Genomic DNA, 60,948 nt, shown 5'->3' on the forward strand with positions numbered 1-60,948 from the left:
CTGGCGTGAAGGTGGCGGATTGGGGAAAAAGCTAGCAATAAGCTAGCATTTGCGATTATTTCAGGGCCTCTGCGCCACTGGCGGTGCGCAGAGGTCCTGATAAATATGCCCCATATGTGCAAATTTACAGAACAGTGGGACACATTTACTAATGGTCGGGTTTCCCGACTATTTCCGATTTGTGCAGCATTTAACAGGGTTTTTTGGAAGATCTCAAGGGGCAAACAATCTTCCTAAAAGTTGTTTCTGATAGTTTGAGGGGTGCAGATTTTAAAATGGGTTGATTATATAGGGCAGTGATGGCTAACCTATGACACGCGTGTCAGTGCTGACACACTTAGCCATTTTCACTGACACACGGCTGCCTGAGAGTTAAGTTTCAACCTACATGACCAAGTGCAGGCTGAGAGATTGCACTGAGCTTCCGGCACTCCTCCCTCCTTCTCCTCCCCCGGGCCGGCCCCTCCCCATGTGTGAGCTTTGCCTAGTGTCTCCAGTCAGCACAGGTATCAGCATGGGGCACAGCAGGAGAGGTGACCCAGCCATACACCCAGGAGGCTCCTCTGCAGCTCCTGATAGTTGTGGTGGGGGGAAGATGGCATCACAGTCAGAGGTCACATCGCTGCTGCCTTGTGTGATGTCCCAGCAGCTGCCACCTCTACACTGACCATCTCCACAGCAGGGGCAAGGGAGGACAACCACTCTCATCATATAGTAAGTAAGGTCAGTGCACTGTATGATAGAAGACAGTCATCAGGGCTTGTGTGTCAGTTTTGTGATGTACAAGCCCAGACATTGCGATTCTTTTGCTCCTCACACCTTCTCCATGCCAAGCGGGCATGAGGGAGATGCTGACAGCGGCCGCAATAACCTGTCAACTTTCATGACAGAAAGTTCACAGGTTACTAAGCATTTCCACACCTGTCTGATTGTAACCGATCTATTACAATGTGCGATTTGCACATAGTAATAGATGATTGGGAAAATCCCCATATACTGCCATACTGTAGTATGGCAGTACATGGTAGGATCAATCAGACAACCTACGGTTAAAGTACCCTAGAAGTTAAATAGTATACATATTTGTTATTTAAACTATAAATATCACAAAATTATGTTTTTTTTTGTCAAGGTGACACACCACCCGAGTTATGCTCGGTTTTTTGGCGAATTTTGACACACCAAGCTCAAAAGGTGGCCCATCACTGATATAGGGGGTTTTAATGTTTAATATTTAAAATTTTATTCAAAACAGTAATTACACCAAAATGGTAAATTCTGAAAATACGGAAAAGCGATTTGTAAGCCGCGTGACATCAAAATAAATTATCCAGACATTTCCAAAATAATGAAAATGTAAAGCAGACACATGGGAAATGTTATTCAGCAACTTATTTAGGTGGTAAATCTATCTGCCTGAAAGCGCTATGATTTTGAATTTCAAAATTTGATGATTTCGATTTTCTAAATTTTTCAAAAAATTCATAATTTTTCTTTTTTTTTTTGTAAATAAACTCAAAACTTATAAGCCAAAATTTACTACTAATATTAAGTACAACATGTGAGGAAAGCGGCGGGCCATCAAGCCCTGCCTCACCACCTGGCTTCAGCATTTATTACCACAGGACGGCTGTGGGTCATGTAATAACTCCCAGACATTTCTTATACAAAAACTTTTTGGATATTTGTGCAATCACTCCAGCAGAGGTGGCCGTATCCAAGGACACAGTCTTGTTTCTAAGGGACCAAATGACTGCATTTATGAGAAATTATGTTCACACCGGTAAAAAAAAGAAATGTATATAATGGCAGATTAATGAAACTGAATGTGAATGCCCAGGTGAGAATACTCCTTTAAGCTACAAAATGGCTACGTCCTTAAGGGGTTAAAATATTAGATTAAGACAACGATAGTGCATACCGTGTGTTTATTTTTATTTTTTTTTGCACATCACAGTACTTGGATGATTATATTGATCCAGGTATACTATGAGAAAACAACCTTTTATAACATCACATTATCACACAATTTAGGATGTGACTGTACAGGAATATATCCTTCACTAATATGTAGGTTCTTTTATCTATCAGGGCTACCTCTAAACATCATTGTATATTTGTAACATTGGTTGGTGTTATCTAGTTATGTATTTAGTTTTCATCCTAAGTCCTGAAGACATATGAATAAATTATGTAAACTATATTTATTATATGATATTACGTGTATTTATCACAGCATAAGGCTACATGCACACTGCCGTGTGCCCGCCGCACCGTAGCACGGTGGGCACAAGGCAACACGGGGAGAGGAGGAGGAGGGAGCGCAGCTCATCCCCGCCCCTCTCCATAGCGATATATGGCCGCGGCGCCGTCATATGGGAAAAGATAGAACATGTCCTATCTTTTCCCGGGCTACGGAGCGGTACAGTGCCGCACGTGTGCTGCACCGTACCGCTCCCGTAGGGCGCCGTGAGCCCATAGAACTGTATGGGGTACGTATGTCGGCCGCATATACGTCGGCCATATATACGTCCCCCATACATGTGTGTGTGAATGCAGCCTTAGTCTCAAATTATACTAAATTATACTGCACTGTTTTGGGTATGTCTAAAACACTTATCCTTATTATGTTGAATCTAGCCCTAGGTTGTGTTTCCACGCTGTGCGCCAGTGTTGTGCACATGTGCGACCAGATCTCCGTTGTCCAGCCTTTGTGCCGAACGATGCATGTTTATCGGATTGTGACGTGTATAGTCACATGATCGGATCACATGATCAGTGCGACGGGAGGCCCAGAACTGGAAGTGACGTCTTGTCACATGCGGCCAATAATAGAACACTGAGCTTTAGTAATCATCACGTCAGGTGAGGACAACAGCTCCTATTGGCTATTCTGGGCTTTATAAACTGCTTACTGCCTGGCTGACTTTACCCCTTGACGAATGCAGCATGCCTAAACGGGCGTCGGGGTGTCAGCCATCTGGGAGCACGTGGGATATTTTAACTTCGGTTTCCATTGATACACCTGTATAACACATTCTAGCATTTACTATCATAAAGTTGCACATAAAGATTCAGTTTATTATCAGCACTTGCGACACATTTTTGATATTACCAATACGGGGATGTGCAATATGCACGTATTTCCACCATACCATTATGTAATTTTCCATTGGCAGTAAGTTTGTGACACATCTTTGGCCAGTGGCCTATGTAATATAATTAATTGAACTTTTTACTTCATTTTGGCAATGCCCACATGAACTTGATGTTTTCTATTGTCCCTTCAGCACAGGCTGTTATTTCTGTAAACGTCTGTTCTTCTCTTTTTATATGTGTGTTTATATGCCTTAATAAAATTATGAATTTTTTGCAAACATTATTTGTGAAATTCTGGCCTTTTCTTGATTGGTTTACAATGAATATAGAAAATCTATAGATGCCAATCACTATGCCAAGCTTATAAATATTTGCCAGCAATGAATAAACAGCAAACATAATGTTGAATATACATATATATCAGCAGTAAAAAAAACCATATAAAAATATATACCAGCATTAAATGTACTGCACAACTGGGAAGCCTTCGGCAACTTACTGTTCAAATTAAGTTGCCGCTGTTTACTTCCATGTCTGTATTGGCCTGGTCGGCCCCAGTCTTCTTCCTGGTAGTCTCCTCATAGTTGGCAATTTTTCTCCATCAGGTAGAGAAAGTTATGACAACTTCTTTCGGCCATGAATTATCAAAATAGAATTTGCCATTAAGCTATGAAGAGCAGTGGAAGTTCGCCTTACAAGAAACAAAGCGCACATCGGAAGGCTTGTCAAAGCAAATTGTAGAAAGTAGCAAAAGAAAAAGACAGCGTTTTGATCAAATTAAAGAACAATGGAGTTGTCTTTTAGAGGTCCTATTAAAGAGCTGCTTAACCTAGAACAGACACTCCTTTTTCCAAAGGAGGCAGTGATGGTGCAGATTCCTACTGCTCAGCTACATACCGGTAAGGTGGAAGAGGTGGATATACAAGAGAATACTTCAGAATGGCCATAAACAGACAAGGAGAATCATGAAGCACACTACAAGGTTTTCAGAGATCTTTGGCAGAAAGGCTACTACCTCAACAGTGGTGGAATGTACCATGATAATCTAAGCACACTAGTGCCTACCCACACTTCGGTATGACTGTAATATAAGGGGTGAAAAATTCTTTGTTGCGTAAACATCCCTAGGGGATTAAAATTTGAGAAATTTCTCTCATAAGCAAACCCCTTTAAAGAAAATTGTCAGATTTCCCAAAATGTTAATGCTGTTGGGTAGATCCAGTGGCATGGTTTCAACCTTGTGTACTCTAAACCTGTCCAAAACCATAAAGATGGCCTAGTTTATACGAAGATTGGCTAAAACCATGAAAGAGAGCTGCAGCACAGTTATCAAAACCATACCGGCCTGGCCATGGTAGACCAAAGAAGTTGTGTGCATGTGCTTAGTCTCATTTCTAGAGGTTGTCTTTTACAAAGAAAATTATGGGTGCTGCCAGCATTGCAGCAGAGATGAAAGGGGTAGTGGTCATATCATTGCTCAGACCATATGCCACACATTGTATCATATTATTCTGCTGTGCTGTTGTCCTGGAATGAAGCCATCTTCTAAAGATGATGCACAAGACAACACACACAATCAGTTTTCTGCAGAGAAGCAAACCAAAGAAATGTATTCCTGGATCCATCTCCTATGATTTGATGAGACCAATATAAACTTATTTATGCTACTCACTACACACGCTAGACAGCATCTGAACCCTCATCCTCATAGAATGTAAGCTCTTGTGAGCAGGGCCCTCAATCCTATTGTTCCATATGACTGTTTGTCCTTTGTAATATAATATAGTTGTATATGTCCCCTATGATTTGTAAAGCCCTACGGAATTTGATGGCGCTATATAAATAAAGATTATTATTATTATTAACCAAAGACAATTGTGTCTTGCTTACTGTCAAGCATGGTGGTTGGTATGTCATTGATTAGGCCTGCATAAGAGTTGCTGGCTGTGGTGATCTATAGCGCATTAAGGGACTCTTGAATGCCAATATGTACTGTGACATACTTACATACAAGCAGTGCATGATCCCTCCCACAGGGCAGTATTCCAACATGTAAACAACCACTAACACACCTCCATGATGACCTTGTGTCTGGGGGGCATACTCAAAAGGTAGGTCGAAGAGCACAAGATCTCGATATAATGTACTTAACTAGGCACACAAGCAAGTTCACAGACCACACTGTACGATTCTGGTTCTTCTGACCTAAGACAGTTTTATTGAGCAAGATTGCACCTAGCGAGAACAAGTAAAATAAATCCTCTGCCTCTCTGAAACTAAAAAACCTGGATCAACAGAGGTATTAATACATTTATATAGGATGCAGTTCACACTGAGACTGGGAAACCGGCAATGTAAAGTTTATATGATATGCTATTTATTTATTGCTTAAATTTTGTATATTTTACACTGTGAAGATCTATGTCTGTGACCTATGTTAAAATGGTGGACACATTGGGGCAAATTTACTTACCTGGTCCTGTTGCGATCCACGATTCGGACTGTCCTGTCGCGATCCCCAATTCGTGCAAGTTGGCGCCGATGCGCCAAAATCCGATAGCGTGCGCCCAAATCCCCTGTTAAATGCGGCACAAAACGGAATTCGTCGGGGAACTCGACGAAAATGCGCTCCGCGGGTCCTTAGTAAATGAGCCCCATTAAGAACATAGGTCCCGATTAAGGCCCGCATTTCAGAATCTCAAAACACGTTGACTTCCACAGCTTCTTCAAAACAATGTGATTTAATGGCTGTGAATTGAAGATTTTAATGTATCACTGAACAAAATTGAATAATTGATTTTTAAACTCATCTATGAACTTTGGTGGAACCAATCTCTTTGCGTTTTTTGCTTGGCCTTGTGGTCCCGTTGCACACTGGAGCTATGGACAATTAACCAAAGAGAAGGGTTGAGCGGGCTAGCCTTATTTTTATGAAGGTGGAAAAGGACAAGATCTCTATATATAATGTCCTCAACCAGGCACACAAGCAAATTCACCCTTCACACTGTACGATTCTGGTTCATTTGACCTAAACCATTTTTAGTGTGCAAAACTGCACCAAACAACTACAAGTGAAATAAATCATCTGCCATCAACAAATAAACATAGTGGTCTCCTACCTCACCAGCTTTCAAACTTGTCACAAACTACAATCTACTCTCTAACATTGTATATAATAAATACAGTGTGAGAAATACAGATATTAAGGATAGATAATGGATTGAACCCCTTAGAGACCACCCATACGGATTTCTTTGTCAGTCGCTAAGGGACCTTAGGCTAGGTTTCTCCGTCGGCCCAACCTAATTGCTGCACGGGGAAGAGCAGTGACCCGGCTCTAAAAGTCTGGATCGGGATGAGATCTGATCTGACTGTTAACACGTTAGATCCTGGAGTCACAGCACTGACTGCGGGATCTACTTACTTCCTTGTCCTCCCGGCACCCCACAATAGCATCACAATGAAGGTCCCAGGGTCTGTCCTCGGCATGTGCCTGTTCGATCCAGCCCCAGTTAAAGTGTAAAAAAGGTAAAAATCACAACACATATAGTATCACCACATCCCAAAATACCCAGTCCTTAAAAACATAAATATGGTTTTTCCTGACGGTTAACCTGATAATGGAAAAAAACGCTTAAATTTCAGAATTTCCACTTTTTTACCATTTTGCTAAACCTAAATCTTTAAATACAAAGTGATCAAAGTACCCAAAATCATATAATTGAAAGCATCATCATGTTCAGCAAAAAAATGACACCTCACACAGCTCTTTGCTCTAAAGTATGAAATGTTAGTGTTAGAATATGGTAAAATTAATACATTTTTTTGTTCAATAGGTTTTACTTTTTTTAAATCTATCAAAATACAATAAAACCTATATAAATGTGGTAATCCCTGTGATACCAGATAATAAGTTAGATGTGTCATTTGGAGTGCACAGTGAACATTGAAAAAACAATCCCACAAGAATATTACACAAATGTATTTTCTTGTCAATTTGGAATTTTTCCCAACTAACACGAGTACATGAGTACACGGCATGGAATATAAACTATTGTCACTAGGAAGTACAAATGGTTATCCAAGGCTTTCTGGTTTCTGCAGATTACTTGCACAGAAAAATGGCGAATACTGCAATACAGTAGTAAAGCAGTTTATGGTTGGAACTATCAGACCATCTATGGATAATGTACCCTAGAGGGTCTAAGAAATAGTAAAAAATAAAAAGTTTCAAACTGTTTCACAAAAAATAAAAAATAAAAAAACCTAAAAGTGTAAATCACCCCCTATTCCTTGGAAGTGACATAAAACTTAACAAACAGTAAAATTCCCAAACACGTTAGGTATCGCCGCGTCTCAAAATGCCCAATCTATCAAAATAAAAAAAACATTATTCCTGGCAATGAACCCGATGAAATAAGATATTAGCTCCCAAATGTCTGAAACGCTACTTTTACACCATTTCCCGTCACATAAGAAAATTTAATAAAAAGTGATCAAAATGTTGCACAGTTCTCAAAATGGTAGTTATGAAAACGTCAGTTCATTTTACAAAAAAAATTCACCTCACACAGCTACATGAGGTCTAAGGAACTGCCCAAGGAGCTCAGAGGCAGAATTGTGGCAGGGGACAGATCTGGCCATGGTTAAAAAAAAATTCTGCAGCACTTAAGGTTTCTAAGGGCACAGTGGCCTCCATAATTCTTAAATAGTAAGGGTTTGTGACAACCACAACTCTTCTTCGACCTGGCCATCAAGCCAGACTAAGCAATTGTGGGAAAAGAGCCTTGATGGGATAGGTAAAGAAGAACCCCATGATCACTCTGGCTGCAGAGATGCACTAGGGAGATTGGAGAAAGTTCCACAACATCACTGCAGCCCTCTACCAGTTGGGGATTTATGGCAGAGTGTGCCAACAGAAGCCTCTTCTCAATGAAAGACATATGAAAGCCTGCATACAGTTTACAAAAACAGCACATGAAAGGTTCCCAGACTATAAGAAATAAGATTTTCTGGTCTAATAAGACGAAGATTGAACTTTTTGGCATTTGTGGAGAAAACCAGGCACTGCTCATCACCTGCCAAATACAATCCCAACAGCGAAATATGGTGGTGGCAGCATCATACTATGGGGGGACCGGGACAGGTGCAGGGACAGGACGACTGGTTGCAATTGAAGGAAAGATGAATGCGCCAAGTACAGAGATATCCTTGATGGAAACCTCTTCCCGAGTGCTGTGGACCTCAGACTGGGCCAAAGGCTCATCTTCCAACAAAACAATGACCCTAAGCACTACGGTTGCACCAATACCAGAATTTTGAGTGTGATACGAGACCAAGAAAAGTATAGTGATACTCGATACTGATACGATACTTTCAAGAAGAAAAGAAGTATTACCTGAATGTTTAGGGTGCGGTCACATGGGCCATCTACATTGCATTTAGAAATGCAATGCAAACGTCTGGGCATGGGCTCAGTTTGATCGCATTTGCATTTCCATTCAAACACATGAGATCAGTAAAGGTCACCAGTGATTTGCCAGGAGAAGCTTTAGGGCTTTATGACAGTGTAGTATATGTGTTGTAAAGGCTATCCAGGTGATGTTGATATAAGATACTATACTAAATTGTAGAATTTAGGGCTCAAGTAGATGGGTGTTTTTGATGTCCATGTGCTATCCTTTTTTTGCAGAAGGCAAACGGATCCACTGTGTCCTGTGGGTCTGTTCACGTGTCCATTTTTTTCACGGATGTGCAGACAGTGAGAAAAAAATTGCAGCATGTGTTTTTTTGTCTCGCATGTGGACCGCGTACATTCATAGACATCAATCGATCCGCAAAATAATGGACGACACATGCATGACATCCGTAGGCAGAATGTTATTTCTTCAATTGTTGCTAGGCAACCAACTGGGCGGGGCAAGAAGTAGATTAGAAACCCATCAGCTTTTTTTGCATATATGAAAAAACGGATGACGTACAGATAGAATATGGTGTGAACACAGACATCACTTTTTTTGCAGATGAGCAGCAAACATGCCGTCTGAATGAGCCCTTATTTTTTGTGTTACACATTTTTATTCATTTAATTTAAATGTATTATATGCTTAAAATTATATCTCCATAATAAAAATTATCTCCATAATAATAATAACCTTTAAAATAATAATAATCTCCTTAATAATAATATCTCAATAATAATCATCTCAATAATAATAATAATCACCTCAATAATAATAATCTCTGAGAAGACCCCTCTCTATATAGCAGTGCATGGGGCCTGTGTCACAATGTAACAGTGCATCTCTTAGTTGTATAAAATCCTCCCAGAGGCAACCACTAAGCCCATAGCCTAGTGCAGGGACGGATTAAAGTTGGTGGGGGCCCCTGGGTGCAAAATCTGGTGGGGGCCCCCATTTAATGTAGTCCAGACAGGGAACAGAAATCGCTATACAAATGCCCCCCGCAATAACTATATACAGCCCCCTATAACTATATAAAGCTCCCAGTAATCACTATATACAGCCAGCAGTAATAACTGTATACACCCCGGCAATCACTATATACAGCCCCCAGTAATCACTGTATACAGCTCTCCCAGCAATCACTATATACAGCTCCAGCAATCACTATATAAAACCCTCCAGCAATCATTGTATACAGCCCCCAGTAATCACTATATACAGCCCCCCTGTAGTCACTATATACAGCACCCAAAAAATCACTATATACAGTTCCCAGTAATCTATATATACAGCACCAGCAATAAATATATACAGCCCCCAGTAATCCCTGTATACAGCTCCCCCAGCAATCACTATATACAGCTCCCCCAGCAATCACTACATACAGCTCCCACAGCAATCAATATATACAGCTCCCCCAGCAATCACTGTATACAGCACCCGCAGAAACCACTATATAAAGCCCCCTATAACAACTATATACAGACCCCATAATAACTATAAACACGTTCTATAATAACTAACTATATACATTATTGTAACTATATACCCCCCATAATAACTATATGTACCTCCCTATAATAACTAACTACATACAGTCCCATTATAACTGTATACACAATACCTCCTATAATAACTAACTATATACCCCCATAATAACTATATACACCCCCCTATAATAACTAACTATATACACTTCCCCTATTATAACTATATACCCCCATAATAACTATATGCACCCCCTATAATAACTAACTGTATACCCCCTATAATAACTATATACACCACCCTATAATAACTAACTGTATACCCCCTATAATAACTATATACACCTCCCTATAATAACTAACTATATACCCCCTATAATAACTATATACACCACCCTATGATAACTAACTATATACCCCATATAATAACTATATACACCACCCTATAATAACTAACTATATACCCGCTATAATAACTTTATACACCACCCTATAATAACTAACTATATACCCCCTATAATAACTATATACACCACCCTATAATAACTAACTATATACCCCCTATAATAACTATATACACCACCACCCTATAATAACCAACTATATACAGTTCCCCTATTCTAACTATATACACAACACCTCCTATAATAACTAACCATATACCCCCCATAATAACTTATTGTTCCCTGGCTCTGCCATAGCATTAAGCATTAGTATGCCCCATGTGCGCTAGTTACGGTGGTCAGCCCAGACCCAAATACACAGTGGGCATATCGGGTGGTCATGCGACTGCTCGAATCGCCCACATTTGGTGGGAGCCCCGGGGCTCGCCCTGGCCTAGTGCAGTGATGGCGAACCTTTTAGAGACAGAATGCCCCACCTACAAGCAAAACCTACTTTTTTGTCGCAAAGTGCCAACATGACAATTTAAGCAGTAACCTATGGATCCCTGCTGTATATCAAGTTTCAATCATATTGCCGTCCTGAGGACACCAATACAATAAAAAGCAGATGGAAAAATTTAGAATATAGCTTCCCTCCAGGGTACCCTGAAGGGAAAGAATCAGGGAACCCAGAGAAGGAACTCCAACGATAATCAATCTCTGTTCACACCTTCTCGCTTCTTGTGTAGTCCTGGCAGGCAAGGATGTGTTGCTTTAAAATAGCACTGAGCATAGCATGTCCATCAAGCACTTACATGCACCGGGAAGAAGAAGGTGAACTCCAGCGGACCTGAGCAGGGAAGCGACACATGCAGGGTATCGGGCACACAATCCTAGTGAATCACAGCAGAGTGCATGACCGTCACACAACGCACTTTCGTGAACTCCACAGTACCAGGTAAATAAATGTGCCCCTATGTGTACAGGGACCTTGATCCTGGTGCTGCATTTATGTATGAAGCTCTGTCCTGTTGTTGTATTTCTGTATGATTGTTCTGGTGATGTATTTATGTACAGGGTATTACAATAATTTAATCGCAGCCACTATATTACAATTTGAAAGACTTTGTACATGTTTTAATTAAGGGGGGGGGTGTTTCACTGTAAATGCTTAAATTAATTCAGAGGACGCATTCTCTAGGCTAGTGTAGTGGGATGGAGCTGTATATACTATGTTCTATGCATCCGGAAGCACAGTATGTAATATTTTTTATTTGGGTTGGATTGATTTGCTACAATTGATATAATTGGGGGGGGGGGGCATTTTATATAATTTAGGCTACATTCACACAAACGTATGCTACATGTTCGGCGTGATGGAAAGGAGGAGGGGTGACCCCGCCCCTCTACATAGCGTTGCATGACACACGGCGCCGTAACACAGGGAAAGATAGGACATGGGGTGGCATGGTGGTTAGTATTACAGCCTTGCAGTGGTGGGGAACTGGGTTCAAGTCCCAGGGTCAACATTTGCAAAGAGTTTGCATGTGCTCTCTGCGTTTGTGTAGGTTTCCTCCCACACTCCAAAACATACTGGTACGTTGATTAGATTGGGGACAGGGACTGATTTGGTAAACTCTGTGTGTGCTATATAAATAAAGGAATTATAATAATCTTTGTACAGTGCTGCACAGTATCACTCCGTGCAGCCATTGCTGGCCTATGGGGGCTGTATATATGTCCCCCAACAGTTATGTGAATGTAGCCTTAATCACGTTGGGGTGATCATAACATTGATATCAATGGAATTTTTAATTGATACGTTTAACCCCCACTCTTAACTTTTATTAATGGAGGTTTGAACAGTAGTGTGAACTGAGCCTTATTTTATTATTCCACCTCCCCTCATTACTGTAACCCAGAGTTCCCCATTTGTAAGCACAGCTGAAATCTCACAAGTTTCTCTGTATTATACACTATATTATTCCACACCTCAGCACTGAGCATGACTGACAGAAACCTAGCTATACAAGCGTTACTGTTCTACATTTTAGTCCATTTTAGCCTTCTAGTAGCACAGAAGTGAGAACAGAGCGGTGTATTATGCAGGGAGGTGGTGTATTACACAGGGAGGTGGTGTATTACACAGGGAGGTGGTGTGCAGCATTGGTCCTCCACCCTCTGCAATACTGGGCCACATTGTGTGTGTACACGAGCATGAAGCGGTTAATCCATCCACTTGCTCGTCTTGCCGCGCCCTCCTCCCGCCTCCTCCCTTTCTCTCCCTCAGCTGCCAGCGAGGTCCCGTTATACAGCCCGCCTGCCTTGTGGAGCGCCTTTATTCTCCAGGGCGCCCTTTCCACCTACTAGCAGAGAGAATAGAGGGTGTTGAGGAAAGTGTAGCCCGAGGGCCCAGAGAGAGAGGCTGCTGAAGAAAGTGGGTGCAGGAAGTGAGAACACCCAACAAGCACGAGAAGAAGGGGGGAGCAGCCCGGGAGAAGTTGCTGGAGCGCACATTGCCCCAGAGAGCAGCGATGTCTGTGCCCGTGCCGCAGAACGGTGTGCTGGAGGACAAAGACAACCTCATAGAACTCTTCGTTAAGGTAGGAAGTTGCCCGCGGAGGCCATCCTAACTTTCCATCCCTGGCACATGATGGCAGGCGATTATATAACATTAATCCCTTACAGGCTGGCACAGGGATCAGGGTGACCATGCGGCAGTGCAGCGCTCACACAGCCCCATGTGCCCAGGCATGGTACCCTGGAACAGAACCAGAACTATGGAGCTTCTGCCCCAGATCCTGAACTTTAGAGGCAGAAGGTAAAAGATGCCTCTAGTATTCAGATTCATGGTGGAGAATCCTTCAGTATTGCCTTATGCCCACACATGCCATCATACCAGCTGATCAGTAACAGAAGCAAATCCCCAATCTGTTACAACCACTTGGACTCTTCCCATTAGCCTTAGAATTTTACCTGTGCCCTATATTTCTGGTGGAAAATAAGATATTCCCATTGAAATAACCTATATACATACACCTTTTAGGCGTATACTAATACCAATTACATTGGTTAAAGGGGTTGTCTAAGGTACATTTTGTTTGTATGTCCTATAAGAGACTGTTCATACCGGTGGTTTGTGTGCATTCAATGCCATGTCACACAAATCCAGTCTGGTTTGTGAGCCATACACCCCTAGGCATGTGTTTGTCATAGATGTGGTTCTTTCTAGTTCTGGAGTATACACTACGGTCATTTCTTAGTTGCCAAATACAGTGTTTGGAATTTTTTTATTTTTATGAATGTTTGTAGGTATATTCCTTGAGAAGCTACCTAAGGCTGTAGTTTTTTTGATGCAGTTTCTCCACCATGCCACTTGCTCCAATGTAATCTGTGCAAAGTAAGGACTCAATCACACATGCGGCCGTATGCGGCCGCACCATTGTTATCGTATGGTATTGTTTTGCAGAATATCTGTCCCGACTGACATCTATTGCGCCCAATTACTTTGTGGTGAGCATACCTTGTCTAACAGCACTGTGGCTGTGCACGGCGAAATATAGGACATGTCCTATATTTCGCTGTGTTACGGCACTGGCCGCTCGCTTCTCTATGGAGTGGCGTGAACGCTCACTACTTCTCCTTTCCAGCCACGCCTGTATGTTTGCCCGGGTGAACGTATGTCATGTGAATGTAACCTTAAATGAAGATTAACCACATGTTCACTGTAGATAAAAATTAGAGAACAATGAATGATAATATAATTGATAGATATATCATGCCGCTAGAACAGTGTTATACAAAATTACAAGAGTATATCAACATAAAAGATTTAGTTTGATGTTTATTGACCACAAAAGCTTTAGTTTGAAAAAAATGTGATAAATATTATTGGAGAAACTACATTTTCTGAAGGTTACAACCGTCACCAGTCAGAAGGACATGTACAGGCCTTTGCTTTCAATGCCTACAGCACATATGTGGCCACAGGACATCCCTAGTTTGGCACACCGATCTGGTTTGATTTTGGTCCACTTTTCTTCGTTTCCTACACAGTTCTGTGACTTCTGTGGGTTTCTTGGCCATAACTTTATCACCAAGGATTTTCCAAATGTTTTCTAATTGATTTGATCAGGACTCTCGGCTGACTATTTAAATGTTTCAACGAACTGCTTTACCCGTTTTGCTGTGTGACAGGGGGCATTGTCCTGCATGAAAATTGCTGGCTGATTGAGGGAAGAACACATGAAAGTAACAACATGTTGTTGGAGGTTCTGATACACACATTAGCTCTGTCTTGTAGCTGTATGACGGTTCCAACTTCTGCTGCAGAAAACCTTTTCCAAACAATGACACTTTGTCTACCCCCTTTCACTGACTTCTTTACACACTTTGGATTTGGTGTTTCCCTAGTTTGTTTCCAACCATAATGTTTCCCATTAGATCCAAATAAATGAAACTTTCTTTCATCATTAAAATGACCTGTGGACAACTTCTCTTCCCACACAACATGCTCCTACGCAAAGGTGAGTGTAACCTTTTGATTCTTTTGGTCATTGCAGATTGGGCTTTCAGTCCAAATGCTCTTAAACATTGAGACGCGGTGTGAAGAAACAGATCCTTCACCTGTTCAGTGCTGAGCCAATTTCAGCTGAAACCATAACCCATGGAGATCCCCTGTCCTCTCTTGCATTTGTCTTTCAAGGGCGCCAGCCTTCTTGGGGGACTTGAATGAGTTTGTGATGTTGTAAAGATGCAATATTCTAGAAATCACAGACTTGGTATGACCAACTTCTCTTGCTTTGACTAATAGGGTCATGCCTTTAGCCTTCATGTGGACAACCTGCTACCGGAGGGTATTGGTCAGTTTCGAATGGCACACCATTTTTCCAAAGCCAGTGCAAACTGAAAAGTTTGCCTGCTGGTTAAATAGGGTTTGTCAGATAATTAAGAAAATTGGCAAAAGGTTCCAGAATAATGCCAATAACTTGCAGTTGTCTCAGGCTGTGTCCGCACATCGCGTTTGCCTTGCGTTTTTAAATGCCAGGCAAACGCCACATGTGGACCCAGACTCAAATGTGCTAAAAATCTCTAACTCTGCTTACACACGAGTTTATGAAAAAAACCTCTTTGTACTCGCCTTTCTGACGCCCTCCGCAGGTCCTCTTCTGCCTTCAGTTCCATCTTCGGCTCCCCGCACCGTCGCGTTGCGCACACAATGACGTCAGCTGCTTGCCGACATCATTGTGTATGTCCGCTGCCGTCAGCACACACTATAATGTCAGCAAGGACTGTGCATGGACCCGAAGACAGAAGAGGACCTGTGTGGGGCATCTGAACGGGGAGTACAGAGGTTTTTGGGGGGTTTATTAGGCTGGGCAGGGGGCTGCTCGCTATAGACTGGGGGGGGGGGGGGTTTCTTGCTGCCTGTAGACTGGGGAGGCTGTGACCAATGCATTTCACACCCTAGGCTTATACTCAACTTTTCCCAGTTTTTGTGTTAAAATTAGGGGTCTCGGCTTATACTCAAGTGTATATATAAGCTTAAATTACTGCTATTTTATCATGTTGGGATATATTCACATAGGACTACACAATGACCTTGACACTTAGTGTGAATTGTAAAGTTTATCACCAGTGTGGATTTGCTCCAGTACTGGTATTGAAAGCAATAGGAAAATGAATTTTAGCGAAAATTTTTGAGCTGGGGAAATACGTGCCGAAATTCGTCATCTTAGGCTATATTCACACTGCCGTTGCCCGCCCGTACCGTAGCGGGCAACGGCAGTGTACGGGGAGAGGAGGAGGAGGTGAGCGCAGCTCACCCCCGCCCCTCTCCATAGGAATTAATGGCGCACGGCGCCGTATTACGGGGATAGATAGGACAGGTCGGCACCTTACCGCTCCCGTAGGGTGCCGTGCGCCCATTGCTGCCTATGGGGGACGTATATACGCCCCCCATACGTTAGTGTGAATGTAGCCTTAATATTTTTAATATTGTGTGCCTTTTATAGTGAGGGCATACATAGTAGTTGCCATGTTACATTCACAAAGGAAGAGAACGGCACTGCATGAAGTTATTATATGTAGTGCGGCCAGGTGCACCCAATATGGCAACATATATAGACAAAGAAACAAAAGGGGATGCACAAACACTGGCCTATACAAAAAATGCTTTATTAAAGTAATGCATATCAAAAATGACACCGGCACCGATCGCGGGTGTTACCGGTAAGCCTTTGCTGCAATATGCAGCCCGCGAGCCCTCTCCATGCATCGGGACCCGACATGTGACGTACTATTACGTCACATGTCGGTAACGGGTTAAGGGTGATGCCACACATGGCGTTTTGAAACAGGTTTTTGGTCAGTTTTTAAGCAGTCCATTAAAAAAACGCATGTGTATTAACGGACTGCTTAAAAACGGATCAAAAACGGTTTCAAAACACCATGTGCGGCATCACCCTTGGGGTGCGGTCACACGTTGCAGTTACAACTGCATCGCAATCCGCTTTTAGGTGGTTTTAGGTGCAGTTTTGTCAATTAAACATGTAAAAGACATAAACTGAACAAGTGAATTTGATTTTGAAGGGGAAACCTGTTCCACAAATGTCATTCACTCGTTCAGTTTGTCTTTCACCTGTTAAATTGACAGAACTGCACCTAAAACCACCTCAAAGCTGATTGTGATTCAGTTGTAACTGCAACATGTGACTGTACCCTCAATAATGATTCGTACTGCATGTTTCTACTTCATGGCTTCCACTTTCACCTGCTGGTTGCATCTCTGCCAACATAGCTGCATGTGGTACCATTACCATTGGACTGGCATATGCCATGTTTGCTACTCCCATTCTTGCCTCTTCCCAAAATACTTTGCGCAGAAAGTGCAAAAGGAAAAGTGTGTGTATCTTGCTACATACATTTGGTTCTCCTTTTTATTTTTTCTCTGGCTGATAGTGTTCATGACAGAGAAATATGAATGGTGATATCTTGTATCAATATATGCCAGCCGCCTAATATTTCTGTCAGCTGCCAGGCATGATTGTCCTGTTTACATAACACAAAGCAATTCATTCTGGGTTAGTGGTAGGAATAATGGGCTGAATGATGGATGGCATACTCTGACCTGATATTACTCTTCTTTTGTCCTTATGTTATTTATTCAGACTACACACTGAGCCTTTCCTCTTGGGGGGATCTGTGTCCTATTTTCATCCGCTTGCCTGGAAATGAAAGGGAATTTGCTAACCGCTGCTTTGTTCACTGACACGCTCTATATTTGGGCCATACAGGTTGTGTTATGCTCATGTGATTCCAAGGAAGCTTAAACCTTGAGAGAAGCAAGTACTTTAGCTGTTACATCCGTGCAAACCATTCTGGATGTGTGTTTCTACATCAGTAGTTGAAGGCCCTTCTTATAATGCTCATTCCATAACCAAACATATCAGCCACAGATTTTATCATTAGGCGCATTGTGGCACTATTTTAGGGTGTCTTAGGAACTCTTTCATTGTCATCTGCACCAGTAGTATTATAGTGGCTTAAACATCATGATAAATTTGGCACATGTGGTGTTAAGATCTACCGTGGATTTAAAGTACAAAGTTGCCCTGTCAGTGGGGGGGAGGAGTGGATTCGTGCTTAAACAAGAGCTGTGGAGCCAGATTCGGAGTTGTGATAAAATGGACGACTCATTAATCATATAATATATTATAAAAATTGTGAACTTTCCTTTTTAAATGTCTCTTCTATTCCTGATCTAAGGATTTAGGCCAGGGGTAAATAACATTTATTGCTCCTAGGAGCACATTGTGGTACTGATAAACTTTTAAGGAAATCTACCATTTGATTTGATGCATTATGAAGCAAACATACCTTGAGAATGCTGTAGCCACACTGGTACAGAATCAGATCTTGTTTAATCAATGTTCTGAGTTTTACTGAAAAAGCAACTATAAAATTTAGGACAACACACAAATTCATTTCTGTTGCCTCATACATATGGTCCTGTGTGTGTATGCATGCCAAGTGCCCAAGCAGCAACACTGCAAACTCTGATGGCACGTGGGCCACAAACAGCATATGGTCCATTGCTGTTGGTCCTGAAATCGTCAGCAGGAGAAGGGAGTGTGAGGGCCCCAAACATTATTCCTCCCTTACTTGTCATGTTGTGTAGAATGCAGCAATTTCTAGGATTACTCAAACAATACAAAGTGGCGTCAACGTTGGTTCAGACCACCATTCTCCATGGGCACCATAGCAGCGAGAGGTGCCCTTGACCCTAAGCCAAATGGTATGGGGCAAGTGACTATCCCAGCATGTAAGGCTCCAGAGCAAACACAACACGGATAACTCAGTCAAACATTGCTGGATTTATTAGCAGCACATTAGAAAAGGCAGAATACAATGCTCTCTGGCCTGCCATACATGTGCCACACAATTGGGCCTCACTGGATGGATGTTGTCCCTGCTCTTTTGTGAGTAGCCCAGCAGTCAGCACTGGCATACAAATGTTTTCATCTCTTTGTGATGTATGAAGCTACTCACATGGGACTAATTCAGCTTTTGCATCCATTGTCACTTGATTGACTTTTGATGTGTGCTGTTTACAAGCTTCTTCTATGACACGCTTTAAAGTGCTGTAAAATCTCTGCCACTTTTTGTTAGAACGGTTTTAATGCATGGGGCTCATTGTTGCTCATAGCAACTGATCGGTTCGCCTCCAACAAGGACCAGGCCACACAGACTGTATAAATATTAGAATGTAGTATACGTGGATCAATCCTTTTAAGATGAGTTCATTCTTATTATAATATTGAAAAAGCTACATGTTTTGGAACTCAGAACTCGAAGGTTTTGTGCTCATGGCTTCATACTATGACCAGAATTTAATGTGGTGCAGATTTACTTAAACTTTTTAAGATTCATATGCCCATGTGTAAAACTGGTAAAATGGGTTGTATATCCTACTGGACCAACTGTAGCTGAACTAAAATCACTGTATCACGAAATCTATGATTTATGATGCCTTGAGCTGTAGCCTGACAATGTGTGTTTGTGTTGAAACATGGATATTTCACTTCTGCCACGTCAGTTTAAAAAGCATGAAAAGTTAGTGCCATGTTTGACATGGTAGATTTCTTTACTTTTCCCCAGAATGCAGCATCCGCTGAAGCCAACATCGCTTTGTGCATCTCACCCACAAAAAACCGCATGCACTTAATGATTATTAGTGCTGGTTTTTACATGAAAGATCTTGTGCTACAAGAGGAAGCTATTTATCATACAATCCTTGGTAATGAGAAAACCCTGAAAATAGATGTTTAGCTATTTTGAAAGATACAGTGTTTATAAGTTGCGTCAGTGCCCTGTTACATCCCCATACAACTTGGACTTTGTACAAAGCCCTTAATATGGTCAAGTTAGCTATTCTGTGACTTGGTAAATTAAGGGTGTGCCCCATCCAGATTTAGATGCTTTGAGTAATTCCACTTGTGACTAAGCTCATGCTCTATATTGATATTGTATTTCTGCCCACATCTCTCACAACACTGGGACTTGTAGTTTTAAGCTTTTTCCACTTGTGAAAAAAACTTTTAGCAAATGTATGTGACAGTAAATATTTTCAGTAGAAGTGAATGGAGTGGTGAGACTTTCCTGTGAGGTTTTCTGAGGCTAGTTATTATGTTAAACCTTACTGGAGAGCAATAATATCACATCGTATGGGAATAAAACTTTTTGTTAGTTTCTGTTGATCCAGGGAGTTATTCTAACCGCCATATTAGGAGTCGGGGGGGGGGGGGGCAGTTCTCCCCTTCTTTTGGACAATTGGCATCTGCCTTGCAGGGTATTTGCCTTCTTTTGGATCAACGTAATATAATGTATGGTTGGAATTGGACTCATTTTGCTGACCATTTTTACTATACAGGCAGTCCCCGGGTTACATACAAGATAGGGTCTTTAGGTTTGTTCTTAAGTTGAATTTGTATGTAAGTTGAAACTGTATATTTTATCATTTTAATCCCAGCCAGAACTTTTTTGGTCTCTGTGACAATTGGATTTTAAAAATGTTGGGTTGTCATAAGAATCAGGATTAACACTAAAGCTTCATTACAGACGTCTTTGATAACTGTTATAGCAGTTTATCGTAGCCTAGGACTAAAGTATAGTAAATTACCAATATCCAGAGGTCCGTTTGTAACTAGGGGGTCGTATGTACGTCGAGTGTTCTTAAGTAGGGGACCGCCTGTACTATTTTATTTTTTGCTGGTATCGCATTGCTGCTGTGAACACTTCATCCACATAAAGCAGTAGAGCTATTCTGAGAACCTTTTCAGTGGAATAGTAGCTAAGGGAGATGAATCTCCAGGGATGGACTCTTATCATATTATCCCCTAGGCTACATGATTGGATGTGGGGTGTGCCAACTGTCAGTGCTGTCTTAAATGATACATTACATGTAATAGAAAGCATAGAATTCATTGACTTTGCTTCAAGCTACAATTTAACAACACAAAGAGTTAAGAAGAGAACTGAAATGCATAGCTAATGAGCAAGTTGAATGTCAGGATAAAAAAAGCCTTCTGTCATAAAGATCCCAGATGGTTGGAATTTCTGCACTTGCCATCTATGCAGGCCATGACCTGTGACTTGATGTATCCCTGGTCCTGACATATCGTGTATTGAGCCATGCGATGGAAGAATGGGGCACGTGTGGCACCGGGTGACATAGCCTAGCAGCGGAGGCTTTTCAAATATTCCCGGTATTAAAGCTGATTAAATAGACTTTTGTTTTTAGTTAAGTAAGCGCTAAAAATCCTAAGAGCTGTAAGAATTTCTGATCTTTAACCAGCGTTGTTCCGGTACATTCTCTTCATTGTAAGACTTTTTTTTTTTTTTCCCCCGTTCCTTACAGTTTGTAAAAGATGTTTCATAGATTCTCTGTTTAACACCCTCCCCGCCCCCCCTTTAAAGGCTCTTTTCATGCTATCTCCCACCATCCAGTTTTTCTGCCTCTTCCCCCCTCCTCTCTCACGCTCTCTTGACTTCTGTTCTTAGTGCCTGCTGCCTCTGTTCTCCCTCCCTCCATCTTTTGATTCTTTTCCATGGTGGCTTTTTCTAGACCACAGCTTTACTCGGCATGTGAGGTACTGGTGGAGCAGCCACACTTTTTATTTTGTTGATGGTTTTTATCACTATCGGGGACTGATATGATCTTATATGTTCATAAAAGTTTTCTAAGTATTAGTATATACTGTCATCATCTAGACATGGTTGCTACATGCATTCAACATGCACAGATGTTTATCAAGAGTTTCAGAATCTCCTACAGTAGCCATTAATGGGTCTTTTGTCTAGTAAACATTGGCCACTTATTTTGTTTACATTAGATTTTTCCTTCTGCTGGGAATGGATTCCCTGAAATATTAATCGGCATTCATATTTTTGCAATGGTGCTCAATCTCCAACCATAATAGGGTGGATATGTGTGCATTGGATGAAGAGGCCCATGTTATTTCTGTATCATGATTGTTTCTGTGCCTCATGTCCATATGGCTGCATTTATCGCTCTAATAGGTGTTATCTTGCACACTTTTTATAGGGTTACAGCTGCAGCATTCAGGAGAATAAACTGAATCCAATAGGTGGACCTACTATACCTATATGGCTTATTCTGTGGATATAGCATAAACGTGTTTAATATAAGGCATAGCACCACTATGTCACCGCATTTTACAAAAATACACCTAGTGGCCGGTTCCTTTAGAACTCTATTAACTAACCAACGCCCTTCTTTTAGCAAAAAATTATTTACCTCACATCCCAATAAATCAACTTTATAATTTTACCAGGTATCCAGTGATATCCATAGTGAATTGAAGGGGCAACGCCTCCACAGGCTGACCACTTTTCAGGTCCTTTAGCCTCCTAATATTTGAAAACTGTACCCCATGCGTATATCTGATCAATGAAATCACAGCATGCCTGCATGGAGAAAAGTAGTCTTTCTGCCTGATAAAGAACATTTTTAAAGTATTCCTTTATTGTGTGTTCATCTGCCAAAAACATCAGCTTTTTCAAAGCTATATTTCATATTTGCAGTGTATCAGGCTTTCAGTGTATATATGCTATAATTCACAATATGCACATCTTCACACCCTAGTGTGCATTACTTAGCATTAGACATTGAACAAGTGGGAATCTCCTATTCTCCTGGGATGGCAAGTGGTAGCCCACCCCACCTCTAGGCACAGATTCCACTCTACAATGAATTCACTGGCTATTAGATTATCCCCTAGCCAGCTAACTAGCCTACAATAGAGCTGCCTCACAAGTCAATGTCTTGGCATGCAACTAGCAGTATTTATTTGGCTGATGCGTTTCTGCATTTATTAATGGTATCAATGCGTCAGAGGCAAAGGTGTCGGAGGGCTAAGCAAAATTACATTAACAGCAGCTTGCCGATACAAGCCTGTGCTCAGTGTTTCCCAAACACAGGATGCATCAGCTGGCGTATACCGGCACTGCTGCGGCTGCGTGCGCGAGAAGCGCAAACGCCACACATAAATAGAATATGGCACTCACATTGCAGGCAGGTCAGCAGATCGAGCAGCCAGACACAAAGGCGTGCCGGATGACCCCACAGGGGCTCGATACTCGGTAGCCAATCGCACTATAGAAGTCCATGCACTATGCATATATGAGATAATACCAGTCATAAAGGCAGTGATGAAGTTATTATCAGCCCTCTAAGATGGATAACAGAAGAGGTCTCTCTTGGATTGGTACAACTAATAACTCGGTCATTATTAACTGTGTATAAGCTAAGTAAATGTATCCTCAGATAGCTTCATAACATTTGCTACTGACTTGACACAGTCTTCACTTATTTTTGGGGTTCCTATAGCGCCTAGGGGGATCCATACATGAGCATTGTCATGTTAAGGTGGAAATGTTTCCTAATGGTAAGATCATTTTCCAGATCACCAAAAGTATGCATAATTAATCTGATCACCAGTTCTATACATTAATCAAATCATAAAAAACATGTTAAGCTAATCTGGTCATTCAAACCCTCTGGTTTCTCTGTGGCAAACCTGCATATCCTCTTGGCTTCACGTTGAAGAGGCATTTGATCAAAATTACCTCCTCATATCAGGGTCATTACAAGATCTGTACAGAGATACAGATCTGTACTGCACAGAGTTTGCCAAATCAGTCCCTGTCCCCATGGGGCTCACAATCTATTCTACCAGTATGTTTTGGAGCGTGGGAGGAAACCCATGCAAATGCTGGGAAATGCAGATGTTGGCTTGGATAAGACTTGAACCCAGGACCCCAGTGCTGCAAGGATGTAGTGCTAACCACTGAGACACTGTGCTGCCCATCATTATGTTGGGAGGCTAAAGTACCGGAGATGTCACCCTGGTCACATGACATTACTGTTGCATGCTGAAAAAGCACGGGGATGAGCTTCTGGGTCTGAGGCCACGCCCACCTTGACTCCCTGGATACAAGGTAAAATTATTCAGTTGATTATATGAGAATCTGAGGGAAACAAATTTTAGCTAAAAGAAGGGTGTCGGTTAGTTAATAGGGTTCAATCATTAGCTGTATTTGTGCAAAATGTGGTGGCAGTCATTGTGCTTGACTTCATAATTCACCACCAAAGTGTTTGTGGATGACAGGCCTTGACATTATATACTTGTGTCCACTCCTATCCTGACACTTCCACAGGCACTCACTGGAATTGCAATGAGTGGGGACTAGCTGTATTGCATAGCCCATGGATAGAGGTTTTATAGGATGAAGTCTGGGCTATTGTGATATCATGAGCAGTAACTATTTCAGTATATACATTACACATGATTACTAATGATTTTTCACTTACCGTATATACTCGTGTGTAAGCCAAGTTTTTCAGCACAAAAAATGTGCTGAAAAACCTCACCTCGTCTTATACACGAGTCAATAAAAAAACTAAACTTACACACACGCCCTCCAGTGCCACAATGCTTCTCTATGCTGTATTAGCCAGAGCATCTAGGTGGCCCCGATGCCCGGTGTAGCACCCCAAGGCGAGTATGGAAGGTGTGGTTTTTTTTTTTTTTTTTTTTTTTTTCAATAATGTGCTAGGCAAACTGGGGGCTGGCTATATACCGGGAGGCTGTGACCAATGCATTCCCAGTTTTTTGTGGTACAATTAGGAATCTCGGGTTATACTCGGGTCAGCTTATACTTGAGTATATACGGTATGTTAATTATATGTTTATAAGCTTATTTGCCCTGCAGGATGTATGTATAATGCACCAGTTACTTCCTTGGCTCATAATTTCCTATTCTTTTCAGCAAGGATCTTCCTCTTTTGCTGGAGCCACTATACAATGTTTTTTTTTTCCACACATCTGCTAGCTTTTAATTTTCCCTTCAGGAACAGGTGTCATCTTAACATGTTCCATTACCCAGATCTTGCATCAATTGCTTCACAATAGCAAGTTAGGGTGGTGGCACACATAGCGTTTTGAACCTGGTTTTAGGCAGTTTTTAAGCAATCTGTTAAACCCATGTTTGTTTTTTTTTTTTTTTGTTTTTTTTTTTTTTTTTGAAAATCTTAAGATAATTGGAAAACGGTAAAAAAAAGGGCGTTTTTAAAACATATGCATTTTTTAAGGGTGCCACCACCCTTAGAAGGAAACAGGATTTTGTACAGGAGATATTCTCTGGCCTGCTCCTCTTGCTTATTTTCCACTGTAGTCTCAGCCGTCTTCTATATATGTATGCCAGATATTGTGTCTGCTTAGCAGTTTAAGTTTGTTTGTTCTTTTAGCCTTTCCAAATAAGTCTGTTATAGATCATAGGCTTGGCCATGCGAAGCTTGACTTTAAAGCCACCAGCTGGAGTTTGCCAGCTGTGTTTCAGACATCTGGGAAGAGAAAACCATGGTTAATTAATTACGTGGACTTGCAAAGGCTGAACGTTAGAAGGATTTTTTTCCCTGCTAGCATACTGAAATAAAGTTTTTGGTCTGGAGAAGCCAGCATTAACACTCTTATTTTGTGTATTGGATAAAAAAATAAGTTAAAATAAGTTAAAAGGGCATCTACCATCATGTTAGATGCCTTTACAATTAAAGAAATCGCGTTCCATGTTTTCCATTGATCTTCTTTTTTTTACTTCACACAGATTAACTTGGTGCATCAGGGCAGGAGCACACCTTCTTACAAGTGTTGTGTTTTTCTCTTATGGCACAAAGTTGTCCGGATCTGTCCTTATAGGCCATGTACATATAAGAAGTGCAGAGTGTGATCTAGACGCACTATTCTGCAGTGCAGTCCCCTGTCTGCTCCGGTTACATGCCATCACGACTGTGCAATGTACACCAGGAGTAAAACTACAAAATCTGCTAGTTTCTGGCACCTCTTTATTCTGCAGTTTTGCTACAATGTGGTAGGTGCTCAAGCTTTGCCCTGCAAAAGCTTAATTCCACATCATAATCGCAGCAGTTAAATGATCATAAATCCGCAGCAGAAATAATTTTCCCAAAAAAGTACAATAGAAGTAGTCAAGAGGTTTGCACTGTAATCTCCCATGACAGAACCTCTCCCCTCAGTAGTAGTAGTTTTAATGAATTTTGATTGGTGACTGTACTGTACCTCCAAGTATTATTTTTGCCCTGCACATAGGCACAATGTACATTTTCATCCTGGGACATCAGCCACATCTGGAAAATGTCAGCAGTAAAACTGCTGAGAAAAACCCTCTAGTACATAAGGTTTCTGTTTAATTTTGGCATAGGCACAATAGTATGCCCAGTCTCCAAGCCAGCTGCAAAACACAAATCCATGTATGCTATTAGAAAATGATTACAATGATTTTAGGAATAATATAAAGACCACCTAATACGAAATATTAATATATGTGGCACTGAAACCTCCTCTCAAGCACACAGTTTCTACATTGGTGCACAGGTGACTTGGCTATATAAGGCTTCCATGCATGATGTAAATGTGCTGCAGATAAGAACCAGCAGACGGCACTAAGAATAGTGCATTGTGTTAGGGTATGACAGTCTGAATGGCCATTGTCTCTTTACAGCCCAGTGACACTTAGAAAGTTGATTAGATAAAGACTTACAATGAACATGATATTCCAGCAATGTTTACAGTGTGCCATTGAAAAGGATAGGACCACAATATTTTGCCATGGAGAATCAACACAAGCATGGCATCCTCACCTGATTATTCATGATATTGTGCACATGTTCACAGCATGTTTGGTGTATGTGCTAAATATTGCTCATGGGACCCCCTAGTCACCCACTTATAAAGATATTTACATATATTTCTGTCCTTAAATGGGTTCTCCAGTGACAACAAGTTACTAATCTGTGAGGATATCGGTGATGGGACTCGCATGAATTACGAGAACGGGGGGTCTGATTGTAACCCTGTTGCACCACAGATGAACACAGATGTATCAATATCTCAGTTTTCTAGATCTCTGCTTGCTGTCATTCTATAGAAAGCTTCTCTGTTTATTTCCAATGGATAGAAATCTGACCAGTCACACAGGTGTGTGGCTCATTTAGTATCATAGAGAATAATCAGAACTGTGGGATATAACAAGCCCCACACCTGTGTGACTGTGGTCCAATTTCTATCCACTGGAAGTAAACATAGAAGCTTTCTATAGGACGATGGTAAGCAGAGATCTAGAAAACGGGAATCTAGACCAGGAATTGATACAAAGTATATTTAAAAATTGTATAACTTTTTATAATACAAACCATAACCTTAATTTGTTGCAACGGGAATACCCCTTTAAACTCCACATTCTGGTTTAGAGACAGTACATTGTTTCCGTTGTGGTTCCCACACTTTCTAATACACTTCTTATTGTTGCCACCACATTTTATAATGCACCCTCCAGTTACCCTCCTCTCATCCCCCAAGTATATGGTCCTATACATTACACAACCCCTGTCATGTGGCACTCTCATTTAATAATTACCCCTCATTGTGCTATGAGGGGTAAATCCTTGTGGACCTCAAACTAATTCCCTCACTGTGACGCCCAACACGTAAGAATGCCCCCTTCTTAGTATCGCTGCCTCCCCAATTGGTTTCTCCTTCCTCACCGCCGTGTGTGTGTGTGTCCCTTGGATCGGACCCTCCATCCTGTGGCAGCCTCTGGGTCCGGGTTGTGCTCCAAGGCTGCCGGCTCCTCTTCACATCGGTTTCCGCCTCCTGGCAGGACCCAACTGTAACTAGCATGCTCAGTTACTCACATTGTACACTGCAATATATGTATATACAAGCGATCAGTTTGTCCGCTAATCAGCCCAGTTACATATAAAATCCAAATAAAGTATATAAGTACATATTTGGTATCGCCGTGTCCATAGTAATCTGTACAATAAATCTAAATATTGAACCCGACATAAAACTACGTAAAACTTCTATACAATTTTTCTTCAAATACCCTTACAAAAAATGTTCTAAAAAGTCATCAAAAGTTATGTGCCCTAATATAATATGACTAATAACTGTTTTCGCAAAAAAATAAGCGCTCAACCAGAAACCTTTCAACAGAAAAATACAGAAGTTATGCCCCTGAAAAATTTGATGGATAAAAAAAAAAAAGTAATTTTCTAATTAAAATTGAGCGCAGATAAGAAAAATTAAAGAAATTGGTTATCACCACAATCGGTGAACCAAAGAATAAATATAAAATATTATTTTTGTTACAGCGGGCAGGAAAAAAGTGTGCTAAAAATCCCCTAAAAAATTGATAATGTTGTTTGTATCCCCTTGAAATAGTTAATGTAGGAAAGAAAGTTATAATTGGCAGCAGGGAGCACTGGAGACAAGATTTCCAGTGCACCAGGCTGCTAATTATGCCCGTCCTCGCACCTCCCTCTCCTATGCTGGATTATTGTCATGCTGAAAGACCCAGCCACGTTTTATCTTCAATGCCCTTGCTGATTGAAAGAGCTTTGCCCTCAAAATTCCACGATAGATGTGCACATTCATTTTTTTATGTCCATGTATTAGTTGTCCTGGTCCCTTTACAGACAAACAGCCCCAAAGCATGATGTTGCCACCCCCATGTTTCACGGTAGGTATGGCGTTCTTTGGCTAGACCTTGTTATGTGTTTATGTACTGCACCCTGCTTTCCCAAGGTCCTGAATTTTTTAATAGTTTTTTTTGAGCAAAATCACTCAGATCAGGGATTAAACAAGATATGTTTCTGCCTCAGTGTTGCTAAACCAGTCTCAATGCATAAAAAAATGGTAGGTTTCCTTTAAGTTGAAAAGATATTCTTAGAATATCAGGTTACAATGGTGATGCAGTTGTACATATTAAGTCTGAAAATTAAAATATCACCAATAAGAGTAGTGATATTTTATATTAAATTGTTGTTTGTATTCTTCCAGGCTGGCAGTGATGGAGAGAGCATTGGGAATTGCCCCTTCTCACAAAGACTTTTTATGATTTTGTGGCTGAAAGGAGTTGTGTTCAATGTAACAACAGTTGATTTAAAGAGGTAAGAGAAAACGTTGAAAAAAATGTAGGAATTAATCATTTATTAGCAGGTTTTGAATAACGCACATTCTCATTGTCTAATATTCTCCCACAGAGGGATCATATGTTAAGTAGATTGTATAGAGGTGTGTCTTGTTGTGTCCTGAGGCTCAAGCCTTTGTACAGAATAATTTCAAATAACCTAGCAACAATAAGCATAAGTGTGATGTTAAAAAAAACATTGTACTCCTGTGTACATAGGAGCAGTGTGAGTAGGTCATGGAGGCTTGTAGCATCCAATGGATTAGATGCCTTCTGATCAGCCTTAGATGCACTACAGTCATGCCTAGCTGCTGACATTGGAGGTAAATTCCTTTTAATTCTGACATGGGACTGTATCTAGACTGAACACATAGAAGACTATCCAGGGTCCTCATTTGGGGATTAAGCTAAATTTGTAATGCACATTTTGTTAGTGAGGTGATCCATCGGTTCTAAAATAAGTTTTACATTATGAATGCTGCTATAATTATGGATACAATAGTTTTTAGAGAATAACCATTTAAGATATTGCACTGTAAGGATACATTTCAAACTGTTTGCATTGCTAGATTTATACATTATTTTTCTTTAAAGAAAAAAAACGTAAAAACTTGTTTACCCAGCGTTTGTTCATTTTTACACTAAATTTAGGAAACTGGCATTAGAGGTTGGCTTAAAGAGGACCTGTCACCCCACCAAAAGAGCCCCACCAGCTATATTGCGCATTTGCTGCCGGCTTTCTCCGATGCGGCCGCATTGATAGCGCGTCGTGCTTTTTGGCCGCACCGTGCTTATTCACAGCTCCGGCCGAATGTTATATATATATTTGGGGGGGGGGGGGTGTTGGCCGGCCCCTCATGAATACGGCAGACTGCAGCGCCCAGGAGATGAGGGTCGAACCTCTTATTTGGTAAAAGGTCGGATTGATTAGAACCAAGTTCACCAACATAAATTTAAAAAAAAAAATGGCATAAATAGAAAGTGGAAGGGGGGGAGGATTATGGGGCATCATCGTTGGGTTAAATTTTATAAATTTTAATAAGTTTAATTATTATCTGATTGGTGGGGAACCTACTACTGAAATCCCCACAGTTCACAAGAACTGGGGGAGGGGGGAGAATCTACCATGAGGAATCCAGTAACTGAAGTATTCCTGGTGATAGGTTTCCTTTAATATTCAAAAAAGGCGGAAAGAATGGCATAACACAGTTCCGAAAGAAGATTGTCTGCATTAGCTATTTCATGTTTAATAATGCAGGTAAATTGGGAGAGGCCAGATGTTTTCTTATCATTCTATACATTTTCCTACCAGTGTGCTCAGAAAAGTAACAAACAATTGTTTAGTTTCCATCCATTTTAAGAAAAATTACTAAAATGCATTGGACAATCCTGATGGAGCGTAAAAGAAAGTAAAGTTGACTCTAAAAATAGCCATAGAAATGGGAAATCTTGTTAAAGGTTAAGCTGTAAATGAGCTGGACAGAGGGTGAATGAGTACACTTTATACTGTCTGTGCTGAATACTTCTGTCACAGCTTTACACATAGCCTCTTGTTCTCTCTAGACCTTGCTAAGGATTCTGGGAGATGCCAGTCAGGATTATGTAATCATGTCCTTTAGGGTGCAGAAAAGATGTGGTGGAATTTCCAGCATTTTTAAGATGGTCATGCATTGCTAGATAGACCCTATTTTCTGATAGATCTGCCCTTGAAGTTCTTTTTTAAGCCATAAACTCCCCCTGTGCTACTGCACTGTATAGATCTGAAGTTTTTACATAAGTTACTACAATAAAATAATCAAAACATTTAAAGAGTTATCCAGACATCAAAGAATTCTAGAGAATTTTATAAAAAGCCAGGCACTGTTACCTTTCTCAAAAATGGATATCTGAATTTATTTGGATAGGTATTGGACCTCTTCACACAGCAACTTATCCTCGTCCATCGATATAAAAATGTAAAACATGAAACAAACGTATTCAATGGACTGGTCCTATAAAAAAAAATGTGATAACAAAACTTGTATACAGTAGAAAAGAGGTTCTGCACATAAATATATCAGAATTTTCCTTGACCATAAAATTGTAGTGACTATAGTATATATAATAGCACTAAAAAGTGTATAGTTTAAAAGGGGGACACCTTTTAAACAGAGTGGAAAAACAAAAAGCCTGGGTCCAGGACGTTTTCCCACCGTGCATATATATAAATGCCTATTGCAAACCACAAAACTTCATATCGGGTGAAAAAAAAATTGTAAGTAAGCTTCTTGTTAGGGTATTAAATAACACATGTATTTGCACTTGCTAGTTGGCACCCAGCGACATCCAAAGCTCACACCTCTGTGTATCCGTGCCTTTGCATAAAATACTTACAATTCTCGTGTAAGTTACCGTATGTACCGAGGCCCCTAATTTTACCACCAAAACCTTGGAAAACCTATTGACTCGAGCATAAGCCAGCACATTAAAAGAAAAAAACAAAAAAAACTTATATGTTGCCCTTCGGGCAATCCTCAATTCTCAGCGGAGCTCCCCAATGCTCCCTTCCCCACAGCTCCTCTTCTGTCTTCTCTGTGCTGTTACAGCCCGCAAAGATGCGTCCATGTGCTCTGCCTGCCGGCGCACACTATGATGAGGCAGTGTCGCCGCTGATGACATCATGGTGCACGCCGACTTGCAGAGCAGATGGACGTGTCTCTGATGGCTGTTGCAGCAGAGAAGTAGATTTATTTTTTTATTGACTCGTGTATAAGCCGAGGTGAGTTTTTTTTTTTCAGCACATTTTTTTGTACTGAAAAACTCTACTTATACATGAGTATATACGGTATATAAACATGGGCCAATCACATATTTTCATCCCAAGCCCTCCGCTGCAAGCAAAGAATGTTCCGTCTTCCAGCTTGTGCGGCCTAAGCCAGACTCTGAGGAGTCTGATTTCTGCATCCTGGTAACGTTCATAGCTTGTAGCAGAGAACTTAAGATGAAAATATGCAATCATTTTTGAGATGGGTAACAGTACCTGACTTTTTATAAAATTCTTTATTACACACCACATCTGAGGACACGCTGATATTTCTGAGCATGTTTCCATTAGGTGGGGGTCAATTTCAAGTTCCACCTTATTTATATTCAATTAAAGAATTCTCCAAATGCTTATAAAGGTGTAGTCACCTCACCGATTCCCCACCAGTTGCTTGCTGGTTCCTCCCAACTTGTCTCTGTTACAGGGAAGAGTCAGCTCACATATCAATCCAATGAATTGCTGACCATGGATAAAGTTTTTCTCCCAGCTGATCCGTGAACAAGAAAACGCATGGTTCTCTCTCCAAAAAGAATCCATGGTGTTCCATTGAAAAAAAAAAAAATCCTCTATTGAAAATTGTTAAAAATATTCACATACCAGCATGTTGAGGCACTGGTAGCATTCGCAGAGCCTCTGGGTTTATATTCTAAATCATGGCTAATGTAAAGGATATACTGTGAAATTCACAGTCTGTATGAATGCTACCTGTGTCAACATGCTGCTATATGTGTATTTTAATGGATCACTGTGGATTGTTTTTGGAGCTGGTGCGTTTTCCGGTTTCCTGTTTTTACTAAAAGTGGCAGTATATATTATATTATTATTGGCTGTTCTTAGTCCTGCCTTTTTTAGTATAAACAAGTTAATATACCAGATTAATTTATCTTGTATATAATTCTAGTGGTTGGGTATAGAATTGCTGACATGGTGCTAAAACTACCTGTATAAACCTAGATTTGAAATCTAACCCGCTGAATACCTGCAGCCATCACTTGGTGAGCTAAACAAGACTTGACTATAGCAGATGAACATTTTACCTGTATGGTCATTTGCGTAACCCCTTCAGTACTGATGGTCATTGGTGCCAGAAAGACCAGGTCAATTTTTGACGCTGTGCTATGCACTTCTTTTAAATGACGATATCGCTGGAAAAGCTTTACATATCATAACAATTTTAACTTTGCTTTTTTCAAAACATGTGAGACTTTATCTTGATACATTAGTTTTAATAATTATTTAAAATTTGGCAATAATTGACTACAAATGTGAAAAAAAGATTTTTGTCATTTTTTGTTTTTCAGTGTTACTTTTACCAAACTGTTATAAATATGTACAGCAATAGTCCATCACCCTTTCCCAGGTTCAACTACAGATGCATGGGGTGCACGTACTTCTGCAATTCTGTATAGTGAAAGTCTTTCCTGCAGCTCCTTCTATAGTCTGCCTTCTACTGACTGTATGGAGGGGGGGCACAGTACCTATATCTCCTTAACCCTTGCACCTAGAATCAAGCTGCTGGTGTCATATTAAACAGGACAGCGTCCCCTTTCATATGGATAATGAATGTGTATGGATGATTAACAGAACTGGAGATATCCACTCTTAAATTTACAATCAACATAAAGTTGCACTAAAAAAGTAGATTTTTAAGGGCGGATATCTACGGCTCTGAAGCATTCATACACATTCCATATATCATATTAAAAGGGAGATTCTCCTGTTTTATTTGACACTGGAATTTTAAAACTACGGTAAACATTCTAGTAATTGTACAAAACAAGAAAACCACAGGTATGTCATACATCATGTACAAATATTATAGCTTCATAGTGCGGTCAAATAAAGATGATTTTGACATCAATACCACTTTCTTAGCAGTTATTTGAAGACTCTAATAAAGGATATTTATACATACTGTATAGTATTCGGAAAGCTCTGCTCTCTTCTTTCACAGTTATTAGGGGGACTAGATTCTTAAATCCTGATTTGGTAGGAAGCACAATACTTCTGGGGTTAAATCATGCAAATTATCTCTCCATAAGAAAAAGGACATTTGCCTTTATAACTAACAAATATTTTCCCTCAAACTAAAAAAACAAATCTGCTCTACATGTTAAGTATTTGCTCTCCTTTGGTTGGTTCCAGATAGAGCAACTTTGACCATAATGGGACTTCATCTTGCTGAAGTACAAGTGTTTAACAGGAAAGGAATTTAGATTGAGTCTATCAGGAGATGCCAGAAACACACTTTGGCATCCAAGTGATTTCCTGTAGTTGTTTTGCGCTAAGCTGTGAATCCCCTAATACGACTTTGGGATCAGCTTATTTAATTGTAATAGTTGGGGCATTTTCAAGTCCTTCTGCATAATTCACTGGCATCTAAATAAAGTTCATCCTGCTGATCTTTCACTTCTCTCAATCATTGAGGTTTTAAAATGTATCAAAAAGTGGTGAGCTCTGTATTAAAGATGCTAGAAAGGTTTAGAGGAAAAATCTACTGCAGATTTCCTACGATACATGAATCGTTATATGATGTCTTATTGCTTCAGTCTCAGCCTCCTTGCTGCTTGAATTGGGAACCTGAAAAACTAAAAGTAACAAGTGGTGATGTCTGAATAAAAAAATCATCATTACATTTAGTTAGTGGAAAGGTTGATGGAACAGGAATGCTATAGCCTGCGCTAGAGAACATAGAGTATTATGACTAGTAACCTTTTATGCAAATGTTTTACATGTATTTACATCTGTCTATTGTAATTTTTCAGAAAACCAGCAGACTTACAAAATCTTGCACCTGGAACACACCCACCGTTTATAACCTACAACCATGAAGTGAAGACAGATGTAAACAAGATTGAGGAGTTCTTGGAAGATGTGCTGTGCCCTCCTAAGTAAGTGAAATGGGTAGCAAAGGCCCAGAGTGTTTGATGGAATAGTAAGAATTTCAGCCTATTGACTGCTGCTCCCTGCAGCTGATACTTATGTGGACTGACAAATTTCCTGGCTTCAGAAAAACTCTTTGGTTCTCAAGTGAACAAGGATCCTGCACAAAGCTTTTGCATCGGTATATGACATTACGGTTTACTTACATTACACATGCACTTATGTACGTAAGTCAACCATTTGCAGATCCTTACCTGTTTCCAGTAATATTCAATTCTATTTAGAGGTGCAGAAATTTTAGCTTCATGATTGCCAACGCATTTAACTTGAAATGGTATATAATGTACCTTGTATTGGGTTTCTAGTCATCTCAGCTGTTCGTTCAAAGAGGACCTGTCAGCCTTAAAAAAACAGCACAAGGAGCTGCTTACTAAAGTAAGCAGGTCCTAGTGCTACAACAGTCCCAGCAGTTTTACACTGTTAGCATTATTGGAAACCTCCGATAACGCTAGCAGACACTGCTGTGCTATACACTAGAAACGGCAGACTGCTCTCAAAGCGCTGCCTGTTCCCACGGACTGCCCCGCCCACTCCATAGGCCGGCGGTGACTGCCAAGCGTCATGCGGCAGTCACTGCCCTTATCCGGCCCCCTCATGAATACGCCGGACTGGGACTGTTGTAGCACTAGGAGCTGCTTACTTTAGTTTTTAAGGGTGACAGGTCCTGCTTAAGCATATTATCTTCAATGTATAGAAAACAATGATGGTGCTGTGCACAAGATGTGGGTTAAAATACTTTAGACTTGATTTACTCATCCATATTTTTCTTATAAGAAAAATATGAAACAAAAGGAACAATACCTGACTCATATGACAGGAAAAACGGATATGTTGGACATATAACTCGGGTATTGTTCCTTTTGTTTTGTAGTACGTCTGAAACGCGTAGGCAATTTTCATCCAGCACCTTTTATGTCCTTATTTGTTTCTGTTATCTTACTATATGGATGAGTAAATAAAGTATTAAGGATTTTGACCCACATCTGGTGCAGAGCGGAAAAAACTTTATTTTTTAAAAATATTTTAATGGTTGATATTCCAACAGCAGAGTTTTGGCATTAATGTGTTAGGTGATTATCCCAGCAAAATTGGTAACTTGTAAGAATTCATTAATACAGATACCGCAAGTTGGCTGCGAGGCATCCAGAATCTAACACGGCAGGCATGGATATTTTTGCAAAGTTTTCTGCGTTAATCAAGAACTCTCGGCCAGATGCTAATGAAGGTAATTTATCGAATACATTTTGTGTTTTCTTAGCAATTTAATGTGCTCTTCTATGAATTATCAGTGAATGCTAATTTAGATGAACTACATGCACATATGCGTGTTCCGCTCAGGTGGATTTGGATGTGTATTTCTATAGGGAGAGGGAAACTGGCCGCTGCACGGCACATCTAGTAACTGCAAATAATGTTCTATGTGGAAAACCTGTAGATGAAGCAGAAATAGTACAATGCTGCATTATAAGGATAATCTGACAATAAAATGTCAATGCAGCTCTTAATGTTAACGAACATTTCTATCCCTTTTATAGTTCCTTTCAAGTATTGCTCTATTACAAAGAGGTAAATACATTTACATGGTTACACTGCCCTCTGCTGTGGACATTTGTAAGCATTGCGTGTAGTAAAGCAAAACCTTCCAGATCTGTCTAGCTGCACGTATGATTTCTTCATAGCAATATATTTTGTATTGCTGTATGTCTTATACCTGAAGGCTGTAAGAGAGCAAGAGGTAAAATGTAGTAGTCTCCATTAATTGCTGTGTTTTGGCTTTTTGCTTTGAAATATTTGGTCTGCCAGTTATGTGAAATTTCAAGGTCTTAGTAATAAGGGAGAGAATTTTAAAAAATTGTATTTATTTTTTTTGTTCCTCACCTTTAACCCCTTCCCGACTCGTGCCGTAGTAGTACGGCGTGACTCAACAACACGCCCTGTGATAGTTCAGGGCTCGTTGAACTGTTCTTGCGCCTGATGGCGGCTGTCCCTGTATCTTTCCTCGTGGTACAGAGCGATTTTGCCGCAATGGAGCGCTGATCAGTAGCATCTTGCTGGTCAGCACCTTTTTTGTTGCTTTTTTTTGTCATCCCCCCCCCCCCCCTTTAGTAAAAGTACTAGTGGTTACGTTTTTTTCTTTCATCGCCCCACACGTGTTCAAGCACAACATACACATCCCCTTGTATAAAGTTTACACGTGTTAAAGCACAACATTTATACATGCCCCCACCCCAATAAAAAATGTCCAATAGATCCCAAAGATCTTTTTCAGCAATGGAGGCTTATGCCTTCCTAGCTGAGACTGATTCAGAAGGGAATGATGCCCCATTTATTTTTCCTCCTCCTCTGCCCTCAAGAAGGCGCACAGTACCACCGCCACAAGTGATTCATCATGGAACCCACCCCCTGAAAATTAAATTATGGGCCCCAAATTTTTGAGTTCGTGGGCAGCTCAGGAATTCATTTTGAGACTAATGGCCTCACTGAAATTTTTTTTTTTTTTTTTTTTTTTTTTTTCCCAAATTCTTTATTTATGAGGACCTAGTAAATCTCATGGTGTCAGACAAATTTATATGGCCAACAATTTTTTTGCACAAAACCCTACTTCATCATTCTCTAGGTGGACCCCTGTAGATGTAGATGCAGTAGAGATGAAGTTTTGGGGTCTTGTGCTCCACATGGGAATTGTTAAAAAAAAAACTGAGGTTAGGCTTTATTGGAGTACCGATGTTTTCTACAGTACTCCACTTCACTGCACGGTAATGACACAGCCACGCTTTGAGGCAATTCTTAAATTTTTGCATTACAACAATAATGCACAATGTCCAAATCATTTGACCATCTATATAAAATCAGGCCCACCGTTTTGGGACAAAGTTTGAGGCATACACCCCTTTACAAAACATCTGTGTAGACGAGTCACTGGTACATTTCAAAGGCAGGCTAGAATTCCGCCAGTACCTGCCCAGCAAGAGGGCAAGGTACGGATTCAAAATGTACAAGTTGTGTGAGAGTACCACAGGGTACACCCACAGGTTTAGGGTTTGAGGGAAAAGACACCCGAATTAGCCCTCCAGAATGCCCCCCTGTCCTAGGAGTCACTGGGAAGCTTGTGTGGGATCTAGTGCACCCACTTCTGGATAAAGGTTACCACCTGTACCTGGATAACTTTTATACCAGCATTCCACTTTTCCAATCCTTAAGCTCCAGAGTCACTGGATGCAAACTGTATGCAAAACCAGAGTGGCCTCCTGGGATCCCTTGTTAGGCAGCCACTTGGAAAGGAGGGCATAAAGGCACTCTGCTATCAGAACATGATGTTGGTAAAGTATTAGGACAATAGGGATCTCCTTGTTCTGACCACCATTCATGGGGACTCCAGCACCCTCACCCCTGTTGATCTGTCAGATCAAGTGTACAGATAGCACTGTACAACTCTTACGTGGTGTTCCAATGTGCAGGTCATGCCGTATCATTCCTCCATTTTCAAGACTTGTTATTAAGGCATTAATATTTGGACACGAAGGACAGAGCCCAAGTACTCTGGATTAGATGTCCCCTATGTTGTGCCAGGACAACATTTTCCCGGTGAAGTGCCCAAGACTGCATCTTAAGGAAGGACACTATATACACCAGTGGTGGCGAAACTATGGCACTGGTGCCAGAGGTGGCACTCGGAACCCTCTCTGTGGGCACCCAGGCCATCACCCCAGCAGGAAGCTCACCAGACAGCAATCAAAGAATCTTCCTGCAGAACCTTCCTACAATGATAGATGAATTTGCCCTCCTCTTTTCAACTGCTTTGGTGTCTTAAGGAGGCTGAACGAGTCAAAGAACAAGGAGAAATACATTACTGCTTAAATTGCTGTGCTGGCACTTTGCAATAAATAAGTGGCTTTTGGTTTAAGTCTGGGCACTCGGGCTCTTTAAAGGTTCGCCATCACTGCCATATACCATTGCGAGACCTGCACTGAGAAACCTGGCCTCTGCATGAAGGAGTGTTTCAGGATATACCATAGAACTCTAATGTAATGAAATTTTAATAAAAATTCCAAAATTGCAATTTCCATCTTGGGCATCCATAGCACCTTTATGCTCAAAATGCTCACTACACCACTTGTATTACAGTACACCACAAATTTGGGTCACTTTTTAGGTTCTTCTCTGTTTTGTACCACTAGGGCTCTCCAAATGCATCCTGAGACATGTAAAGGATTTTTGGGTTCTAAAAGACAAACATCACTCTTTCCCTCTACTGTGCGCCCAAATAACATTTTATATGCACATGTGGGGCAATTCTACATTTGGGAGAAATAGTCTTACACATTTTGGGGGTTTTTTTTCATCTTTTATCCCTTGTAGCTTAAAATAATTTGCGGTAAAAGTGACTTTTGAGAAAATGTTCACCTTTTCCCTTCTTGAGGTCTAATAAGATCATACACCTTTTAGGGTACATACACGTATTACACCTTGAAAAATTCTCCAAGGGGTGTACTTTCCAAAATTGGGGTCACTTGTTGGGGTTCTCTTCTGTTTTGGTAACACTAGGGCTCTCCAAATGCACCCTGACCCATGTAAAAGATTTCTGGGTTCTAAAAGACCTTCCTCTTTCCCTCTAATTCATACCCATATATCTTGGGGGTCATTTACTAAGGGCCCGATTCACTGTTTCCCGACGTGTTACCCGAATATTTCCGATTTTCTCAGAATTGTCCCGGGATTTTGGCGCACACGATCGGATTGTGGCGCATCGGCGCTGGCATGCACGCGACGGAAATCGGGGGGCGTGGCTGAACGAAAAGCCGACGGATTCGGAAAAAACGCCGCATTTAAAAAACAAAGTGTCACGGAGCTTGCACTTACCTTCACCAGGAATAGGCCGGTGAACTTGAGTGCATTTCAGCAGATTTCAGCGCAGCAGCGCCACCTGGTGGACGTCAGAGGAACTACCTTAGTGAATCCCGGCCGGACCCGAATCCACCGCAGAGAACGCGCCACTGGATCGCGAATGGACCGGGTAAGTAAATCTGCCCCCTTTATCTGCACATGTGGGGCAATTCTACATCTGGGAGAAATAGTTTTACCCATTTTTGTGGGGTTGTTTAATCTTTTGACACTTGTGGCTTAGAATAATTTGGGGTAAAAGTGACTTTTTTCGGAAAATTTTCAGTTTTCCTTTTTGGGGTCTAATTGGATCACACCTTTAGGGGTACATACACTTATTACACCTTGCGGTGTACTTTCCAAAATGGTGTCACTTGTTGGGGGTTCCCCTCTTTGTCCTTCAAAAACTAAACAGCGCTGTTTCCCTTCCAAGTGCCCGTACAGCAGTGTAAAGTGTGACAAGAAGTACAAGGGAAGTGGAGGACCAGTATAAAACTTAGCTTTTAATACATATTATAATAGAAAATATTAATGTAAAAATAAGAAAGCGTATCGGTTACCAGTGTTCGTGGAGATGATGCCATGTAGTGGGTATAGGCACTGGTGATGCAGAGTGGCACTCAAATTTCTAGGTATATGTGGTTCTGCAATGGTTATCCCCTACTCGGGATGCCATATGTTGTGCAGAAAGGATACAGTCTATAGAGAAGGTGTCGCTGCTCACAGATGAAATTAGGTGCGGAAACTGAGAGAATGAGACAAGGTAAGAAGGGGGTGGGGGACACTCAAGGATATAGAGTGTGGGGTGCCCTAGTAGACCCTAGTATTGGAGATGAGAGGTCCCTGTCTGACCCTTCCAAAAAAATGTAAAATTTTTAATTTGGGAAAACATTTTTTTTTTTTTTCAAAATTTTCACCAAATGTCCATTTTTTTCATAAATAAATAGTAAACATATTGCCTAAATTTCTCCACTAACATGAAGTACAATCTCAAAATCACCCGGATATATTGAAGTGTTCCAAAGTCATTACCACATAAACTGACACATGTCAGATAAAAAAAAAAAAGGGCTCAGGAGGGTGCAAAATGGCCGTTAAGAGGTTAAAAACTTTTTTCTTTTTTGTGCTCCCATTTTTTTTTCATTCCTTTCCCAAGCGGTAACTTTTTGATTTCTTTATAATTTTTTAAAATTTTGTTTAGAAAGTTATATGCAAGACAAATTTACTGGTGGCATCGTTAATATTTTGTGCCATGTACCGTGAAGCTGGAAAAAATACCAAATGTAGGATTGGCAAAAAAAATCATTCTTCTTTTTAATTATACCGCTTTCAATGTGCAGTTGAGATCACCTCTCCTTTATTCTTTAGATCAGTACGACACTAGCGAAACTTAATTTTAATTAAGTAATTTATTAAAAAAAAAAATCCTAAGCCTTACATTAAAAACTTTTACTAAGCAGTATGTTTAGTATTTATGTGGAAAAAACGGAAAATTGTGAAATTTTTTTTCGAAATTTACTACTTTTTGGAAAGTTGGTCATGTCACCAAAATAACTTGATAACCTGTATGTGGATTGTGAATGTATTGCTTAAAAGGTGGGGGATTATACCAGGGGACCAACTAAAATTTTGTCCTTCTGGAGATCTCTCAGGTCTTATAGTAGTATATATTATCCTTCCTAATCATTTTTGGAACAGACAGTTTTCCTTTAGAAGCAGCAGAATTCCCCAGGAAAATGTTGCCATGGCAAATTGCTTGATTGTTTGTTCACGCTTATATAGAGCTAAAGCTATTTCACTGTGCTATGTAATACACTGAGCTTGCTGCTCCTGCTCGGTGGTTTACAGCCGGGTGCTGCCTGGAGGAGATTGCACAGCCCTGATGTACAGGTAGAGCGGTAAGCAGCATGGGGTCCGATCCACTTCAAAAGCCCCTTGCGCGTACAGCATGGTGTAATAGTATGGTGTGCGTCGGCAAGTATCTTCCCACTGCGCCATACTATTACCCCACATGACGGGAAGGGGTTAATAGATCGTTTTGGCACGTGGGGATGCCCAATGGGGGAAATTTGTGTACTATGTACTGTAGTACGGCAGTATATGGTAGCATTCATCAGACAACCTAGGGTTAAAGTACCCTGGGGGTCTGAAAAAATAGTAAAAATAAAGTTTTAAAAATAATATTGTATAAGATATCCCGAGTATAAGCAGAGACACCTAATTTTACCACCAAAAATTCTGAAAATTTATTGACTCGAGTATAAGACGAGGGTGGGAAATGCATTGGTCACAGTTTCCAGCCCCCGGGTGGCATGTAGCCGGCCTGCCCACCCCCGGGTAGCATGCAGCCGGCCATCACCACTGTATCCTAGTGTATGCCAGCCTGTGCCGAAAAACTCAGCGTTTATACGGTAATTTTAAAAAAACTACAAATTTTAATTTCCCTAGGACTGATATAATTTTAAATAAAGAGTAAAAAGCATAAACAGATTGGGCATTTTTTTGGACACAGCGATACCTAATCTATCAAAATATAATAACGTTTTTTTTTTCACTGCGTTTAACCCCGTAACAGAAAATAGTCAAATTTAGCCATTTTGAAAAATTTTAAAAATTAAATAAAAAGTGATCAAAAGGTCGTAAAGTCCTCAAAATGATGTCATTGAAAATGTCATAAAAATTCGCACAAAATGACACCACCCACAGCTATGTATACTGAAGTATTAAAAAGTTATTAGTATCCGAAGATGGCAAAATCAAAATAACATTTTTTGAACAGGAGGTTTTCATCTTTTGTATGTATGAAAACATTATAAAACCTATACAAACTTGGTATCCCTGTGATTGTACCGACCCAAAGAATAAAGTAGACATGTCATTTGGTGCGCACAGTGAAAGCCGTAAAATCCAAGCCCAAAAGAAAACTATGCAAATGCAGTTTTTCACCCTTTTTACTGCATTTAGAATTTTTTTCCGGCTTCCAAATACACGGCATGGAATATTCAATGCCATCACTATGAAGTTCAATTTGTTGTGCAGAAAACAAGCCCTCACAGAACTCTTTACGTGTAAAAATAAAAAGTTAGATATTTGAAGGTGGGGAGTGAAAAATGAAAAGGCAAAAAAGTGCCAAGTTGTTAAGGGGTTAATGACCCACTAAAATGAAGTATTTGTAAAGTGCCACTAATGTTGCAAAAAATAAGCCCTTGTATGTCCGATTTTCCAAAAAAATAGATTATATAGCCATTAAAATAAATAATGCAAATCTGCTCTGAATGGCGCAGCTTCCATTCAATGCCCATACAGCAGGGTACCACCACATATGAGGGATTGTTATACTCGGGAGAGTGAGAGTGAGTGAGTGTGTAGATTTCTTGAAAAAACTCTTTCATTTAGTCAAAAAAATAAACAACTTCTAAATTGCACATGATTTTGTTTTATCCCATGTAAAACAATTAAAGGGTTAACAAACGTCATAAAAGTTGTTTTACATACGTTGAGGGGTGCAGTTTCTATAATGAGGTAATTTATGGGTTTTACTATTATTTAGGCCTCTCAAGTGACTTGAAATCTGAGCAGGTCCCTCAATAGCAGGATTTAGTGTTTTTTTTATTAAAATGTGATAAAATTGCTCCTAAAGTTCAAATCCCCATGACATCTTACAAAAATGAAAGGATGCATAAAAAACAATGTCAATATAAAGCAGACATTTGTCAGTTATTAAGTATTTTTGCTTTGTTGAAAAATGACAACATTTTGAATTTTGAAAATTGAGAATTTTTCCAAATTTTCACCAAATATCTTTTTTTTCCCCATAAATAGGCAAAACCAACCACCAATTTTCAACGAACATGAAGTACACATGTAGTAACATGAAGTGTCACAAGAACACAGTCAGATTTGAAAAAAAGGGGTTACATTTTTAACTCTTTGTTTAATTGCAGCCAATATGTGAAATCAAAAAAGTTCTTTCTTTGCTCATTAATGTACACTCTGCATTTATGCTGAAAAAACAAGAATGTAGATATTTTTGTTTATTAAATAAGGAAAAATGGAATATTACATGGTCATAACTATTCAGGCCCTTTGGTCAGTATTGAGTAGAAGCACCTTTTGAGCTAGTACAGCCATGAGTCGTCTTGGGAATGATGCAACAAGTTCCTCACACCTGGATTTGGTATCCACTGCCGTTCTGCCTTGCAGATCCTCTCCAGTTCCCTCAGGTTGGATGGTGAACATTGGTGGAAGCCATTATAAAGTCTCTTTAGTGATGCTAAATTAGGATTTAGGTCTGGGCTCTGGCTGTGCCAGTCTAAAATGGTCACAGAGTTATTCCGAAGCCAGTGCTTTGTTATTTTAGCTGTGTGCTTGGGGTCTTTGTCTTGTTGGAAGGTGAACCTTCCGCCCAGTCTGAGGTCCAGAGCACTCTGTTCCGTACTACAGAACGGCGGGCATACATTGTGTGAATCTAGCCTTATAACTCCTGTTTTTTTTGTGCTTAAGTAGCCACTTGAAACAATTATAGTAATTTTACATCATGTATTTAACAAGTGGTGTTGTCTCCTCAGAAACTTGAACCTACAGAGCGGCCCCTGGCTGACGCCAGATCCAGACCTGCCAGTGGGCAGGGGCTGATGCCGGCCCCAGAACCCCCGTACAGAGCGGGCTGGCACAGCTAAATTAATATAATTTATTTTTTTGGGGGGGGAGGGGATTGAGGACATAACACTTATGTTCCCTGCTAATCTTATATATAGATCATAGATAACAGTGATCTATGAGTAATCTAACATCCCGTTGGATCGCTGTTATCTCTGAACTGTATACAGAGAGGGCACACGGCATCCTCCCAGTATGCCACTAACTGTATACAGGGGCTGTTGTGGCAAGGGACTGATATCAGCCCCCTCACAGCACAGGACCAGGCTGTCACATAGACAGCTCAATCCTGTTGATGGCTGTGTGTGCAGGATCACACAAAACCATGGTGACGGGCAGAGCTACTCACCACTCCATCCCGCAGCTATAGAGGAATGTCATATGAACTCTGGTCATATAACTTTTTATCGGAACCGCAAGCTGGGCCAACGGGGTAGGAGTGAGTGGCGCTACTTTGTGTGCAGCTGTGAGGCGTGAGCGCGCTGTGATCCTTGCAGGATCTCCGGCAGCTAGCGCTTCAACAGGAAAATCGCCAAGCTTATTTATACGCTTTATAATTTACTCCCACAGAAAAATCACCGTCTTGTAGAGGCATTATTACCACCTTTGGTTGTAAGCATACTCTTCCATAAAGCCCAGACTTTTTAGTTTTCTTTGTTGGTCTTTCCACAATCGCAAATTGATTAACTCTAACAAAAGCTCATCAATCACTGCAAGCCCTTTACATTGCATATTTACACGGCTTTTATGTTATTTCTTGCTGTCAGGTCATTTTGTTTTTTTTTTTTATTAATAAAATTTGTTTTACAGCCCTAGAAAGAGGATTGCTGAAAACGCTGCAGAAGCTTGATGATTACCTGAACTCGCCCTTACCTGAAGAAATCGATGAGAATAGTATTGAGGATGTTACAGTTTCCAGCCGGAAATTCCTAGATGGGGATGATATGACTCTAGCTGACTGTAACCTTTTGCCAAAGCTTCATATAGTGAAGGTATAAATACCCTTTCTAAACATGGCATGGGGATTTTTTATTTTTAAATTTCCGGCTTACTTGTTCTATATTTTTTTTATTTTTATTTTTTTATTTTTACTGCAGGTGGTGACCAAAAAATACAGAAACTTTGATATCCCAAAATCGATGAGCGGTATCTGGAGATATTTGAGCAATGCATACAGCAGAGATGAGTTCATCAACACCTGTCCCTCTGACAGAGAGATAGAAATAGCATATGCAGATGTAGCCAAAAGGCTCACCAAGTGAACTGTGCTTTGTAACCAGATGGGGCCTTAATACACAAAATCTTGTCTGGAAATTCTCATGGGCATAAAAAACTGTTTTTGTGTACTTTATTTTATTCCTAAATGTTTTTTCCCCTTAAATTAATAATTCATTATAAACCCAGATAATTTTATAAACCCTGATAATTACCCAGGGTAATTTTTTTTTTTTTTTTTTTTTTATAGTACCCAACTATTTCTGTCGTGATTCAAGTTATTGGGTTAAACTGGTTGCCAAGTATACTGCTTAAGTAATAACATTCCCTTGACCCTTCTGAACACTACAGAAATCGCTTATGACCTGGATGAGATTTGATGGTTATTTCTTGTCCATCCGTCATTAACCGTCCATGTAGATAAGATGCTGTGCCATACTAGTTCTCATTTAGTAGAAACATATTGTCATCATGGCAAAGAAATTTCTTAAAGGAAACCTGTCATCGGGGACCTCATTTTCACTATAGACAGATTGCAGACGCCCATGCCGCATGCTTTGCAAATATGCTTTTCTGCTTTCTTTAAGCATTTGCATTACAATATGACTGTAAAAGTGTTTTAACGTAACTTGCATCCTGAAAACATCCCATGTTTAGTCCCAGAGGGTGGCTTTGCTTTGCATGCATTTAAAAAAACATGTGACTTGTCTCTGCTGCTTACTCCTCAGCTCTCTGCCCCCACCTTTAAGCTTCTGTACAGCTCCTCTCACTGATGTCAGCTCACTACACTGTGAGCTCTGTTCCTGTGAAGGAGCACAAGTCACTGTGTGTGTGTGTGTGTGTGTGTGTGTGTGTGTGTGTGTGTGTGTGTGTGTGTGTGTTTTTTTTAATGCATCCAAACCAAAGCCCAACCCCTGGGACTAAACAGATGGTTTTGTCAGGAATCCAGGTAAGTTATAACACACAATTATATTGTATTGCAAATGCCTACAGAATGCAGAAAGGCATAGTTGAAATACAGGTGCAACCTGTCTTTAGTGAAAATGCGGTTCCTGGTGACAGGTTCACCTTAAACATAATATGTGTCCTTTCATCTAAGAGTAAAGTTTTTCTTTTATATTGCCTAGTTTATTAAGATATAAGTTTGACATGGCTTGGTTTTTTCAGGTTAAAAAATATCTAATTACACTAAGTAAAAAAAATATATTTAATACCTATAATTCGAAATATTTCTTTTTATTCTAAAGGGGATAGTGTTTTGAACATTTCGCTAATATACATTGAGATATTCTTCTTAGTTTATAAAGAAATGATTTGCAGACCTTAACTGTAGAAATTCAGATTGTAGATCTATGTATCTATGGAGGCTCACTATATCCTCGCATCTAAATTACCAGAGTTTGTTTATACAGCTCTGAGCAGAAGATTAACCATTTCTGCTCTATCCCATTCTATAGTCTCTTATGAGTGCATTTTGAAACAAAGATCTCAGCCCATCTTTTTTTCTTAAGCTGAAAGTGTAAGTTGGAGACGGGTGAGAATTTTTTTTTTTGTTAGCCAAGGAAAGTGTAGATGGGGATTAAACTCGCTGCTCAGAGCTGTGTAAACAAACACTGGGAGAGCAGCAATACATGTATAGTCTGGCTACAATAAGGATCTTCCTTATCAAACAAGAGAAAAGCTGTTACTAAGGAGCAGAATTTCTGCATAAGGCAATTTAGAAAAAAAGTCCAACACTCCTCTGACACAATATTCAAAATTAGCTGAAACCATTGCTCTTAAAATGTGATGGAGTTGTTGTATAAGGCACAACAATATAGCATAAGTTATTGCAGTCTAGCAGTGGGAGTAAAAAAAATTATGGGAAAGCAAGCTTTCTAAATTAATACCATCTATACCAGTTGTCCTTTTCCACTGGGTTTTGCTGCATCTGTCCAAGCATTTCACGATGTTAACAAAAGTATACTACACAGTATTCCAATGTATGCAAGCCTGACCAAGGACAAAGTGGCCTTTTTATAGTTGTTCTAGTTCTATGTAACATGTGGCATCTTCAGTGCTGTGACTTCTTCAGCGCGCAGATCCTGGCAGCTGTGCACACTCGTCTACAAAGCTGGATTTTGCGCATGCGCAGTAGCTCCGGCTTCAGAGCAGAACGCAAGAGGCTACTGGGCAGTGGAGTAGCAGCGCCGTGTTGCCTCAGCTCCGGCTACTGGGTGAATTAAAATTTACAAAAGTTTTTGGCCACAAAAGAATTGGCACTAAAAAGGGCTATATTTCTCTACATTAGAGGATCCTGCCACCGGATCTACCTTGATTAGGTAGATCCGTGGTGGTAGGTTTCCTTTAAATACTTCTATTCCCCATCAAGTAACATTCCTGGTTCATATTATTTTCTTCAAATTTCACAGACGACTGGAGGGTACCATTGCCCTTTTCAAATGGTGGCACCTCTGTACAATAGTGTTATAGGACTGATTTTTGAGTGAATGTGGGGACAGGCTCCTAACTGGTAACACCCAGTTGTCTTATTTATTGTATTTTTTCTCCAAGTAGGAAATACTTAGATGATTACTGTAAAGAATACTGGGCTAGAATCAACGAGGATCAGCAGAGAAATGTTTTAAGCAGGTCTGAAAAAATACTGTAAATGAACAAACCATTGGCACAAACACTCATTATTGGTTGTATCATCCAATTAATCTGAGCGTATTTGGCCATATGTAGCAGTAGTTACTAAACTGCCCTTTCTAATTAATGCTTTTGCTAACTTGAATTTCTTTTTTACATAACAGCATATTTAATGTCTGTGTAATCTACAGCAATGCACCAAAGGATTTCACAAGTTTAAGTTTTGAGTAATAGAATACTAACAGTACACAATTTCATGATATGAAAAAAAAAATATATATATATCCTATTTTTGTTCGGGTCTGATATAGAATACTAAAAAAATAATCAGATATAAGGGATGTGCAAAATTGTACAAAATTTAACTTAGCACAAGGTTTTACTTGCCCAACAAATTATTTTAGAAATATTTGACAATGTTACGTAGGGCATAGATTTCTGACCTAACGATTTATAGTACTTTCCGTTACTCAAAAGTGGATGCATTTCCAGCATTAGAAAAAGGATCTGCTTTGTTCCCCCAAGCGGTGCTATTCAATCGGAGAAACTGTTGCTGTTTCTTTAAAGAGTAAAGGTTACTTCAGATGAATTTTGTTATCGTGTGGGGAAGAGTGTTGTGAACATTTTTTTATAATATTCATTAAGTTTGTTTGTTAAGTACCAGACCCTTAGTTACAATGGCCTACCAGATTGAAGCTAGGTCTCTCTCTCCTCCTTCTGTTTGATACCCAGCTGTGTTAACTTTCTGCTCTCTCCCTGGCTGCTGTATGCTATGAGCATTGATTTTCATGTATTAAGAGGTTAACTTTTCCATCTCAGAGCTGTGATTAGAAGTAAGCTCATGCAGCTTCCATAGACACAGTGTACAGACTGGAGTACACATCTCTAAAGGCGGGAGCTTGATTTTTTTTTTATATTTAAGCAGAATTAGTTAATGAAGTACAATAGAAAAATGTTCACCACATCCCCAATACACAATATTGAAAATTATCTTAAATGACTGTTACGCTTTAAAATGGGGGGGGGGGGGGGGGGGGGACAAAACAGACCATTGCTATTCATGGGAATCTCTTAAAGTTTTAAAATAAACTTGTCAGCAGGCTGCCTATCAAAGCTCAACTAATGGGACTAGTTGTAGCCAAATATATGATGCCTGCTGTGCTGCCAGTTATCTTTAATAGGAAAAACTCGAAACCTGGGTTAAGGGTGCAGGACTGCAGAAATTATTACTAAATAATAAGAAAGTATATATTTCTGGACATCACTACAGATTTTAGCAGTCTAAGGCTACATTCACACGAACGTATGGGGGCCGATATACGTCCCCCATACACTCCTATGGGCGCACGGCACCCTACGGGAGCGGTACGGTGCAGCACACGTGCGGCACCGTACCGTTCCGTACCCGGGAGAAAGATGGGACCTGTCCTATCTTTCCCCGTAATACGGCGCCGTGCGCCATAGGTTGCTATGGAGAGGGGCGGGGGTGAGCTGCGCTCACCTCCTCCTCCTCTCCCCGTACACTGCCGTTGCCCGCTACGGTACGGTACGGGCGGGCAACGGCAGTGTGAATATAGCCTAAGGCTTGCATGCACACAAATGTTTTGTGCATCTCTATGGGGCTCATATAGTTTTCCACAGCCCCATATATGAGTGGACTGCCCATAATTGGCAGGTCCTAGACCTGCCTATGTTTGCAGGCTTGTTGTTGGTGTAGAGGTAGCCAAACACAAGTGCGATATTGGGCCACAAACCGTTAGCATCCTGTGTAAATAATTGTCTTACTGTTTTGTATACCTCATCCTGGGTACTGTATACAAAGCAGAAATTACAAGTTTCCCATGGATTCAGAATACAGTAAAGCACTATATTTTTGTATATTGGCAAGCATCAGTTACAGCAAGCTTAATGTAAGGCGGTAGCTTTTGTACACAACTCTGCAGGGGAAACGATGGATAATCTAGAACTGTAGATTTTCCTCTGCAGAGAATCCCATTACTTTTGCTATGTATATAAGGTAGAATCCCCTAATGTGGTAGGGAGCCTGCTGACTGGGAATTATTATAAGCTGTACTGATAACAATGTATACATATATGTAAAGCAATAAATAGTATGCCAATAACGTTGTCTTCTATTAACCCGTTTGTAAATGTGACAGGTGTCTGGTTTGCCATGCTGCCTGCCTTTCTGTTGTATATGTTGCTGTACCCTCACCTATATATTCAGGGATTTCTGCTTTTATGTTCCAGTTTTACCTGAAAAGTGTCTTTATCTTTAACATCTATACTGAATTGAGAGAGAAAAAAATCTCAAGTTATTCAGAATTTTTTTTCTACAGATTTTCTTTTTTTAAATAATATTTTTACAAGGATATACAATGTTTGTCCACCTGTGTTTTTGCTGTTCTTCTAAAAAAAATTGTTTTTAGCTCAAATTTGTCAATTTCAAGTTTTGAAATTTAGATCAATTATGCTGTATATAATTTCAGGGTTTTTTTAATTAGAATTTTTTTTTTTTATGAAAGCAATTTGTTTTGGTTAACAATGTGGGCAGTCCCATGGTTATTTTAGATCGGATAATGTTCTGTGTGCCCTTCTATACAGGCCTGAAACGTACCGAAAATAATACTCGAGTATAAGCCGACCCAAGTATAAGCAGAGGCCCCTAATTTTACCTCAAAAACCTGGTAAAACTATATTCTTTTTACTCGAGTATAAGCAGAGTTTGGGTTTCACTAGGCTTATACTTGAGTATATATAGTAATTATCTTGTATCACTTGGGTAGCACACAGCACAACTCGCATAATGAGCAGTACATATAAAGATATTAAACACCACAACATTCTAGTGTACGCTAAGTGACACAGCACTAATGCAGTGGGTTCTCTGGGATTTTATAGACTTGAGATATAGTATTAAACAAGTAGTTCTTTTATTTCGGCTTTAACATTTAAATCTCTGCTTATAATTCCAATTCAGCTCTAGTCTTGGGGTCCATATTCCCATAGGGCATGTGTACTTCATATATGCTGTGGCCATAATATATAATGTGTTAGTTGATGATCAAATATGTATTTAGTATAGATTGTACTTACTGGTTTTAGATCAATGTGTATTCCTCCCCTACATAGTGTACAACAGGAAATGCTAGTTCTACACAAGCTGTTTGTAACATCTCAGAGAACACTGAAAGCTTTGATGTCACTTTCTATAAGGTTGTGTGAGACCTGATGATTAAAGGTAATTCTACAAAATAGATGATGTAATTACACATGTTAATGCAAGTGATATTATATACTTTCATCTTCTGCTTTGTACCCAGCGACTGGAAGTAAATTGCTTCAGTTTTATTTGTTACAACTTTCTCTTAATAAAGTTTTGTTTTGATGATATGTCTGAGTCTTCTAAAAAATGTGTATGTTCATTTGGGTATTAAAGTATTTTAGATAGCATGTAATAAACCTGTGTGTCATATAAACTGCAAAACCTAACATTGTTAAAATTGGTGCACTTCAAGGGCTGTTAACATCTGTGCATTGCAATAGATTTGATTGCAAGAATAAGATAGGATTTTCTAATAGAGATATAAGCATGTTGAACATAAACTTTTGGAAAAGTTTTTCTAAAGGAAAGGGACTAGTTTAGATGCCTAAATTCTTAAGTTGGGATATATTATGGTAATAAACATTTTTCTTTGAGACCGACTCTGCTCATAAGCTCATTCATTTTTGGATATCCTTTTTTTATCTCTTGTATTTATGCTGACCAAAGCGGCTAAATATTGCAATCCGGAAAAGGATAAGAAAATGGTTGACTGTTCTACTGCTCGGGAAAAGTAACTTGGAATTCAACAAATCACAATTAGTCAATACTTTTTTAAGAAGTGCAACAGTGAGGCCCCTTCTACACTAGCGAGTGTGATGCGATGAACTCGCATCACACTCGCAACGCAAGCTGCCGGGAACGCACGGCACGAACCCTGCACCGTGGGAGTGAACTGGCATGCTGAGTTCACTCCCGCGGTGCAGCGTTCGTGCCGTGCGTTCCCGGCAGCTTGCGTTGCGAGTGTGATGCGAGTTCATCGCATCACACTCGCTAGTGTAGAAGGGGCCTGACTCAAGGAATTGACTTCACACGTGTACCATCAGAATGATGGATAAAACGTTTGTACGTGGATGGGAATTTGCCATCAAAGTTATTTACATAGTAAATTGAATGGGGGGAAAATTTGGCAAAAATATATAAAAAAATCTTTAATTTCAAAGTTTTCATATCCCCCCCAAATAACATGACTTTTCCAAATGTCTACTTTATGATGTTGTTGTTGTTGTTGTTCATTAGAATACAAAATTCTCCACAGAGTTTGATACTCGATTTCTCCTGAGTATAACAATACTTCTTTTGTAGTGATAAACTGCTGTATGGACGGGCATTAAAGTTGAAGGCACGCCATTCAGAGATGTATTGTCATATTTTATAGGAGATTTAAAATTTGGGAGAAATTAATTTTTGCGGGATGAGATTCAATTTACAGATACTTTATTCCCCATTTAAACATTTTTTTCCGCTTCGTCCCCCATGACGGCCCAACCTGGAGGATGCCCCTTGACCTCTGCAGGGACAGGAAGAAGAGAGGTTAAATGCTCCCCCCCTTGCATCCTCCCGCCAGTGTTCTTCCTGTCCCTGCCGAGGCAGGACAAGAGAGGTGCCCTCTCTCCTCCAGGGGGGGGGGGGGACGAAGTAAACTTACGGGTAGTCCTGGCTGGCTAAATCCCGGCGGGCTGGGGCGTTCGGTCGACCTTGTGTCCTCCCTTTCGCCGCCCTTCCAGTCCGTTCGTCCTGGCCGCCGCTCCGCGATCCGTGTGTGAGCGCGCGGCGGCCGAAAAAACTACATTTCCCGGCGTCCCCCGAGGTCCGATGACGACTTCCGGTCGCGACCGGAAGTGGCGGCTCACAGGACCGCAATGCATCCCTGGGAACGGGAGCGCAGCGCAGACGAATTCTACAGGGGGATGGGCTCCCCATTAAGGTATTTAACGTCACCTGGAGCAGGTAGTCACGCTGATCTCAGGTCTAAGATCTGTGCGTGACGCTGCGGTGCTGGTTTCCTGTGCTGGGTATTTCTGAAATTTTCCTGTGCGCTTCCACGGCTCTTATGATGGCTGACGAGGCAGACCCTACCCTCCTGCATCCTCCGGTTTCTGTAAGTGGGATTCTTGTGCAGGTTTGGGTTTTTTACTGTGTGTAAAATAGTGGGTCATTTATTATCCTCCGCTTGCCCTTTCAGGAGAAAGACCAAGGGTCTAAAGCGAAAGGCAAGGAGGATAAAGGGGATAAGACGAGCAGGTCTGAAAAACCCGAGAAAAGCCGGCTTAGAAAGTGTAACATGTGTGCCCACTCTATGTCCGACTCATACAAAAAGCCGATTTGCAAGTCTTGCATCGACAATTTTATGAGAGAGGAAAAGACATCCTTCTTAGATGAATTAAAGGGGTTTATCGAGGAGAAAATAAGCTCTTCAGTGGCCGCTGCTACGTCCAGGCCTCCACCGAGTAAGAAACCTAGAGTGGAGCCGGATTCTTCTATATCTGAGGGGGGGGATGATTCTGAAGCTCCCTCTTGCTCATACGTAGAAGATGATGATCCTACGGATTCACAAAAAACAGAAGATTCACGTCATCTGTTTCAGTTTGAGGAACTCGATGGTCTCTTAAAAGCAATTAGACAGACCTTGGAAATCGAGGAGATTCTTCCCCCTAGATCTAAAGAGGAGGAACTATTTGGGGGACTGAAGGCAAAACGCCAGAGGGTGTTTCCCCTGAATGACACGTTAAAGGAGCTGGTTTCTGAGGAGTGGCAAGAGCCAGAAAAAAGGGTTATCGTGTCCAAAAACTTTAAAAAGAGACTTGTTTTCGAGCCCGAGGAGTCTAAAGTATGGGACACTTGTCCAAAGATGGATGTGCAAGTTACCAAAATAGTAAAGAAGACTGACCTTCCTTTTGAGGACGCGGCCCAATTAAAGGACCCTATGGACAGGAAGTCTGACTCCCTGTTGAGAAAGGCCTGGGAGACCTCCATGCTCAGTCTGAAAACTAACTTGGCTTCCACCTCAGTCGCAAGGAACTTGCTGTACTGGCTGAATGAGTTGGAATCCCACATCAAGGAGGGGACTCCGAGATCAACTATCTTGGAGAACTTTCCTTTGCTGAAATCTGCAACAGCCTTCCTCGCAGATTCTGCCGCCGAGGGAATTCGTTTCGCTTCAAAGGAGGGAGCACTTACTAACTCTACCCGACGGGCGCTGTGGCTAAAACAGTGGAACGGGGACATCAGATCCAAGGCAAAGCTGTGCAGTCTTCCCTTCTCAGGGGAGTTTGTGTTTGGCCCAGAGTTGGATGCTATACTTGAGAGAGCATCAGATAAGAAAAAGGGCTTCCCTGAGAGATCGTTACCCAAGAAGCAGCCCTTTCGGGACTTCAAAAAGGATTCCTACAAGGATAAAGGGAAAAGGGGACGCTGGAGCTACCCGAAAGGAGGTAAAGGGAGAGGGTTTCTGTTCTCCACCCCAACAGACCCTAATAGAAACAAAAAACAATGATGCCATAGTAGGGGGAAGGTTGCTAAGATTCAGAGGAGAATAGACAAAGGTCACTTCAAATCCCTGGGTCTTAGATATATTACTGCATGGTTACAACATCGAATTCCTCAGACTTCCCCCTACGAAATATATGCCACCTTCACCTTCCATGTCACTTACATCCCACAGCTTAATATGGCAAGAAGTAGCTTCTCTTTTGTCTTCTGGAGTGATTATACCTGTTCCACAGGATCAAGAGAAATCCGGTTTTTACTCTTCTCTTTTTTTGGTAAAGAAACCGAATGACACAAACCGACTAATCATCAACCTGAGAGGTCTCAACGAGTTTATCGTCTACCGGAAATTCAGGATGGAGTCGGTAAGATCAGCCACACACATTATTCACCAAGATGCATTAATGTGCACTATAGACTTAAAGGATGCATATTATCACATCCCTATACACCATTTCTCACAAAGGTTTTTAAGGTTTTCTGTCTTGTCTCCAGAGGGTGCTACACTACACTTTCAATTCTGTGCACTCCCCTTCGGAATATCTTCTGCACCAAGGACCTTTACAAAGGTGATGGCAGAGGTGGTGGCGTCTCTCAGACTACAGGACGTACTGATCGTCCCGTACCTAGACGACCTGCTTATTGTTGGCCAAGACAGGGGGAGCTTACTCTTCTCCAGAGATCTCACCCTAGAAACCTTAAAAAGACTGGGATGGATAGTAAACTACCAGAAGTCAGAACTTTCCCCAGCTACTGTGAGGAAATTCCTGGGTGTAAACCTGAACTCAGTTTACCAAATGTCGTTCCTTCCACAGGACAAGGGAGACCACATCAAGGATCTGATAACAAGGTTCAGGAGAAAGTCAGTGATCTCTATCAGAGAAGCTATGAAGATTCTGGGCTCCCTAACAGCCTGCATCTCCTCGGTAGCCTGGTGTCAGGCCCATTCCAGAATACTCCAGGGATGGATCTTAAGATCCTGGAACAGAAAACAGGAGGATCTGGACAGGAAAATCCCAATCCCACCTGCCGTCAAGGAGGACCTGCTATGGTGGTTGGAAGACGGAAATCTGAGGAAAGGGATCTTCTGGTCAAACAGCCCTTACATCCCAATCCAGACAGACGCGAGCCAGAGGGGCTGGGGGGCAGTGATGCCTCAGCAATTTTCCCAGGGTACCTGGACAGAGGAGATTACAAGAAGATCCTCAAATTTCCGAGAGTTGCAAGCAGTATGGGAAGCACTCAGCGCGAACACTCCTCTTCTTGCCCACCAACACCTCCTAATTCTATCAGACAATACAACTACGGTCTCCTACATAAAAAGACAAGGAGGAACCAGGTCTCCTCTCCTGAGTACCCTAGCTCGGAAAATATTTTCGTGGGCAGAACAACACACTCTGTCAATTTCTGCCACTCATCTAAAGGGCACGGAGAATTCAAGGGCAGACTTTCTAAGCAGAAGAAAGATCCTACCAAACGAGTGGAGCCTCAAGGAGGAGATCTTCCAGGGGCTAACATCTTTGTGGGGTTATCCTCTAGTGGACTTGTTCGCAACAAGGGAGAATACCAAATGCCTGCATTATTTTTCTCTGGAAAAAGGGGAGAACAGGGAACGGCTGGACGCCTTCTCTCACTCCTGGGACATTCCACTAGTCTACGCCTTCCCCCCAATTCCCCTGATCGCCAGGGTCCTGAGGAAAATATTTCAGGAAAATACCAAAGCCATCTTCATCTGCCCGAACTGGCCGAAGAAAAGCTGGTACCCACTCTTGAAGAAGATGTCACCAGAGAATCCAGTCATTCTTCCGCCATCAGAGGACCTTCTACATCAGGGTCCAATCCATCATCCAAACCCAGGGAAATTACAGCTGTCTGCCTGGATCCTGAATCCAGCTTCTTAAGCTCTCAGGGACTCTCATCTGAAGTCATCAAGACCCTGAAGGCAAGTAGAAAACCAGTCACCTTTGCCATCTATCATAAGATATGGAAGAGGTTCTGTTCCTTCTGTAAGGACAGTCCACCTTCCCAAGCTAACCTTAATATTTTGCAGGTGCTTGAATTTCTTCAGAAGGGTTTGGAGTTGGGTTTGTCTACCAGCACCCTGAAGGTCCAGGTGTCGGCGCTTAGTGTCTTCTTCGACCAGCCTCTCATCGAACACAGGTGGGTCAAGAGATTTATTAAAGCTGCCTCTAGGTTAAAGCCTCAGACTGTCAAAAAATCATCAGCATGGGACTTAACTCTAGTTTTGAATGCCTTAATGAAGGAACCATTTGAACCTATTGATTCCTCCAGTGTTAAAAACCTGACACTTAAGACAGTTTTCCTGATAGCCATCACTTCTGCTAGAAGGTTAGGTGAACTTCAGGCTATATCAATTAGGGAACCCTACATGAAAATTCTAGATGATAGAATTGTTTTGATGTTGGATCCAAATTTTGTTCCCAAGGTGGTTTCCGACTTTCATAGGAATCAGGAGATTATCCTACCCTCCTTCTGTGAGAACCCTTCTTCGGCAAGAGAACGCGAATGGAGTTCTTTGGATGTAAGACGTTCTGTCCTAAAATACCTACAGATTACAGAGGCCTGGCGTATTGACTCTAACCTTTTCATCCAATTTCAGGGGAAAAATAAGGGGAGGAAGGCGTCGAAGGCGACTATTGCAAGATGGCTGAGACTGGCAATTGCCTCATGTTACGACCTACAGAAAAGCCCGATACCAGCAGGAATCCGAGCTCACTCGACCAGGGCTATGTCCACTTCTTGGGCGGAAAGAAGAGGAGCGTCATTAGATCAGATTTGCAGAGCTGCAACGTGGTCTTCATCCACGACATTCTCCAAGCATTATAGGCTGGACTTGCACTTGTCAAAAGACCTATCATTTGGACGCAAGGTGTTACAGGCTGTAATCCCTCCCTAAAAAAGCTTACTAATTTTGTAAGTCTCCAGGTTGGGCCGTCATGGGGGACGAAGCGGAAATTGTGAATTAGATTACTCACCGGTAATTCTATTTCCGTTAGTCCACCATGACGGCCTATATATTTTCCCTCCCAGCTGGATTTATTGCTTTCTTTGTGTTGTTATTTCCAGATAATTTTCCTTTGTATGTGGAGCAAACATACTAAATAAATCTGGTTGTATCTTCCTCAGCATGGTTATTTTGTAATCACTGGCGGGAGGATGCAAGGGGGGGAGCATTTAACCTCTCTTCTTCCTGTCCCTGCAGAGGTCAAGGGGCATCCTCCAGGTTGGGCCGTCATGGTGGACTAACGGAAATAGAATTACCGGTGAGTAATCTAATTCACAATTTTTCATGCCAGTTACCTTTATTTACTGCATAAAAACAGTATTGGGGAAAATTATTCAGAGGCACAGATTTTGTATTTTTCTGTTGACAGAGCTGGTTGAGGGCATATTTTTGTTACAAGTTTTTTCTTGTTATTGGTATGTTTTGGGGCATGAACTATTATATAGAATTATATACATAATCTTACAGAAAAAGATGACAATTGGCTGCAAGTTACTGGGCATAGCCTCTTCAAGAGGGATCTACAACATAGAGGTGAAAAGGCAGCAAGATAGAAATTTTGATAAAATAATTCTGGAATTATTTTTTTCAATAACGAACACTTTATTGAAGGGATTGTGAGAGGCAAATTGTGTTACTGATGTAGAAAATACAGGTTGGTCATGCAGGACCTACTTATATATGTGCATAAGAGGACACAGATCTAATATGGACCATGCTTATCCATTTGTATTTGTCATCTCCTCGTAACCTGGCCAATCAGAATAGCCGAAGCATGAGTTAGGTGTTTTCAGAAAATCTGATAAACAAAACATGGGAAAATAGTCGTAAAAAACAAACAAACTATACACCTCGCTTAGCCGCAACCTCTATAATAGTCCACCTCTATAATAGGGACATACAATCCCCCAGACAAGGAAATTACACATTTTAAAGGGGCAAAATTATATTTCTCATTTGGAGAGGTAAATAAGTTGGAATACTGGGTTATAAGGACCACAGTAGAATGGAAGTTTTGAAGTTGGAACATACGTGGAAAGCTTGATAAACACGACCAATGCTGTCGGGGAACTATAAAGAAGGTAAACCCATGTAATAAATTCCCTGAGGAACCCAAATCTCTCCATTACTGCGCAACCTGTTATAAATGTAGTTCTATAATATGCCCGTCAATTATATATATACTTTTTGATACTGTACCCCTTCTATTTAATACTGTGCTCCCCCCTCTATTATATGCTGTGTCCTCTTCTATTAAATATTTTCCCCCTCTTTTGAACAATGTGCCCACTTTGTTATATAATGGGGGGGGGGGATTTATTAACGCAGTTGCACCACAATTCTGGTGGTTATGCACCAAAACACTGTCTAAAATGCTGTGTACCACAGTTATCAAGGCTCTTAGATCTTTTTTTTGTCAGTTTCCCGAATTGTCCAATTAATGGGGCATGACTATTGTATTAACAACAAGAGAAAGCGATGCAATTATAAGTCAACAAATGAGTTTTATTAAACTAAATATATAAATACACACGAAGAGATACAAAATCGGATAAAAACACTTAAAATGGTGCTGACAAAAGCACAACTGTTCCCCAGGAGGGTCTGGGAACAAAGTCCCAGACCCATGGGTAAACCACAGCAGACAAAATACCCTCCCTAAGTGGACCCCCCCCCCCCCCCCAATCCTGTATAGATGAAACAACAGTAACCTAGACAATGCTAGTATTAAAGATCTATAACCTCAAGAAAAGTTCATATGAAGTAAATAAACCTGAGTAGGTACGAGGCAGAGCAGACGGGGGAAACTGGGTGAGTCGGCTGTGGGAAAGGAACCCCACGCGTTGTGTCACGTCCTCGTGACTTCCTCAGGGGTAATCATGGCCATTGTGAGATAAGTGTGACCTTGCTAGAAAGGGGTGTGGCTTGTGGGAAATTGGTGCACTGTTTAGGTCTAAAGTAGGAGCCAACAGTCTTATACTTCACCAGATGCATTGCATCCTCACTGTGATAAATCTGGCTCAGCAAAAGAAAAGTGTTTTCCAGCTAGAGACTGGTGGAACCTGAGACACATTGTTAAATCCCCATCCCCCTCCAAATGTGTGCTCTTTCATTAGATACTGTGCTAATAAAATCATTTGCCTCCCCCAGGTCCTTGTTCTTATCCTCCACCTGTTTCTCTGGATTCCAGCGGCATAGTGATATCCTCACACTGCTGAGTCACAGTGAGGGGGCTGCAGCGGACCTGTGTGCAGTGCTTTCATTATTACAGACACGGCTAGATGGCTAGTTTGGAATAGGTGGAGGGCAGATGCTGGCAGTCCCCCAGGTGTTCACACGTCCTGGCTCGTGGTAGAAAAAATCTTGACGTCTAATGAGACCAAGACACCCCCCCCCCCCCCTCCCAACCATTATTGAGTACAGCCTGGACGTTCAGAAGGTGTGTGCACTGGTTACAGACAATGGCATGAAGTTGTTTTGATCAGGACCAACAAATGACAATATAACAGAATTAACCCTGTGTGCTGGAACCTTGGCTAGGATTTTTTACCAGGAATTTGTGGATGTCATGAAAAGTTCAGATGAGAATACCCCTTTAACAGGGGCATAACTATCACGGTTGCAGAGGGTGCAACTGCGACTGGGCCCGATGGTAGAGTAGGGTCCGCGGCTGTGCTGCACTTACATGCTGTACCCAAGTGCAGAGCACCGAGTACTAGTCGATGAGCTGTGGCAGCCGCGGGTCCCTGTGTGACTACCACTTATTGGGGGCCCAATTTGAAATTATGCTCCGGGCCCAGCAAACTCTAGTTACGCCTCTGCTCTTTAAGCTTGCAGATTTACATCTCATTACAATATAATTATGTGTTACTTACCTGGCATCCTGACAGAATCCTCTGTGTAGTCCCAGGCATTGGACGTTGGTTTGGATGCATTTCAAAAACAACACATGAGTTGTCTGTGCTTAAGACCTCTCAGCACTTGGCCCCCAACTTTGTGTTCATGTACACCTCTTCCCTCATCCACTGATATCGGCTCACCAGGCTGTGCAGAAGGGAGGAGCTCTACTGGAGCACAAAGGTGGGGGCCAAGAGCTGAGCAGTTTGCAGCACGGACAAGGCACCTGTTTTGAAATGCAACCTATAGAACTACACAAGTTATAACACACAATTATATTGTAATGCAGATGCTTAG

At 40.9% G+C, this 60,948-nt stretch overlaps 2 protein-coding genes across 2 annotated transcripts; both read left to right on the plus strand.

Moving 5' to 3' along the window:
• Positions 1-12,655: 12,655 nt before the first annotated feature.
• Positions 12,656-49,157, plus strand: CLIC4 (chloride intracellular channel 4). The gene is made up of 6 exons (XM_072136674.1): positions 12,656-13,037; positions 28,875-28,984; positions 34,573-34,698; positions 35,869-35,975; positions 45,101-45,282; positions 45,388-49,157. Exons 1-6 carry the CDS (start codon positions 12,969-12,971, stop codon positions 45,550-45,552), a joined length of 759 nt encoding a protein of 252 aa, XP_071992775.1. The 5' UTR covers positions 12,656-12,968; the 3' UTR covers positions 45,553-49,157.
• A 5,869-nt stretch (positions 49,158-55,026) lies between these two features.
• On the plus strand, positions 55,027-57,645 carry LOC140117056 (uncharacterized). The gene is made up of 2 exons (XM_072133486.1): positions 55,027-57,270; positions 57,349-57,645. Exons 1-2 carry the CDS (start codon positions 55,441-55,443, stop codon positions 57,643-57,645), a joined length of 2,127 nt encoding a protein of 708 aa, XP_071989587.1. The 5' UTR covers positions 55,027-55,440.
• The last annotated feature ends 3,303 nt before the right edge of the window (positions 57,646-60,948 follow it).

Source organism: Engystomops pustulosus, chromosome 2, assembly GCF_040894005.1.
Source record: "Engystomops pustulosus chromosome 2, aEngPut4.maternal, whole genome shotgun sequence".
Taxonomy (NCBI): Eukaryota; Metazoa; Chordata; class Amphibia; order Anura; family Leptodactylidae; genus Engystomops; species Engystomops pustulosus.

Coding starts and splice junctions, on each gene's coding strand:
- CLIC4 (XM_072136674.1), top strand. CDS start 12,969: ATGTCTGTGCCCGTGCCGCAGAACGGTGTGCTGGAGGACAAAGACAAC. Junction 28,985..34,572: donor ACAACAGTTGATTTAAAGAG/GTAAGAGAAAAC, acceptor GTAATTTTTCAG/AAAACCAGCAGACTTACAAA. Junction 34,699..35,868: donor GATGTGCTGTGCCCTCCTAA/GTAAGTGAAATG, acceptor TCATTAATACAG/ATACCGCAAGTTGGCTGCGA.
- LOC140117056 (XM_072133486.1), top strand. CDS start 55,441: ATGGATAGTAAACTACCAGAAGTCAGAACTTTCCCCAGCTACTGTGAG. Junction 57,271..57,348: donor GCGAATGGAGTTCTTTGGAT/GTAAGACGTTCT, acceptor ATCCAATTTCAG/GGGAAAAATAAGGGGAGGAA.